Below are 71734 nucleotides of genomic sequence, written 5' to 3' on the forward strand. Positions count from 1 at the left end.
AGAGGGAAGTCAGCGATATTTATACTATGGGATTGATTACTTGATTATGGTCCACCTGTGTTGAATAGGCTAAGTATCTGACGCGCTCCTCCCGAATCTTATTAATAAAATTTCATTTCACTAGTTCATGCTTACATATAATTAGCTGAGGTATGGTATGCATATTTGGCATGCTGTCCGGGGAAGGGCTCCGAGCTCGGGAATGGCCCGAACCTAGAGTACCCCCCAAAAAAGCAAATGTACAAGAGGACAGCCGCCAGTTTAAAGAATGTCCCCCCCAAAAAGCATAGAGTACTGGCGGGGGCTGATTTGGTTTCCTGAGAAGTCGTCTCGTTGGCGGGCTGGAAGGGCCTACGTACTCCAGAGGGAGCGACCTGGGCATTGGGAGAGTAGGCCCTACCGGCTGCAGCTAGTGAACTACGTAGTTGTTGGCGCCCGGTCGGTAGGGCTCGAGCCGATGCTCAACTGGAGCTTGTGGCGTTGGAACGGTGAGCCCTACCGGCCGATGAGGAGGAGCCGACCGAGAGGGCCCATGAAGCCTCCGACAGGAGATTGAGACTCAGAATGACGGACGTCTGGGTCCTCTCGGTTTGGCAGATAAAAAGCTTTGGGCTGGCCGAAAAGGAGGACTCTGGCGACATCTGAAGGGAGATCCCGACTCACGGCATCGGATGGATGAGACTCACTTGTGGCCGGCAAGCATAGGCCCGTCCGGGAGAACTCTCGCCAGACGTCTGAAGGGAGCACACGCATCAGACGGGTAAGCCTCGCCGGACGGGGAGAGTGGAAAGGAAAACCCGACTGGGAGGACTCTCGCTGCATCCGATGGGGCATTAAACTCAGAACATCGAACGGGTAAGCCTCGCCAGGTGGGGTTAAAAAATGTGAGGGCAGCTGAGGGTAGCTGAGAGTTGTTGGGTTTTTTTTTTTTTTTGCAGGATTTGGCGAGAGGACGAGACTCGTAGCGCCGGACGGTTAAGCCTCGCCTATCGTCAAATGGAAAGGGAAGTTGCGTGGCCGAGAGACTGTTACCGACGTCCGAAGGGAGCACACTCATCAAACGGGTAAGCCTCGCTGAACATAGAAAAGGAAAAGGTAAGGTTGTCTAACCGGGAGACTCTCGCCGGCGTCCAAAGGGAGCACACGCATCGAACGGGTAAGCCTCTCCGGATGTGTGACAGAAAAGGTAACGATAGGTGGCCAGGAGGCTCTTGCCAGCATCCAACGGGGACTTCCTGTTCCCCAAAAACAACTGGGTGAGCCTCGCAGGCCGTAGGATGGAAAAGGTACGTTTGTGTGGTCGTTAGGCTGTCGTCGGCGTCTTATGAGAGTTTACTACTCATGGCAAGAGACGGGTAAGCCTTGACGACCGTAGGAAGGAGGGAGGGTTTATTTGTGTGTTTGGTGCCTGCGGCATCGAACGGCTTGCTTGTAGGTTTTGTAACCTAAACCACGTGGAATGGTCGTGGTTGGCTTGCCAGGAGGCTCTCGCCAGCGTCCGATGGGAGCACTCTCATCGAATGGGTGAGCCTCGCTGGCCAAGGATGGAAAGGTTGTCCAGCCGGGAGGCTCTTACCTTCGGCCGACAGGAGCTTAGCTCCCGGAATCGAATGGTTAAGCCTCGCTGGCCAAAGGACGGAAAAGGTTGTCCAGCCGGGAGGCTCTTACCTTCGGCCGACAGGAGCTTAGCTCCCGGAATCGAACGGTTAAGCCTCGCTGGCCAAAGGACGGAAAAGGTAAGGTTGTCTAGCCGGGAAGCTCTCACCTACGTCCAATGGGAGCCTTGACTCCATGCATTGGATGGGTAAACCTCTGCGTACGTAAGACAGAATGGCAAAAGGGTAGTCGGGGGCTTTCACCTACGTCCGATGGGAGTGTGAGCTCCTGGCAACGAACGGGTAAGCCTTGCTGGCCGCAGAATGGAAAAGGTGAGGTTGTCTGGCCGGGAGGCTTTCGTCGGCATCCGATGGGAGCTCGAGCTCCTGGCATCGAAGAGAGAAGCCTTGCCGGCCATAGGATAGAAAAAGGTAAGGTTATCTGGCCGGGAGGCTATGGCCGGCATCCCGTGTTAATCTGGCTTTTTAATCGGGTAAGCATCGCTGGTGGTTGGATGGAAAGTCCAAGATTGCTTAAGCGGGAAAGCATCTGACAGGAGTTTAATACTCACGGGCCTGGTTTCACAAATGGGGTTATGCTTAAGCCAGGACTAGGCCTTAGTTAAATTAAGATATTTAAGCAACTTTTACAAAAATGCCTTAGAGAAAAATTTTACAGGTGTGCATCTTGACACAGAACAATGACACTGACATATTTTAAGATGTGTCAGAGCAAGATATTTTCAGTTGAGACAGCTCAAACATGTATTTTAGTCTGGGACTAGCTTAAGCCTTGTCTGTGAAACCATGGGACGATGTCATACGAGTAAGCTTTGCTGATAGTTGAACGGAGAAGGCAAAGGTTGGCTCAACCGGGAGCACTCTTGCAGCGCCTGACAGGGAGTTCGATACTAAGGAGGATTTGGTTGTCTACGAGGGTAGACGCTGTGAGGCTTACTTGAATAATTGTTTAGCAAATCCAATAAGCTGCTTCCGATAATGAGCCCGAAAAATCTTGGTGCAGTCATTGTATTCGAAATTAAGCGTGCAAAAATAAATTGGATTTCCTGTGCCAGTGTACCCCAAATAGGTGCCATGTATCGGCGATATTAGTATTACGGTCCTTAAAGTCCCCGTGAAACGGAAGTTGCAAACAACTTTTCTCCAGTGTTGTGACGTATTTCCGAGAGAAACGGAATAATAAATGAGGAAAGTAGTGGGCGTGGCTTATTTTCCAACTAGCACCTGATTGGATCTAGGTAGGTGTTTAATTCAAAAAATGGAGGCAGATCTAAATGCAAGTTTACAATCGGTTGTTGAGGATTACTCGCCACCTGAATCACCGCAATTTAGTTTTCAGCTGGAAAAGGAGGAAGATGAGAACAGGAACACACGGAGGATCATTTACAAAAATGCACCTCCTTGCCATCTCTCCTTTCACGCGCTGTCAATGCTCGCCACACACAGGCAGCCTGTCTACTGTCAGTGTCAGTTTGATGGGCGTGGTTACGGATTAAGCAGACACCAAATTCCTCAAGCCTAGGTCATCGGTGAAGGTCCTCCAATGCAGAGGGGAGGGGCATTTTCAGATTTTGATTAAAGATTATGAAGGCATACTTTTTTTTTTTTTTTTTTTTTTTAGAGTGGATTGGATCGCATAGATGAATTGTTCAGCACAAAACGATCAATTTAGGCAAACAAAGTAAATATAGTCAATTTTGATTTCATGTGGACTTTAAAAGGCGACAGTTATTTTACTCACACTTGCTATCCTGCGTTGAAACACTATGGCGGATGCGTTTTAGATGAATTTTGAGTGATCACACCGGTGAATGGTGAAATAGGTCCCTAAATTATTTGGTCCTACCAGAAAACTTGCATAGAAATTAAAATTTAAAATTAAATTAAGCATTTAGCAGAGACTCTTTTATCCAGAGACTTACGAGCCTTTTTTTTTTCTTCTTCTTCCTTCATGGAACTTAAGTCTGTATCATTTCCGTGAGGTTTAAACGTGTGCGGATAAGGCGAATTTCGCCTAAAAAAAAAAAAAAATTGTATTGGTTAACCTCGCGCGGTCTGCGCCGCTAGAGGAAGCGGCCTCAAACTGCCACTCGGCCGGAACGCCGGGGTGAAAGGCTGAGGCGCGGTGAGAACTGGGGTTCGACCCGTGCTGGTTGGGTTCTTTCTGCTGCAATCCAGCGCTCGGGGAGGGCTCGGTCTCGGGCGGCACGATTGTTGTGTCGAGCAAGGCGAGCTCGGAGCTTGCACGGTCTATTGGCCACGACGTGTGGCTTGGCGAGGAGAGCAGCTGTCACGATGATGCTTAATGCTGCTCAACGGCCGTGTTTGGCTGGGTAGAAATGATCTCGGGTCCGGCAAAAGGAGCAGGTCTTATAAATCCCCTGTGTAGCTCTCTTCGTTGGTACGAAAATTGGGTCTGTGGTAAGGTGACAGACGAAGCGAACCAGCATGCTGATAAACCGTCAATGGATAGAGGGAAGTCAGCGATATTTATACTATGGGATTGATTACTTGATTATGGTCACCCTGTGTTGATTAGGCTAAGTATCTGACGCGCCCCTCCCGAATCTTATTAATAAAATTTCATTACATATTTTGGTCTAAATGCCCGATTATTGCACAATTCCTTTTTAACCATCCCATTTTATGTTTCCCTTTTGATTTGTTCAAACGCTCATACTCCAATGTGTGGTCGATTACATAAACTACAGGGGGCTTTCTTTTCTTGATGTCAGTTCTTATATCTATTTGTTGACATTCATCATGTCCATTTTCTGACATTATTTATGGTGCAGACTTCACATTCAAATAGATATTCATCCACCATTGCTTAAACATATATCAACCAATAACCTTGTCACTTTATTTATAATCTTTCTTAATTTTTATTTTATTATTATTATTATTATTTATTTATTATTTTTAATCACTTCCCCCCTCGGGCAATGGTCAAAACCATGCGCATTAGAGATAAGGATTGTAAGCGATGGTGACCTTCATATGAGCGCCAAAGCCAATTTGCATTTTATTTTATTTTTTTATGGTTCAAATGTTGTTCATTCATCAGTAGTCCTTATTAAAGGTGCTTTAATATTTTAATGACCCGTATGTTTCCTTAGTGCTCTAAGTGGAACTGTTTTGATTGAATAATTGTCATTCCAGTTTGCACTAAAACCTGTCATTCCCAAAAAAGTAATAATTTATCCCACTGTTTGTAGTTGGGGTGCTTTACTGATGTCCTCTAATTGACTGGGTGATATGTGTTATGTGGGTGAGTGTTTTGAAACCTTGTGGCATTCTCATGCAAGTGAGTTTTTTACCTTGGTAGGTGAATGTGAACAAAGGTCTGCTCTCCTCGGCTGAGGGAACGCTGAAAAAGCTGAGCAGAGATCAGTTACTGTATAATAATTAGCAGCTGAACATTGGTTAACAACGTATGCAGATTTGGAACTTCAGCAGGCCAATCCTCCACAACCTCATTCACTGCTCTCAAATCATGCCCCAAATGCCATTTTGATTTGTATGCTTTAGCTACTGGCAATATTGGGGTGTTACTACAGCTAGTAGTTTCAACAAGCACTCCTGCTTTCATTAATCCCTCAATTGTTTTTTTGATTCCCTCTTCTGCTTCTGATTTCGAAGGGTACTGCAACTTTCTGGGTATTTTAGCTTCTGGTTTAAGCACTATTCTAACTGGATTAGCTGATTTTACTAATCCCACATCTCTGTCATGCTGACACCATAATTCAGGTGGTACTTGTTTCTCCATTTCTTTCAACAATTCAGTTTGCTTTGATGTTTTTTAACCTTTGGCTCAACTTTTGTATTTATAACCATTCTGGTGACTCCCATCATTGGAGTAGCACACAAAATGTTGAGATATTTATCTGCTGATTGAAAAATTAGAGGATTTTCTGTGGTTATTGTTGAATCTTCCTCTGCCACATTCTCCTTGTTGTTGTTTTCTGTTCCAGCTTCTGTTGTTTCGCTGCTCTTACTTGAGATAGATGACTACTGATGCTGGTCCTTGTGGTACATTAGCTGTTCCAGCATGCAGTGCCTGTGCTGTTGCAGTCTGATTTGCTGGTGCAGGCACATTCATTGTTGCAGGTAGATTGACAGGCACTGAAGCATTGACAGGTGCCATCACTGCTGAGTGGTCTTTTACTTCTGCACTGCTTTGACCTTTTTCTTCTAGTTGAACAGCTCCTCTAGCTGCAGCTGAATCAGTTTTCTTTGCAGCTCTTTTTTCTTGGTTCTTCATCTTTAGCTCTAGTCTTCTGTGTTTTTTTTTCTACAGCATGAACCACATGGTCTCTGAACTCTTTATGTGACTTTGAGTTCAGACCTACCACATCCTCCAGCTTCACTTTCACTGCTGCATGCATGGCTTCAACAATAGCGGTCCTGAAGAGTGCTGTCAGTACATTTTCTTGCTCAGGATCTTTTTCCAGCTCTTCTTTCCAGCATCTTAGTTGTTTCTGTATGTAGGTGGTAGGATTCTCAGTCTCCCCCATTGGCTCCCCCTTCAGGAATCCTGGATCAGTTTGCATAGGGTATTCAACTCTAAGAGTCGTCCAGATGTCGCGTCGATGTTTGTCAAAAGAAACTCCATCTGCTTGAGGCGTTTCAACTGCTTGGAGGAGGCCAGACTGCTTGAGAATGTCATTCATCTTGGAGGCCCCCAAACACTTAACAAGCAGGGCTTTGATGTCACCCAGGGCCAGAAGCTTTCCAGTTGTTTCTTCTTCAAATGCTCTGATCCATTTTCCAGCTCCTTCATGAATGTCTGGAAGACGGGAAAGTGTACAGATCTTGACTTGCCCAGGGAATGTATTGGGCGTGACCTTGCCTGATGAGTATTGGGCACCCAAACTTTGGGGTTTCAGTCTTTCTTAATGTCCTTGTTGATCTGTGCTCCTCTTTTCCTCTTCGTCTGTATTCTTGAAACCAATCATCTGGATATTCTATGTCTTGCATGACCAGTGTCCCAGCTACTTGCTTGTACTTCTTCCGCTGGACATAATCCTGTTGCCATTGTGTATGGTTTCATTGGTTCATGTTTCTTTCAGGTGCATCTTCAAGCTCTTCTGCTTGATGGCTTCCCAATTCTTCATAAACTGAGGTTAGGTGTTGGGGAGATTCTCCATTTCTTTGAGCATCTCTGAAAGACATTGATATGTGTGTGGCTCACCTGTTTTCTCCTCCTCTCTGTAGTCCTTGGCCCCTCCTCTTTCAATCCTTAGCTCCACCTTGTGGGTTGTTCTCTTTCTCTCTTTTTGTTTTGCTTGAGACATTGGTGTTGATGTTCTCAGCCCCTCCTCTTTAAGCTTCAGCCCCTCTCTCATGGCTGTGTGTTTCTCTCTCTCTCTCCTGCTGTCTGCCATTCTCCTCAGCTCACTTCTGCTATTCTGCTCATTTATTTCAACATCTGCAGGTGCAATCTTGTACATATCCCTCAAATTCCATTTATCCCTTTAAATATATTTTCCCTGTACTACAGCCATTTGATTAACAGCTTGATCACAGGAAGGAGCATATGGAGGCGGCCTTTCTTCTTCAATTTCATTGTTTTTATTCTCTCTTTCTTGTCTCTCCAATTTTAATAATTTAATTCCATTTTCTTTGAACAGGGTCAATACCCCTGATTCATGTTCTCGTTTAAAAATTTGTCATTGATCTTGTAATTTTTTAACAAGACCTCCATTTCTTTACACATACCCACATCAAATGTTCCCCCTGCCGGCCATTTAGTAGCTATTTTCTTTGCTCTCTCTGCCAACTTTTTTGAGAGTTTCCCTATTGTTTCTTTACAGGCTGGATAGGAACCTGTATAGGTTCCATGAAACCAATAACTCTACTGGAGTTGACATCTCTGAAAGTCACAGTTATCAATTTGTTCAACACAATAAATTATTTTTATTTTTCCCTCAGTGACTTACCTCTCTAATCCCAGCACTTTAATAGCTAATCTTCACCAGGCTCATCAGACGAGGATCACTAAAAGTATCCGACCCCTGATTTCCACCTGGACTTTTGCTGGGCGGAGGACTTATCACCTTTTATAGAAGCAGATTAGATTGTCTCAAATATTTTGAAATAATCACAATGTTTTTTCTAGTTAACAGTTTGAAGGGTAAAACAAGATCTTTTGGTTCTTTCCATCGCAAATTGCTTTTTGTCCGAATTGTTTTCTCCCATGCTAAAACTCCACATTTTGCGACCTGTAGCTGTCATTCCTCCTGCCCAAATTGAGTAAGTGAAAGATGGGGTTAACTCTATGCAAAACCCTCCTATCTTGAATATTCAAATGGTCAGTTCATCTTTTGACAATATTTTAAGTTTAATGGTTCCATAAAAGTCAATTAGCAATCTTTTTTCTTGTATTGATAGAATTTGTCTAGCCCTTCATCCCCTTCTTCTCTTTTTCTTATTTACAACAACTTCACCCATTTTTCTCTTTTTTATTATTTAAATCGATTAAGCAATGATCTCAACATCTGCTCTTCTATTTCTTAATCCTGGATGATTTCTACCAACATTTCTACCGTCCATGTATAATAGTCTACATTCATCAACATATTCATTATCATCAGTCGTCTCAGTATTGTGGTGGTTATATGCAATGCCAGAGCACTCCCTGTCTCATTTACACTAACCCCTATATTATGCTTACGGAATAACACAGACCCAAGACCCACTTTACATGGTGAAAATATATATCCTTATTTTTATTTTTTATTATTATTACTATCCTGATATTTCACGAATTTCCTAATTACAAAATATCTTTTTAGAGATTATATTTTTTATTTAATAATAATGTTTCTGATGTCCGTTATGACATGACTACACTCATAATGTTTGGGGTCATATTGACCTCAGCAGCAGTATTACTGAGATCAAAGGATTTTCACATGTTTTAAATATGTTTGGTATCTAATGTGTAATTTCTTAAAGGCACAAAAAATTCCATACTGCACGTTTAATACTAAACTCTCTCCCTCACACTATCTCTCACACATGCAAACACACGTACACACTCTTTCATACACCCATAAACGCACACAAACATAACACTTTCTCTTTGTTCTCTGTCACACAAAGTAAGACCAACATACAGGTTCTCACTCTCACATGTGTGCACACATATATGCATCCAGGCACAGATACATGCTCTCTCTCTCACTCCATCACACCATACACTCACAGCTGCTCTGTTCTCCTCCTTCCTGCCCTTTTGCTATTACTCTTTGCTGACACTCACAGAGATACTTTCACTCACACAGAGGTTTCTCGCTTGGACACACACACAGTTGCTCCTTCACTCCCACTCATTGCTTCCACTCCCTCCGTCATGCACACACCAGCCTTGGTTTCTCTCTCTCTCTCTCTCTCTCTCTCTCTCTCTCTCACTCTAGGAATGAAAAACCAGTCACTTGTTACTTTCAATCAATAATTGTTTCACAATTTAGATCACAACGTCGGTAACTTGGATGACCTCCAAACACCCGACAAAGCCAGTTCTTTGAAATATTCTTTGTTCTTTCAACTCTTTATACACTCTTTACTTCCCAATCACCACCTAATTGCCTCCTCCTTTATTATTTTACAATTGTTCACACTAGTTTTTCATACTATTGCAAACATAAACAGCCACATACAACGTATAAAATCAGCACGTTTAGCTTCATGCAAAGCCCAGTATAGTTAATGTGGTTAGTATATCAGCCAAGCAATCAGCGCTTACAGTAATATATCCATCACGCTGCGCGCACACACAAATCTATCTCTCAACATTCTATGGACAGACAGAGACTAACAGTTTAACTCTTTCCAGTCTGCAGACACCCGCACAAGCAGCCCTTCCCTCGTGGGGACCCACCAGGGCCACGCCCCACCTACTACGGGCGGCTCCCTGGTTCCTAGGCGCCTCCACTTTTTTCTCTCTATCTACTTTTTGCAGAGACCCACCAGGGCCACGCCCCACCTACTACGGGCGGCTCCCTGGTTCCTAGGCGCCTCCACTTTTTTCTCTCTATCTACTTTTTGCAGAGACCCACCAGGGCCACGCCCCACCTACTACGGGCGGCTCCCTGGTTCCTAGGCGCCTCCACTTTTTTCTCTCTATCTACTTTTTGCAGAGACCCACCAGGGCCACGCCCCACCTACTACGGGCGGCTCCCTGGTTCCCTGGTAGGCGCCTCCACTTTTTTCTCTCTATCTACTGTTTGCAGAGACCCACCAGGGCCACGGCCCACCTACTACGGGCAGCTGCCTGGTTCCTAGGCGCCTCCACTTTTTTCTCTCTATCTACTTTTTGCAGAGACCCACCAGGGCCACGCCCCACCTTGTACGGGCGGTTCCTAGGCGCCTCCAGTTTTTTCTCTCTATCTACTTTTTGCAGAGACCCACCAGGGCCACGCCCAACCTACTATGGGCGGCTGCCTGGTTCCTAGGCGCCTCCACTTTTTTCTCTCTATCTACTTTTTGCCGAGACCCACCAGGGGACCCTTTTCATGACATCCAGTATTTGGGAATAACTCAGCATATTGATCAGTATATTGCTTTCTTTCATAGTTAAGCATAATATTGTAAGTAAGATAATACCATATTGAGTAAATAACATAGAATAACACATTTGTATTGAGTAATACCAAAGAATAACACAATAGTTACACTGCTACCAGCATTAAGTCTGAGTATGATTCACACTTTTAATTGTCAGGAAATTACTTGTCTTTATAACTTTTGGTTCAGTATACTTACCTGGTGATCACAAATAGGACTAAACCTATACCCTTTTTTTCATTTTAAGTTTTATAAACTTAATATAAAGTTTAAACTACCTTGGTAGCCATGGTTATACAAAAATGCACATGGAGTATGCAGTGGCGGCTCCAGACAATTTTGATTGGGGGGGCAATGGGGGGTCCTGGTCATTTTAAGGGGGGTCTCATGAAAACCAACAAAAAATACAGTGGGCACGGCTAATAACTGCATATTACTGCATCGAAAATACATTTTGGTCCAAAAATAGCAAAAACTATCACTTTATTCAGCATTGTCTTCTCTTCAGTGTCTGTTGTGTGAGATTTCAAAACACTGAAGTGTAGTGGTATCCGGTTCACGAACAAATCATTCGATGTAATCGGATCTTCTTGAACCAGTTCACCAAATCGAACTGAATCATTTGGAAAGGTTTGCGTCTCCAATAAGCATTAATCCACAAATGACTTAAGCTGTTAACTTTTTTTGGCTGACACTCCCTCTGAGCAGGGCCGTGCAGAGACCTTTGGAGGGGCAGGTGCTCAAAGTATAGAAGGGGCACATGGAAAAAGACTTTAAATGGCGCTGTTCAAAATATAAATAGAGCAATATATTGCGATGCATTCCTTGCTGATTCGTGTATCGATATGGATGGTTATTGTATTGATACAGCAGCAAATGCTTTGATGCAGTTTTGAAAAAGAAACAATAGAGAAGACAATTTTAAGTTTAAAATAATAATAGCTCTGGGATTAGAAACTGAAATGTCTTAAATTGTCCCAACCTGATGGCTTTTTCTTCTCTGTTCTACAGAATAATTAAGAACGACGGTTATAGTAAACTTTAGAAAACTTTAGAAAACACTTGTGCCTCTACATTTTCCTCTTTCTCACCAGTCTCTGTCTCCTGGCTTGCTGTTCCCTGCTCTCTTTCTGTCACTTGTGCCTCTACATGTCCCTCTTTTTCTTCCTCTATCTCCATCTCCTCATCTGATCTATTACTTTCCACTCTCTGTTCATCTAGGAACAAGGCTCAATTTACTATTTCAGCATTAATCTATAATTTTAATCATCACTACTACTCTTGCACCTAATCAATAAGTCCACCTTAAATATTGATACAAAACATAAAAAACTGATACACTGGAATATAATGATTAATATTATTATTACTGTTGTAGTTGTCTAAAATTGAACACCTTTGCGATGTAAACAAATGACAGGCTACTTTTGTTATTCATATCCTTCAGACTGCATTTTGATGTCAGGTATATTATGCATTTTTCATTGGCATTGATATTTTTACATTTATTTCCAGAGAGATATTATTGAGTTTACAGGCTAAAGTGGTCTTGCTGTTGTAAACACTGTTGCTCTTGTAGAAAAAAAAAAAATTGCGTCATATTTAAAGTATAATTATATTTTAATTCATTTCTGAATTGTTTTTATTTTTATAATGATAATTCAGAGAAAGAGAAAATCTGAATAAGCCTCACCAGTGTTGTGATAATTATTTTTAAGGCACTCAACGTATTAATAAATGTCGAAATAATTATTATTTATTATTGTTCTGCGTAGTTTGAAGAGAAACATTTTTTAATTTTATCCCGGATATATATTTTTTTTTAATCAGGAAAAGGATGGGGGTCAAATGGGGGGTCAAAGCGTATTTTGCAGGGTCTTGAGACCCCCCCCCCAAGACCCCCCTGGCGCCGCCGGTGGGAGTATGCCTTTTATGTCTTGTAATGTCTTCAGTGTGCAGTGTTTACTTGTTAAGTACTTGACTTGTATGGTTTACTCTGGTAATGGCATGTAAACAATTTTTGTAGCTTATTCAGAGCATTTCTCTCCAGCACATTCTCTCTAACTTCCTCTCTCTTCTTGCTCAATCTCTTTTCTAGATGGATGAGGCAATGGCTTCCATGCTTGCTGACTTTGTTGACTGCCCACCAGATGATGACGATCACGGTGCCTCACAATCCCAGTCCTAACATGACCAAACTTCTCTTTCACTCAGTTGTCACATTAAAGGAGTTTCCAATCGATAGTGAGATCTTGAAAGGTCCCTCATGGTCATATTTGACTGATACTGTTGTCTCAGACTCTGCAGTAGTAGCACTAGAACAGCTCCAGATTGGTTTCTTTGATGAAAGAATTTTAGGTTTTCAAGTTAAAAGAAACTTCAATACCGTTGATAATGTTATAGACTGCAAAAAGTTCATACATTGAGAAAAATAGAATTTTTGGTGGTCATGATTGATATTTTTCAGGCAGCTTAATACAAGTATGATGATACTGTAATCTCAAGTATTCAAAAGTGCTTTTATCAGTTGAACAATATGAGTAATGTGTTTTGTGGCCTCTTTTTTGTAACATCATTTGTACATGTAACATGTATTCTTGGCATTGTGTTTAAATAAAATCATGCAATAAAGTGGAGCTGTTATGACACTTTTTTTTCATTTATTCTGTAGAAATGTTTTAGGTGAAGTAGATTATAACCACAACTTGAATGAAATGAACATATTGTAATGGGGAAGTGATACTGAGTGTTCTCCAAGTACAGTGCTCCGTGTATATTAACAAGACACAAATATCAGAAGTCAGAGATCATCATGTGTTTAATGATTACGTGTTACCAAAGTGTTTCTCTGTACTATCTCTTAGGGAAAAATGCATTAGCTAAGCATATAAAGTTGATATACATCACTGTCTTTGATGCTTATTTTTTTTAGTCCATATATTTAACTTTGTGGCTTTTCTGTGAGCTAGTACTGTACTAACCACTTCCTTGAAGCGAATAGCAAAGAAAAAAATGAATAAACAAATGAGGAGGTTGAAATATCAGCCAATAGAGGACCATGACAAGAGGTGGGAGAGGAAATGAGGTATAAAGGTGGAGACCAGTAGAGACGGGACATTTGAAAGCAAATATCTGCCTGAGTCAGTCAGTGAAACTAGAGGGTCTGAACAGCCAGTTTCTGACGTGAAAGAAGGAAACTAGAGTCAAGTGAGAAAAGAGGTGATAGAAACTACAGCAGAGGAGCATAACAAAGTAGATTTTCACCGCCACACTTTTCAACAAGGGAGGTAACTTGTTGACTAACTATTCTTCAGATTCTTTTAATTTATTGTACTGGAACATATTTAAGTAATCAATGTGTTTCTAATGTTCTCTGTTGATGTAAGTTAAATCTATGTGTGTTTCCTCACTGTTAAAGACTCTATGAACCACTGTCATTTAGAATAACTAGTCTAGGTGTATTTTTAAGCTATTTTAAGTCCTTCAAGGCATCTTTCCTGATGGTCAAAATATGACACTTCTGTCTGTGTCTAAGCTTTTATGCTATGCATGTGTCTGTGCACTAAATATGCAAAACTGTTTCTGTGCCCCTGTTACAGAATGCAATGGCACATCAATGTTTTATTAACAGGCGTAATGGACAAATTGATTATAAATGAGCTTGCTCTTAAATATCTTTGTGAAACCAATCTGATATTGATCTAAAGTTTTTCTAGCTGGGTTGCTCATGCTTGATTGATTTGACAGCTTATCACACCCTTTATATACAGGAAATTATAAAGATCAAGAAAGCGCAAGAAAACAAGACTGCAACAACTAATTAAAATCTTTACAGCATATTAATGTATTGTTAACATTTAAAGCTGTATTGATTCACATTAGTTTATGTATTATAAACAAACATAAATTAACACTGAACAATAGAATATTTGAAATTAATATTAACGAAGATTAAATGATGTAAAAATTGTTATGTATTAAGTAAAACTAAAGCTTATTATAAAATGTTCCCTTCAACTTCTCTTTACTGCACCTTTATTTTCATAGTTTGAATTGTACTGTATTTGTATTGTTACAACAGGGGAAGCTCACTAGACCCAATTGCGTTTAAGTGTCTAGCTGCACTTGAATCTTTTAATACATCTGATAATGCATTGAGGGATTTCATTTTTTTTTCTCAAAGCCTTTTGTTGATTTATTTGTAGGTGTTCTTGTTTTCCACTTTCACTTCCACCATACATGACTCACTTTTGTAATCACCCAGTGCAGACACAAACTGATTGTATAATAATGTGAGGAAACAGACTTGCATCTGCTATAGCTCTCTGTTAGATATTTCATGTTACTGCAAAAAGATTGAAGCATCTGAGACTGCTCTGTGATGATGACTGCAACAGTGAAAATATAATAGTTTGATCAGCATTTGTATGTGTATGAGTGCAGATGGAGTACAAAGTGACATTGGCCACGGGGACCTCCAAATATTCGGGAACAAATAACTATATATACTTGACTCTGGTTGGAGAGAGAGGAGAGAGTGAGAGAACCGTGCTGGACAAGCGAGGGCTATTCTGCAGAGGAGCAGTGAGTAAATATGCTTGTGTGCTTATGAAAACTGTTCAATCTTTTAAATATAATATGTGGAATACTATCTCTTTTTCTGACCCTCCATATACAGCAATGCGATTACCACGTTCAAAGTCCAGAAAGGTAGTAAGGACATCCTAAAAATAGTCCATGTGACATCACTGGTTCAACCTTAATTTTATGAAGCTATGAGAATACTTTTTGTGTGCAAAGAAAACAAATATAAGAACTTTATTCAACAATTTCTTCTCTTCTGTGTCAGTCTTCAACACGCGTTCACTAAAGTAATATAATGCATGTGTTATGGTACTCGTGGTGGTTGTAGCTTCATAAGATGAAGGTTGAATCACTGACACATGGACTATTTGAACGATGTCCTTACTGCCTTTTTGGGCCATGAAAGTAGTAGTTGCATTGCTGTCTATTGAGGGTCAGAAAGCTCTCGGATTTCATCAAAAATATCTTATAATTCTATTCCAAAGATGAATGAAAGTCTTAGGGGTGGAACGACATGTGGATGAGTAATTAATTATCTAAATGTACAAAATGTGAAATGAGCATAATTAAATATACAATGCATGTTAATAATAAGGAATTAAAGCATCTCAAGTACCGAAATATATTCCCATGATTTTGTAGGTGGATGATTACACTGTTAAAAGTGCTGCTGATTTGGGTCCCCTGATACTGGTGCGCCTGGAGAAGCAGAAGTACTATGTGGAGGATAACTGGTTCTGCCGTTATGTAAAAGTCAGTATACCTGGAGAAAGATCCAGCTATAGTTTTCCCTGTTACCGTTGGCTAGTGGGAGATAAAGTGATAGTAGAGCTCAGAGAAGGCACAGGTCAGTTATATTGAACTGCACTTGCAGTAACAACTATGATTTAAGATCAAGATCAAATACAGCATTAATAAAAAAACACAACTCTGGTTCCTTTTTCTTTCATAGCCAAAAGGATCAGTGATGACACCTTGCCACTGGAGATATCTCACAGAACGACAGAGCTTCTTGAGAGGCAGAAAATATACAGGTCTTCACGGAGCTTGCATACACTGAACTTATCATAGCGTTATAAGGAATGTACTTCTCACAAATCCCCGTTGTGTCTCATCTATCAGATGGCTTGCATGGGCCCCTGGCATTCCAAAATGCATTGATGCCAAGTCAGAGGCTGATCTCCCCCAGGACTCTCGCTTTGACAATGAGAAGCGCAGTGACTTTGAGGGATCCCTCCAGTATGCGTGAGTAAAAATGCAGGAGAGCTTTTGCTGTGCATGTGTGACTTGACATTTTAAGGTGCATAAGCCTGTGTATTCCCCTATGTATCTATGTATAATTTAATTACTATTCCATTAATCTCACTAATTCACTTGTACATTGTATGCAACTCAGGCTTTTGGAGCTCTCTCTGAAAAAACTGTCAATCATGTTCGGAAAGTCTTGGAAAGACCTGGAGGACTTCAAAAATATCTTCTGGAGTATAAGAAGTCCCATAGCTGGTAACAATCACTTCATCTGTCCCTGTTATTTTCTTTCTTTCTTAGTTTAGTTACCAGAAAATATACATTTCATGTAATTACTTCATTTTCGGAAAGCTCTCTTCCCAGAAAATGCAATTCTGTAACATGTTCATTTAACTCTTTAGCTATGTGTAGGAGACCTATATGACAAATTAATGGCATTTCACAATGTCATGTCAAAATTCCACATTTATTTCCACTCTTGAATAACAGATGTTCACACTGCACTTAACCCTATATGATTCTTTAAAACTTTGGATAAAAGTCACTTACTGCCCTGAGTTAAGATACACTTCCAAAATGTTTAACTCTTAATTATGAAAGCTCGCAATGCAGTTGAAAAGTGGTTCTAAACAGTGTTGGTTTAGTTTACTTTGGAAATGTCATCGGTTACAGATTAGAAGTTACCCTATTAAAAATGTAATAAGTAGTGTGACTATTTCAGTTACTTTAAGTATGTTTTCAACTGATCATTTTGACACATTTAAAGCAAGCAGGATTAACCTTACAGTAGTAGGCCTATTCAACACTGATTACTGTCAGACTTCTCAAAATCCTTCTACACTTGAATTAAGATTTAATATATATAAAACAATTATTTTAAAGCACAGCCACCACAAAATCTGACTTTAGCACAACTTTTTACTTTGAGATTGTTCTGAGGTTAAATACAGATTAGAAAAATCTGAAGATATAGTTTAATAGTTAATAGTTACACAAACCCAAATATAGGAAATATAAGAGATATCAAATAAGCATGTGCCCTGTTCTGTCCTAAAGTGTGTATAAATATTCAGATGTAACCCCCTTTGTAATCTTTAACATTTTCATAAATAACTGTAATTAAACTAAACACTTTTTCTCAGTAACTATAACGGATAACAGTTACATTTATTTTGTAATTCAATTACATACACTGTTAAAAAAAAAACTGTCAAATTTACGGTAAAATACCGGCAGCTGTGGTTGCCAGGAATATACAGTAAAAAAAAAGTGGAATCTGTAAAAGACAATACGGTATACTGGTTTTGTAACCCTAAATTTTACAGTAGACAACGTATTTTTTTACCAAAATCATGGTAGAAAAAAACAAATATATTTGTCAATTATACAGTAATTTTATGTACAAAATGCAACTTTCCATAGCTTTTTACGGATATTTGCTGTTAAAAAAAGTTATAATATATACACTGTAAAAAAAAATGTTGCATCAACTTAAAAAAATAAGGCAACTTAGTGACATTCAGCCAAGTATGGAGACTTATACTGAGAATTAATGCTCTACATTTAACCCATTGTGCACACACACACCCAGAGCAGTGTTCAGCATTTACGCTGCAGCACCCAGGGAGCAGTTGGTGGTTCAGTGTCTTGCTCAAGGGCACCTCAGTTGTGTTATTGCCGACCCAAGTTTTGAACTCACAACCCTAGGGTTAGGAGTCAAACTCTCTAACCACTAGGCCACAACTTTATATTATTCGAGTCGTCTAAATAAATAAAAGACCATAACACAGGTCAAATAACTATTTTTATTATTGAAAGTTTGTGTCCAAAGCACAAGGACATACCAAGTCTTGTATATTAATTTCTTTACTCAATGCATTTTACACTGAACTCAACACATGGTACATAATGCATGTTAAATAATTCCAGTGTTAATTATACCTTCATACGTTAGCAGTCTTGTGGCATGAAGTCACATGTATTTAACATTTTTGTTTGTTTTTAAAGGAACTATTACATGAAAATTACTATATTGCGTATTTTAACATCAACCTAATCCACTGGGCAAAGTACATCCAGTGGACGTCTTTTTATGTCTTTGCAGACGTTGAAAAGATGTCCACTGAGGAGACAGAATGTTTTTATGACGTCTTTTTTTAAAATGTTTTTTATGTCTTCTGTACGTCCGATATAGACGTTCACAGATCCTCCTTACAAGGTTTTGTGACTTTATTTCTGTCAGAAATCTAGAGAAGCTCTTATTGAGAATTAACAGAGGTATAAATGTTGATACTTGATTCACTTGAAGTCACCATTGTGGTGGAAAGTGTTTGGTTTAGTTGCGATCTTGGTCCAGTCACTTCTTGTGTTAGTTTCTCTTGCTGCTGTAACAGTGTATTTTAAAATGCTGTTTTTGTGGCAAAGAAAGACAAAATTTAAATGAGCTCAGGTGTTATCAGCTCTTTGTTGATGATGAGAAAGTCATCACATAATACATTTTTTGTTTGATATTTTTAACAGTCACAAGGAGCAAAATACTTATCTTGAAGATGGTCAAAATGAATGCGTTTGAAATAATTTGAGTAAAAGTTTCATGTACTCACACACACAGACTTCTAGATTTGACATATGCATCACAACAACGGTGACAAACAAAAGAGCTCCATAGCACAAACTCATCCTTATTTTCCAGCCTTTTTTGTTCTGATTGTCACCATTGATGTGATGCATATCCAAAATCTTGATGTCTGTTTGTGACGACATGATCGATTTTCTAAAAATAATTTTTTCAGCAAGGTTTCGATCCATAAAAACAAACCCACAGTAGCAACAATACAATAACATCTTATTTTACTATAATTTGTCACCATTACAAGCAAGATGTGTAGTGTACGCTTGATCTCAACTCTCTCTCTGCCACAATAAGAGTGTTTTATAACACACAGTTACAGCAGCAAGAGACAAGCTAACACCAACAAAGAGCTGATAACACCTGAACTCTCTTAAATTTTGTCTTTCTTTGCTACGAAAACAGCGTTTTAAAATACACTGTTACAGCAGCAAAAGACAAGTTAACACAAGAAGTAACTGGACCAAGATCCCAACTAAACCAAACACTTTCCACCACAATGGTGACTTCAAGTGAATCAAGTATCAACATTTAAACCTCTGTTAGTTCTCAATAAGAGCTTCTCTAGATGTCAGACAGAAATAAAGTCACAAAACCTTGTAAGGAGGATCTGTGAACGTCTATATCGGACGTACGCAAGACATAAAAAACATTTAAAAAAAAGACGTCATAAAAACATTCTGTCTCCTCAGTGGACATCTTTTCAACGTCTGCAAAGACATAAAAAGACGTCCACTGGATGTACTTTGCCCAGTGGATTAGGTTGATGTTAAAATACGCAATATAGTAATTTTCATGTAATAGTTCCTTTAAAAACAAACAAAAATGTTAAATACATGTGACTTCATGCCACAAGACTGCTAACGTATGAAGGTATAATTAACACTGGAATTATTTAACATGCATTATGTACCATGTGTTGAGTTCAGTGTAAAATGCATTGAGTAAAGAAGTTAATATACAAGACTTGGTATGTCCTTGTGCTTTGGACACAAACTTTCAATAATAAAAATAGTTATTTGACACGTGTTATGGTCTTTTATTTATTTAAACGACTTGAATAATGTAAAGTTGTGGCCTAGTGGTTAGAGAGTTTGACTCCTAACCCTAGGGTTGTGAGTTTGAAACTCGGGTCGGCAATAACACAACTGAGGTGCCCTTGAGCAAGCCACTGCTCCCTGGGTGCTGCAGCGCAAATGATGGTGTGTGTGTGCACGATGGGTGAAATGTAGAGCATCAATTCTGAGTGTCTCCATACTTGGCTGAATGTCATGTCACTTTTTTTCACTTTAAAATTGTGTATGCTTATAGATAATAGGCCTTGTGTTCAGTAAACAAAATATATTTTGTTCTGATATTTTTAAGGTTAACATGACTATTTATGTTGTGACAACTTATTATTATTATTATTTTAAGTTGGGTGGACTTTAGTCCCGTTTGTTAAGTTTACTCAAAAAAGCGATTCCGATAAATTGCCTTATTTTTTTAAGTTGATGCAACTTTTTTTTTTTTACAGTGATATATTATTATATTATAACTTTTTTTTACTGCAAATATCTGTAAAAAGCTATGGAAAGTTGCATTTTTTACATAAAAATATAATATATTTGTTTTTTTCTACCATGATTTTGGTAAAAAAATACGTAGTCTACTGTAAAATTTAGGGTTACAAAACCAGTATACCGTATTGTCTTTTACAGATTCCACTTTTTTTTCACGGTATATTCCAGCTGCCGGTATTTTACCGTAAATTTGACAGTTTTTTTTTAACAGTGAACTTTTAATCTGTATATCAGTTCCTGAATTTTAAAATAAAAAATACTATCAATTTTATTGTCTTTTACTGCTGATATTTGCTTTTTTAAAATGGTATTTACTGGTTGTATTATTACGGTGGACCCTATTTTTTAACATCTTGCTTCTGTAAATATGGATGTTTTTGTTTGCTTAAAAATCTACAGATTTATACTGTGAATTCCAATGTGCACAACCCCAAAAGATGTAGTTTTACTCAAATAATACCGTAAAATCTAAGGTTTTCAGACATTTTCAACATTACAATATTTAATTGTAAAATGTATGCATATTTATTTGTTTTCACAGAAAATATTTATAATTTCAACATTTTATTACAGTAAAAAACAAAGTTTTATCCAGTCTCACAATTAACGGTTATTCAATCTATATAATAAAGTAAAAGGAAGTTTTTGGTTTTACGCTCCATTACCGTTGGAATTTGACGGTGTTTTGCTGTATATTTTACTGACTTTTTTTACAGTGTAGCTCCGTTACATGTATCTAGTTACTCCCCAACACTGATGCTAAAGGTATCAAATGTGAAGCAATTAGGTTCAAGCATATTCATATTCAAATCGGTTTAACAACAGATATAAATTAAATAGTTTTTTTTATATATATATTCATTTATTACACGCGTTATTTGGAGTAAAGAAAATACAGTTATTCGTTACTTATTGAACAATACATTCCAACATATTTAAAAGTATCATAGTGGACATTTCCACAGACAGAAGAGCAGTTATCAAAAGAGGAAGCGATGGTGTGTTAGTCGTGAGCTATTTTTTGATCAATTCTTTTTACTTCATAAATATGCAAATCAGAACGTTATCCAGCATTTGCACAAGCAGTGCGTAGCACACGGCACGCACAGCACCTAAAAATATAGTGTTGAAACCTGTTGCAGCTCTTTATCGATTGATTTTGTTTATTGGTTGGTTTTAAACGTACAGTATGGGATTTTTGGCCACCAGGGGTCACTCAATCAAAATAATAACAAAAGACGTACTTTGATGACGTCGGGAAAGAGCGTGGGCTCATGGGAGTTGTTGTCATTGTCCCGAACCCATAATACAGAGTAAGCGAGCGAACCAGCAATACTGTCGCTCCCCACAATCCTCACTCATTCTAACTTAGTATTTTGACAATCACGTCTTTTCGAACGGAGAGATATATGAATTATCAGACCCCTATCAAATCAATATTCCATCTAGCTAGTAGTAATATATGTTAAAAAAAAACACGGTTGCCTTTCGTTAATAATTATAATTACGTTTATACTATGATACAGAACAAGATAGTGAACTGCATTTGAAGCTACGTTATCCAGCTAGATATAGAACACATGTAGATTTACATTATACTCTTCATGAGAGCTAGTCCGTCTGCGTTTTACACAAGAAATCATCGTTTCACAAAATATACGGATAGATATAGTTAGCTGAATGGATGCATACCTTTTTTTTAGAATGCAAGCGCGTTCGGCATCTCTCTGTAGTCTCAGCTTGTCACGCAGCTCTCTCCATCTTGGAAATGCAACTCCAATATTAACCCGTGTCTTGTTTCTTCTCTTGTCCCAAAACCTTCTAGGGTCATTTATTTCACCCGTACGTTTGCGCTTGACAGAACGTGCAGGCAAAGCATAATCATGATCCATAACTAAGTTATTGATTGAGGTATAAATACTAATATAAACAATATAATACAATAGTCTCGATCAAGGCTAGCTACTACTTTTTCTTCTTCGTATCTTCTTTGCTTCTGTGCACCTTTGTATTTGGCGGTTCCGCAGGAAGTTAGATAAACTAGAGGGGTCAAAGGTTATATGACGCCATAGACGGGCGACAAAACGGAAATAAAGAAACGTCCCGTGTCTTCTAATTAAACTATAATTTTCTCCGGATTTGAAAGTTTGTGGAAACTGTCGGGATAATGTAAATACATAACTAAAAAAAATATATAACATAGATATAGTAATTTCTGCTATTTTTAAAGCAGAAAAATTACATATTGTGCCTTTAAAATGATCATTACTGAATGAACCAACACGTTATAATATTTCAAATAAGGCATGCATTGCCTATATAATAGACCCCTTTTGTAACTGTGACGAGGCAAAATCTTTCAGAAAAGTCACATACAGAAAGATACCAATGTCATTAAATGAATAACAAGAATTGGTGATCAATATTCTGTTCAGAATACACCATGGATCACTGGAAAGAAGACAGTTTTTTTGGTTACCAGTTCCTCAACGGCTCAAACCCAAGAATGATTTCTAGGTGCAAGGAGCTGCCCTCAAACTTCCCTGTCACGGGAGACATGGTGCAGTCTTCTCTTATACCTACAACCACTTTGAAGGAAGAACTCAAGGTGAGATTTAAGTGTTTTATTTTCTTAAATACATTGGATTATTGGAACAGTGGATCTGATCATGCTTTTTTGTCTTTTCTACTTAAGAAAGGAAATATATTTCTGGTTGATCAAGCAATAATGGATGGGATTCCTGCCAATGTAATCGGAGGCAAGGCACAGCACATAGCTGCCCCGCTTTGCTTACTGTATGAACATCCTGAGAAGGGTCTCATTCCCATCGCCATACAGGTAAAACCTGCTGACTCACATATACCTGGAAACATAACAATCTAAGATGAATCTATAGTAGCTCTTCCAAATCTTCCTGCCGCCTCCATGAGCCAGAAATATATTTATGTTTTTACCAAAAAGAAGATTTTCTTTTTTATAGAAATGCATTTGATTTAAAGACAAAAAGCATCAAAACGTGCAGATTATTATAATATTAATGTAATAATCATAGTAACATTACAGGAACCCATCAAGAAATGAACTGTCAAACACTGATGTACAAACTCAGAAATGTCTTATTGTTCTTCTCCCTTCCTTTCAGCTCGAACAGAAACCTGATAAGGACACACCCATATTTCTACCTAGCGATCCACCTCTGCTCTGGTTATTAGCAAAGATGTGGGTTCGTCACTCTGAGTTCCAGATCTTTCAGTTGTTATCACATCTATTACGCACACACTTGGTGGTAGAAGTGTTCTGTGTCGCCACACTCCGACAGCTGCCTGCTGTTCACCCCATATATAAGGTGAGAGGAAGTGTACAGGAAGTGCTTTTTAGGAAAGATACATTTGCATGTTTCAAAGCATGTTAAGAGTTAGATAATCACAGATACATCTAAATCTAGTCATTCATTAAATTATCCAGCTATATTGTATGTTAAGGCTCTTCTTCAATTTTTCTTTCTCATTGAAGCTCTTAACTCCACACCTGAGGTATACACTTGAGATTAACTGTCGTGGCAGAACACAGCTGATCTCCTCGGAGGGCATCTTCAAAAGGGTGAGCATCTGTACACACTGTAGTTTATGAAAGAATATGAACCATTCAGAGCAAACCTGCGAACACTAGACACTTTTTTGTTTTTTCATTTTGGACATTTTGCACTAGATTTTTTGTGGACTGGGTTCTTATCACCCCTTGAAGCTAGCCAACCACTGACAACATAACTGTAGTGTATTTTTAATTCACTCAGTTGGTCATAAATGTGAAAAATTGTGTTTTTCAGGTGGCATCAACAGGTGGAGATGGACTCTTGATTCTGACACAGAGGGGGTATAAAGTGTTAACCTATCGCTCCCTCCAGCCCAAATTTGACTTCATGGACAGAGGAGTTACTAAAATAAAAGACTATTTCTACAGGGACCATTCTATGATGCTGTGGGATGTCATTCAAAAGTAAATATAATAGGCATAATTCTTTCAGACATTTGAATGTGAATGAAGCAGTATATATAATTATAAACCTCTTTTACTATCAGACCTCAGACCTATTTACTTTAACACATGCTCTTAGTTTTGTTTCAGGAATAGTTTCCCTCTACTACAAGAGTGATCGTGAAGTTGAACAGGATTCAGAAATTCAGGCGTGGATTAATGACGTGGCTGTGGAGGGCTTTGTGGATCTGCCACATTTTGGTAAGATATGAATACATGACTGCATCACTGAACTCACAAATGTCCTGTAGTGGATGAAGAATGAAGAATCCTGTGCAATGTGTTTATTTAGGCTTGACAATACACTGCAGTTCGGAAGTTTCTGCATTCATTTGGGAGGGTGCATTAAATTGAACAAAATGTTATAGATTATTTCTGTTTCAAAAAAATGCTTTCCGGCTATCCATGTGTTGTGATTGGCCGAAAACCTCAAGCATGTTACGGAAATGTTACGCCCCTCACCGTACTGTGATGCCATCTCCCGGCATGACCAGACAAAACCATTAAAACCCATTACAAACGAGGAATTGGTTGCATCCAGTGGTGACATAATTACTCATTATATTGATTTATATTGTGTTTTTACGTGTTGTGTTGCGCCTTGTTAACATAAAACCATGTTAGCATTTGAGATCAAACGACAAATAAACGCTACTCTACACTGCTCAATGCTCACGTTTGAATCCATCAGTGGCAAATTATTTAAATATGAAAACATACTTACAGGTTGTGAGTCAGAACATTGTAGGTTCACGAAACAGTCCTCCGTTAAATGCGTTGCTTTAGGTTTAAATGAGGTGTTTTAGGAAAGCGTGGACAAATCTTGGATTTGACACTTTATTCTTTGCAACTTTAGAGATCTTCTCTATTTACAAACAACTTGCAAAACTCCAAAGAGAAAAAAGAAAAACTTGAAATCGCATCATATGACCCTTTTAGTCAAAGAATCAGATTTTTTTTTTCTTGGTTTCCACAAAAACATTGAGCAGCCAGCACAGCTGTTTTCAAAATGTATAATAGTTAAGTGTATTATGTGACACTGAAGATTAATGTTCACTGAAAATTCAACTTTGCCATCACAGGAAAGATTGTTTTTGAAAAATGAAATTGCAATAATATTTCACAGTATTACTGTATTTTTTATCAATTAAGTGCAGCATAAGAAACTAATTTGGTGAGAACAGGAGACTCCTTTTTAATAAATCTTGCCAACCCCAAACTTTTGGACGGTAATATAAATCATCCAGTACAATCATACCCAGTACAGGTCACCAATATTGCATTATAAAAATGTCAAAAAAACATCAGGGGGATAAATGCACATTCTATGCGCCAGATACACCATCGAGGCTGCATCTAAAAAATGCTGCCTTCGAAGGGCGCATTCCAAGGTAGGAAGGCATCAAGGCACGCCCGAAATCAATGTCAGCTTCATTTCCTGTCTCCTGAGATGCCTTCATCTGGCCGGTTTTTGAAGGCAGCATAGATGTATCCTTCGCTGCCTTTGATATCCCACAATCCTGTGCGTTCCATTCTGTGACAGTTAAGCCAAAAAATAAAGATGGTGTCTGAAAGTTGCGGTCGGTGGTCAGTTTGTGTGTAAAACACAAACTGCCTCAGAAGCATGTCCGAAATCCGTTTCATGAGGTGCCTTCTGTCAAAAACGCTGCCTGCAAAGTCATTTCCTGATTAGACAACAAGGCAGCAAGTCACCTGCCTAAGTTTTCGAATGCAGCCTGTCAGGAAAAGGAAGTAATAAAGAATATGAAGGATACAGTGCCCCATCTGGTCACTAGGGGAATAAGCTTGCCCTCAGTATGTGTCTCAACACCACAAAGAAATAACATGAGCTAAATAAATATCACTTAAAATTAGGAGTAAGCTGGGAGTAACTATTGATGTTTCTTGCATGTCAGGCCTAGCTAGTGAGCTGAAGACAAAAGAAGAACTCATCACATTGTTAAGCATGGTGATCTTTACCAGCACATCACAACATGCTGCCACCAATAATGGACAGGTAACCATCTACCGAACACAGGGGTGTCAAACTAAATTCCTTTAGGGCTGGAGCCCTGTAGAGTTTTGTTCCAACCCTACTCAAACACACATAGAGAATTAGCATGTAGTTTTCAAATGAGCTTGAAGGGCTTGATTAGTTGAATCAGGTGTGTTTAATTAGGGTTGAATTTAAACTCTGCAGGGCTCCGACCCTCCAGGAACTGAGTATGACACCCATTTACACATCTTATCAAATATAAAAACCCACTTTAAAAACATACTTTTTATATACTATTCTACTGCATGGAATGCAGGTTACCAGAAATACATTTCCATTAATTTTCAAGGCCTGTAAATCAAACGTTTATAATTCCAAACGTATTATATTGAATGCAGGTAACCAGAAATACAATCATTTACATGAAGTGTGTTACCTAATGGTTAGAAATCAGTTTACAAGTCATTACATAGCTTTATTGTGTTCACCGTTGATCTTGGTCTCTGTACTGTAGTTTGATTGGTGTGCATGGGTACCCAATACACCCTGCACCATGCGGAACCCTCCACCAACAGATAAGGAGGCTGTCACCATGGACATGATTATGGACACACTCCCTGATATCAGCCAGTCCTGTATGCAAATGGCCATCACGTGGCATTTGGGCAGAGCACAGCCGGATGCGGTGAGTCAATAGCACATCCTGTCACAACTTCTACATTATTTATGATCATATGAAGTACATTGCATATGATGTACATCCTTATTTCTAACATCAGACTACATCCATCCAAAATGTGTTTATTTCCATTAAGCATTCAAATGAATTCACCTTTATTAAAGTATCACACTGATGACTTCAACACGTTTCCTCTCTCTTCTTCAGATTCCATTGGGCCAGTATGTGGAACAGTACTTTACCGAGCCTGCTGCTTTGAAAGTGATTGATCAGTTCAGAAAGGAGCTGAAAGAACTGGAGGAGCATATAATAGCTCAGAATGAGGGACAAGAACTGCAGTACCTTTATCTGACTCCAAGCCGCATAGAAAACAGCATCACCATTTAGAGAAAACTCTCATTCTATTTTTTAAATATATATTTTTTAATGTTTATTTCATAAGGCACTGTTTGGATGTTGCTGAACTGGTTTCTGTGGATTTTTACTAACCACTGTATTCTTTAATAAGTGTGGTAAGCTTCGTTAAATGCACTTCATATATACTACATGTAAAGTCTGTTCCATTTTTTCATTTAGTTTTTTAAATACCATTTAAAAGCTTCAGTAGTTAAAGTTTTGAAAGTCTCCAATTGTACATCTAAAAGATGGTCTCTAATTTTAGAACCATGTTAGCTGAGAGACAAGGTCTACACTGATCAATTCCCATGTTGACAAATTGCACAGGCAGTTTTATTTTCAGTCATTTATTGTGAAAACAGAACCAATGTGACCATGTGAAATTCCATGTACTTAATGAGTCTGTATATTCTATAGATGTGTTAAGTATAAATAAAATCACAATTTAAACATTTTTCAACAGTGCTTGGTAGGACCACAGATCAAAATAGCACTATGGAAGGTAAAGTAATCAAGTACCACATAATAATAATAATAATAATAATAATATGGACATCTTATATTTTATGATAGGCTTCAAGATAGAAAGGCAATAAAGAAAATCCCAGTTTAATACATTCTTAATTATCTACATTCATTCAAGCATTATTACAAACACAACCAGGTAATTTAGAGGTAGAGTTATTCTGCAATCACTAGGTGGTACTAATGCACCAGATATTCCTTACGCTTGTTCAGGCGAACCTGACAAAATGACAAGAATCCTATGCCAACATAGAGTACTGCTGCAATGAAGCAATTGTATCCAACTTTGTTGTACAATGTATAGATGTTTTGCAGTGCTTCCCCCCTGAAGTCAGAGCTTCTATCATGAAGTCTTGTGAATACACGTAACATTTACTATGCTAGACAAACATATTTTCCAGTTTAACTACATGAGTAAATGGCAAAAGGAACTGACTTGAAGTCTTTCTCTGTGAAAGGTACATCCTCTATGAGCGCGGCTGAATGTGTGGTGAAAAAAATCTCCAGCATTGCCTAAGAGAAATAAGACAGAAGAGGTTGATTACGGTGTAGGGCTGTATTTCTGCTAGTTTTCCTATTCAGTGTCCCCACACCTTTATGATTTTTTTTCCACCCATGACTTTTTAAGTGGTTTGAGGTGACTGGATAAGGATTTTCAATATCAATATTTTTTATAATGATAGGCCTCACAAAGAGCAATTTCTAGCTACCCAAGTAAATAATTTAGCTTTAATTATATTGACTATACATTTCCATTACTTTTCCAGGCCTGTAAATCTATTTATTTGTATTTTTTTTCATCATTGCCTGATATTTCTAAGTTTTCCAGGACAATGGGAACCGTGCATTATTGTTGAGATTATGTGTGAAGGCAATTTATTTATTATTACAGCTCCCAAAAAAAGTAAGATATGCTTAGTGCATTTTAATGACATTTCAGCATGTATAAACCATGCATAGAAAACACAAGAATAGTCACACAATAGAGAATATTTCATTTAGCAGCATAATGACACCCCAAATGCTCAGGACCAGTCCACATGCTGCCAGTTTAAGACCGCAGAAAAGCAAAGAAGCCATTTCTATAATAGAAGCTTTTCAATTTTCAGCTACCTGGAGATGCCAGAGGACCGTTATCTGAACTTTTAGAAGTTACTTTTAAGTTATTTTGACTTCGGTAAGATCGATGTCAACAGTCAGTCACCGATTAAATCAGCTGACTTTAGAGGAAGCGGAAGTACAGTGACTGCCGATCAGGCGGGAAGGAAGTCGACCGGAAGTTGAAGTCGGCCGCGTGCCGCCATCTTGTAGCAGAACTTCACTTGCGTTAGCATCCCAGTGACTCCCATTCATTTTGGCGCCACTTTGACAGCGAATAACTTTACATCTGAGGCGTTTAAAGACTCCATTTGTCCATTATTTATTTCTAAAGATACACGACAATGTATAAAGGGCTCCATTACCTTCTATGGTAACACTTTAGAATACTGTTTTTTACTTACTGCATAACTAATAAGGAATTATTGAAGAACTAACAGGTGATTATTCATTAACACTTAAATCACTACTGTTAACTATAGGAAGATGTGTTAATTAATCAGTATGTAATATAACTTTATGATTGTGTTAAGTAACAGTTAGCTAATCAATAACTAATGCATTCTGTGATATCTCCTGAAGAACTACTATTAATTATCTACTACAGTGGTTTTCAACCTGTGGTCCACGGTCCAAACGTGCGAAAATAATTAATATCTAACACTTGAGCATAGAGAGTTGTGAGTGCACAGGATGCAATTTAAGTGAGAGGAGACACGTTTTAAGTGCGCACACTCTCTCCGCGCAGAGCAGCGTGTTTCTGGGCAAGTACGTCTGGTTTTGTGACAGAGCAAAGGAAATCTGCGTGCAAACAGAGAGATTCGCACTCGTGCATTATTTTAATGTGCTTTTGCGTTATATTTATGCGCTCTCGCTGCTGACCGCATACACATACTGCAAACACCTGAGGCACCGCTACAATATAATGAGCTCTATGAACAATGCATGGCAAAAAAGAAAAAAAAAGTCGCTGTGCACGGGATTTTTTTTTTTTTTGTCATAAGTCTATACATTTCGTTACATCTTTACTAAAGTGATAGTTTTGACTTATGTCTGTTCTACTGTAATTTAAATGTTGTATTCGAAAGGGGGGGCTAAGATAATACACTCAGCTGAAAATTGAATTTTTAAGTTCACTTATCTGCTCTAAAAAAGCGTTCAAAAATGTGATGAAGTCACATATTTTCACACTGCCAGAGGGTCTACTTTACGGCAATTTCTGACTTCCGCTTCATGGCTTACTCGTGGCATCGACGATAACACCAGCTGCTACTTGAGGTAAGGCTCTCTCGGTTAATACACGAGTAGGGCTGCAACTAACGATTATTTTGATAATCGATTAATCTGTCGATTATTTTTACGATTAATCGATTAATCGGTTTATGTACTTATATTTTAGTTTTTTCCATTTTTTCCCCAAGTAAATTATTAATAAATGGTCTTTATCATTCAGCATAGATTTAAGAGATTTTAACCATTTTGCACTGTCATATCCTCATCAAAAATATACCTGGAGTTGTTTTATTATGTTAGTAATCCTTTGTCGAACTCTTCTGCAATCAGAACACTGACCCATACTCTAGCAAATTTCACAAGGAGATTTCAAATAATGTTTTCACCATGGCAGTCCTTAGAGCTCCTAAAGTAGTTTAACATCCTGAACAAAGCTTATTAAGGAATCTTTCAGAACATATTTTCACGAAGAATAAGGATAAAACAGAATAAAATTGCAGTGCATTGTATTTTATTATTTACTGGGAAACAGCTTTATAGCTTTTGCTGTGAAATTGTAAACAATCCTTCAAAAAAAGTGCCAATGGCATGAAACCTGAATGGAACTCACAATTTAAAGTAAAATCCATCAGAAGGTTGTCCAGAAAAAAAAATAGGACACACACAAAAAACCTGCTGTGTGAAAAAGAGCAGTGAATACTTAGAAAAAAAAAGTGCATTTCAAATATCTTTAAACATTTACCTCTCTCATTCAGTCATAATTAGGCTGCACGACTGAATTTTGAACTGGTAAACGACAAACTGATCACAGAACATGTTTGTAAAGCTTTAAATGTTAACTGTTAAAAAGCAATGTTATCAGCTTTTACGACTAAACATTTGCAAACAATATTGTACTGGAGAATCTGCACAAATGAAAGTCTTAGGGGCCGTTCACAAATCGCGCCTAAAAACGCGTGGAAAACGCTAGGCGCACCGCTTTCTCCTTTCCAAAGCGCTCGCACAGAAGCGCCCATGAGGCATCTGCCTTTGCTAAGCAACCATGACGTGCTCTCTCCTTGAAGACGCGGAAATTTCAGCAAAGGATAAATGGATTTGCAGCTCAAATAAATCGCTTGCAGTAGCTCTGCTACTAAGTTTATTTCAAAATGGAAATCCATATACAACTATGATCAGCTGTTCCTTTCATCTTGACTGAGCTTTTAACGTTGTTACGGGAAAGGATGAAGCTGATTGGTTAGTTCTTGTCACATGACCCGCGGTGCGGTTGCGGCATTCTGAAAAGTTTAAATGTTTTTAACTCGATGCGGTGCGGTGTTGGAAATAACGAACTTGAGCGCGCAAAAGACGCGATATGTGAACGTCCCCTTGAACAGTGCAGTAGAGCAGAGTTTACAGGTTACTCTTCTTTTTTAAAGGCTCAATGTAAAGTACTCCCACATCACGCTGAATGCTGCAGACATATAGACATATGATGTCTGCACTCGCTCGCGATCACCCCCAGTGGAATTCTAATGGAACTGCAACCAAAATCAATACAATGGGGCTGAATAGGGAGTGCCAAGGCTCTCCGTAGACGGCCTCTGCTAAAACTGCAATTCATCGACTGGCCGCTTGAGGCTGGCTGCAGAAGAGAGTCAGTCCCTTAGACTCCCCATGTTAAAATGCCAAACTTTACAGCAGAAAAAAAACATGTTTACAGCCTGGTTCAAAAAATTATTTTGGTCTATATTGCTAATTTTGCCCTTCATGACAACTGTGAGGGGGGTGAATTTTTTTATAACTCATCCGTTTAAATTATATTAAGCCTTAAAGTTCTACATAATTAAGGGCGTGACCACTTGAGTGACAGGTGGATTGCCGCTGCTGACAATGCCGTCGCGCTAGGTGGGCGTGGCTTCAGTAATCAGCTCCCGCCCTTTTGCCCATTTTCGATTATCCGGGAGAGTCGCGCGGTGACGCGCTGCCAAGATGGCGATGGCCCGCTCTGCACACTTTAGAGGCTTCAAAACCGCTATTGAGGAGTCTATGGGTGACGTCATGGACACTACGTCCATATTTTTTTACAGTCTATGGTTTGAATCTGCGAGTCAGAAACGGAAGTGCTAAAAAGGAGAAGGGTCTGTCTGCAGACTGCAAGACGGGGGCGTAACTTGAAGTGGGCATAACTTGAAGTAGGAGGCGTAACTTGAAGTTGTTCAAATCACACAGAACCACGCGAGATGTCAAAACGAGACTTTGTCGGGATGCGTTCGAAACCCCATACCCTTTAATTAGGCACTTAATTTCAATAAGAACTAATTTAACGAGCGCTAAAAGAGTACATACTCTACAGCCTAAATGCGTGTGTATGAAGTATGAATGCAAATTGTATATCATCATCCGCTATGTTGATCATGTGACCTACAAAGTTAAAACAAGCACAAAAACGTAAAAGATATAAGTGACAGGTTTAATTAATGTATTTGAAATTATCTCAGAAACGGCTGCCTTTTTATTTTGTGATTGTAGTATAGCCAATACTGTTGATTTTTTTTTATATATTTTTAACTCCACTAATGTGATCAAGTGTTATCCTTAAAGCATTTTTTTATCATTTGAAAACCCAAAATCATTATCTCTTGAATATTTTTTTCAATTATTTAACGTGAAAAAATGTTTTTCTTGTATAGTATCTCATACTATGATGAAAACATGTTTTATTTTATTTACTGTTTTATGGCATTATGATTGTTTATTGTTAGATACAACCGTCTTACCATGATCTTTTATGTAATAATTTGGCAATAATAATAAAAAAGAGGGTCAGGTGCACTAACACCTCACAGTGACTCTGCAATATCTGCACAAAGGGTACTTCGTTCAGCTGCTCGAAGATCTCACCTTTGGAGAAGACTTGATTTGACACTAAAAATTTAAGTATTACTACTCGAAAATAAACATTACCCCATAATGAATTGCATCTTTTGCCCACCCCAACACTTACCATGCAATAATAACGATAAATGCCAACCAATAATTATATAATTTTTTTCTTAAAATGACATTTTAGTAAAAGAAGCCAAATTTATTTTCTTTTGTGACACAACTATACATTAATATATACTAGTTAAACAAATGCAGTCGATGTGAATACATCCATTTTCAGTCAAGCAATTAATACATGGATAAAATATTTATATGTTAATTACTGACAACAAAAAACTAAATGATTAAAATAATGTATAAAAGTTAGCATCACAATAAATGCATACATGTAAAAGTCAACAACACATGATACAAAGCTTCACTCAAACTTATTGTTCTAACAATCACGTGTTTACAGATGGTGAACCCCACACCCTCCTGCCATCTGAACACAGCTCATACAGTTCTGCTGCTGTGCTTCACAGTCTCACTCTTCTCGACGGGAATGTCGTTGAGCAACAGGATGAGGAAGACCTTGATGACAGCTCTCTGAACCACACAACCTTGAAGCTAGAGCAGAAGAACACATGCAGGACAATCTGACTGCTGTGTCTGCTCCAAACAATCGTGTGCCTGCACCCCATGAGCACGACTACCTGAAAAACATTTACACAGGATTTACAAGTACATGCATTGATTTATTACTTTTGTAGTGGGCTAAACCACTGAAGTGGTTCAAATTTATAAATAAATTATACATTTATCCTAAGTGACTTACAGTGCATTCAGACTAACAGTTTTACCTAACATGTGTTCCCTGGTATTCGAACCCACAACCTTGCACTGCTAACGCAATGCTCTACCACTTGAGCCACAGGAACACCAGTGTGTCCTTGAGCAAGGCTCTCTTCTCCAGGTTGATCAGGGGATTGTAAGCCCCAGTAATAAGAGCACTGTCAATCACTTCAGATAAAAGCTCCATAAAATTTTTTGATGATGCTTTTGAAGCTTCTGAAAGTCAGCCTTCATTGTTTAAACAGTAACCAGCTGAACAAACTTTACCAAAATCACATCCTCGGTGTCTTGTGGTCTTTCTCTAGATGGTCTCACTGGCTCTGGGGTCACTGAGGATGAAGACACCACAGCAGCATCTGGTCCTGATGATACTGTAAAGGGCAGGTGGAGTGAGGGAGCATCTCATCTGTGACTCTCGATCATTTCCAGGATGATGTTGTGGTCTTCTCCATCCTCAGTGCACACACCAGTCTACAGACATTGTCATGCCCTACAAAAATACACATACACAATACAAAAAGTCATTACATTATTCTTTTGTTTCAGGTTTTCCCTTTTTTCACCTTTCCTTGCCGGTCCTGCTCCACCACAAAAGATCTGCAGCAAATGCACAGAAATCAAGAAAAGAAAAGAGGTGTAATAGTTGTTTAAAATTACATTAATTAAAATAAAATACAACTTAAGATATAAATGTTTCATTTATTTTTGTAGTGTACTTACACAAATCCTTTGATGTTAGCATTCCTTCATCAGTGTCTTTGCAGCAGATAAACACACGTGTGTCTCCTGTAACATCCAGACAAGAGTCAGTCTCCTCTGTCATATATCTGTGATATACTGCATTTACATGTTGAGTTAATAACTGATGTAACTCACTTTTTATCAAACACAAATGTCCCTTAAATTATCAATATTGCAAATGGACAAATAAAATAGATAACTTGTGTTTAGTTACTTTATGTAGATTTGTTTGTTTACATGACTCACACTCATCTATAGCAGTGTTGACAAAAGTGAATTCTACACAATATCACACACACACATCACTCAGACACCTGTTTCATGCCTGTTAGATGTGCTCATCTCAATACTTATCAAACATTATCCAGTCAGATGATAAATAGACATTTTAGTAATAGTCTTCAAGAAGTATATATGGTTTATGTAAATCCACTATTGAGTCGTGTACTTAATGGAGCTCCCCTGTTAGTTATGCATTATAAAACATGTTTACAGTAAAATCACAAATATGCTATATTATGTAGGTCACAGACAGATTGAGCCTGTGATACCTGGGGATAGCGTCTTTAGAGCTTTTGCTTATATGTTTCTTACTTTACGCCTTCGTTTTAATAAATTATTAACTCCAAAAACAATACCACTGTATAAAAATGACTTATACACTTCAATTTAAATAATTATTTCGGAAAAAAAAAAGATTCTCACCGTTGTCTCTCACAGCAAGCTGTCATATTCGTCTTCTTAGATTTTATATTTACATGATTCCAATAAAAATTCTGTTGATGGTATTCTTGTAAAGCGTCATGTAAAATATCTAGGGGTTGATATCTGCAAATCTGATGCAGACCGTCTCCATCACAATTTTCAGCCAAGGTTAGATAACATTAAAAAGATTTTATGTTGCTGGCTGCAGAGAGACTTGACAATTTATGGGAGAGTCCTTCTGACTAAGGCTGAGGGCATTTTACGCCTAGTTTATCCTGCTTTTTCCCTTTATGTTGATCAAAAAATGATTAAAATGATTAACTTGCTGCTATTCCGCTTTATTTGGAAAAATAAGGCCGAATATGTTCAAAGGAAATCTATAATAAGAAACTATAAGGAGGGTGGTCTTAATGCTTTAGATTTTAATATAATTAACCAGACTTTCAAAATTAATTGGATCAAGAATTGTTTATCTAATAACGAGTTACCCTGGTTTTGGATCCCTAATCTAGTCTTCAAACGTTGTGGTGGCCTTAAATTTTTATTGACCTGTAACTTTAAGTGTAGTAAATTACCTATTAAACTGTCAAATTTTCATAAACAAGCCCTAGAATCCTGGAAGATTGCTTTTAAGCATAATTTTTCTCCACACACGTGTATTCTTTGGAACAATGAAAATATTTTGTCCGGTAACAAATCACTTTTTTTCATTGAATGGGTAAATCAAAATATTTTTTTTGTTTCTGATTTGTTTAATGCTGATGGGGACTTTCTTTCCTTTCCTGACTTTGTGTCTTTGAAAGGTGCAACAATTTCACTAAGATATTTTAATAAGGTGACTAAAAGTATTCCTGTCAGTTTAAAAACTTTGTTTAAAGCGCATTTACTTTATGGCTATGTAAACAACTATTTTCCTACACTTGCGGTTAATGGTGTTTATTTATTAGATAAAAAATGCAATAACTTTTTTATTAGAAATGCTCTTTCTTCAACTCCAGAATGCCCAGCTAAAGCACAATCTAAATGGAGGATCTGTTATCCGAACTCACAAATTATTTATCCCCAGTAAAATTAAAGAACTCCATTTCAAAATTGTTCATAGATACTACCCTTGTAATTTATTTTTGAGCAGATTTTCTGAGAATATATCCTCAATGTGTTCATTTTGTAATTCTGATGAAGAATCTATTTTACATCTGTTTTATCATTGCCCATTCTCCAAATCCTTTTGGTCTGAAGTTACCATGTTAATTTTTTCTTGCTGTAACAAAATGATAGAATTAACAGAATCTATTATTTTTGTGTCAGATTTTCATTCCAAAGACATTACTATGGAGCATATTGTTTTATTGCTTTGTCTTCTGGGTAAATTTCACCTACATAAAGCCAGAGCCATCCATTGCAAACCTAACTTTAGAATGTTTTCAGCTGATATAAAGTCCCTTTTTAATTCCTTTAAGAATTTGTCTCAGAACTCAAAGGCTTTAAAAACTTGTAACATTATAGAGTCTATTGTAAGCTACCTTTAAATTATCCTTTCTTTCCTTTACATTTTTTTTTGTATGTTTTTTTATCTTTAATATGTCTTGTAAATTTATGTCTCTAACATAACCTCTTGTGATGGTGTCCGTTTGCCCCCTGTTGCTTCAAATATGTTGTTGTTCTTTCAACTGCAATAAAAAAAAAAAAAAAAAATCGTCTTCTTTCCAGTTTAACGGCGGTTGGCATCCAGCTTATTGGTGCAATACCGCCCTCTTCTGTTCCGGAGTGTGGGTCAGACAGGCTAATACGTTTTCCTACTAAAACGTACACTCTCACATTGTCCCCTAACATTAATATCTACACACACATCATGCATCAAATCCTGCCTAAAACCCCTGCCTCCCTTAAAACATAATCAATATTCTACACTGTGCAGCCATATTGCCATCAACTTATCGTTTTGAGGTCTCGCGTGGTTCTGTGTGATTTGGACAACTTCAAGTTACGCCTCCTACTTCAAGTTACGCCCACTTCAAGTTACGCCCCCGTCTTGCAGTCTGCAGACTTACACGCTTGGCTAAAAATCGCTAAAAATGGGCTTCACTTGTCTCGGTGGTGCACAAGATGGCGCCGGTGAGCTTCAGCGACGCGAGTGTGTGCATACTAATTTCCGGTCTTGTGACGCTCGCATTGACTGTAAGGGAAACTTACATACGAAACTTGGCTAGATGTATATAATTAATGATTTTCAAATTTAACAGCCGATAGTGGTATATCAAAAACATGGGGAAACATCCTCCCTACATTTTTGCGTACCTCTGTGTGGAAATTCATCAAGATACAACGCGGAGATTGCTTTATTCTTCTGTTGATTATGCGGATCAGCGTCAGGTCAGGTCCACAGGGATTTCTTCTTTCAAACACAAACCACTCAACTATGCAATACTTTTCATTTTCGAAGAGCTGGTTTTGTTGTGACTGTTATGTAAGATCAATGTTTCTGACTGTCAAACAAGACGCAGAGAGATTTCTGATAAAGCATGTTTTATTAACTTTATTTGATAGCATAATTTATAACTAACTGTACAATTAAACGTAATATAATTATGGTAGGTTTGCCTTAAATAAAAGATCGCTGTTTGCATTCATGTGTGTTTTTATCTATGTTTATTTGTTTATTTGCAGCATAAATCATTATCTGTCTATGAGCAGCTATGTATATTGTTATTCTTCTGCATTAATTATCAGATTAAACCGATATTAAAATTAGTCACGTATTTTTTACTGTGTAAAATAATAAAATATGTTGTGAAAATAACGATGAAACAGACTGATGTATGTGTACAATTGAGAAATGGATATTTCTGAAGATACATTGCAGCCCACGTCTCACGAGGTAAATATTTAATATAAAAAAAAAATAATAATAATGCAAACATTTTCGAGAAATAAGTAATTTGTACATTCACATATTTGGCAAGATAAAATACATTATGTAGCAGTGTATACACACCATGAGTTCAACTTTCATCTCGTGAACAGTAGGGAACGTATTTAATTCATTCACCAGACCCAAACATACACTAGTTTCAAATCCACTGGCTCAGTTAACATTTATAGTATAGTAATAATAGCAGTGTATATCTTATTTGCATTTGAAGTGATATTATAAATCCTGTAAACATATAGAAGGTAATATTTCGACTTCTCCAGTTCTCTGCACTGACGTTTAGCACAACCGGAAATATCTACGCACACACTACGAAAACAAGTTGTAAAGTCCAATAAAACTGGAAATGTATGATTTTTGACAGCAGGGCATAATTTGCAAAACACATTCCACCAAAAGAAGTAAGTAGCTATAGCCTACCTCTAAAAACTAAGCAATACAGCAGTTTTTAAGATACATTATGTCCAAACGTGCTAGCACACGGCTACATCTACATACTTTTAAATAAGTGGAATGTAGCCTATACATTACGTACAATACGGAAATAGTTCATGTTTATGATTTCTAATTTCCAAACCAGTCAGTATTTGTTAAGAGTTAATGTTTCGGGATGTTGATTTTTCTGAGGTAATACAGTAGATTGCTCCTCATGTTCTGAATGTTGTAACGTTTCTAGGAAAAAAAAGTTTCGTCCATATTCCGTGAAAGGTAAACAAATCCCAGACGTTGCATGACGAGCAGTTTTACTAAGCAAAATTTTACTAGTTTCAATACATAGTGTCTATAATTTAAGTGACAAGTGTTTTTTTATTAAAACTAAGAAAACTGTAGACAGTATTATGAATTATTAAAAGTTACAAACCTACTGGTACTTCATAAATATATAGCTACTAAAAACAGAATAGGTATCAGAATTAATTGAATACATGGTCTGGAGTGAAATATGAACCACGGAACTCCATAGAATTGAATCACGATTAGTACTAGTAGAAAATAAAAGATAGTATGTACTAGGCCAGTGGTTTTCAACCTGTGGTCCGCGGCCCCCTAGTGGGTCGTGGTGGTATTGCAGGTGGGCCGCCAATCATTTTCTCTTCATTTCCAGTCCATTCTAGGGCTCTGCGATTAAAAGAAATCGTCATAAAATCACGATTTGAGCGTGCGCGATTTCTCTGTCTGTGATGCGTCTTTTTTCCGAGCCCATGTTAACGGATCAGAGCATTCACACTGGCACGCGGTAAAAGGCTAGAAATAAAAACGTGCGAAAATAATTAATATCTAACACTTGAGCATAGAGAGTTGTGAGTGCACAGGATGCAGTTTAAGTGAGAGGAGACACGTTTTAAGTGCGCACACTCTCTCCGCGCAGAACAGCGTGTATCTGGGCAAGTACGTCTGGTTTTGTGACAGAGCAAAGGAAATCTGCGTGCAAACAGAGAGATTCGCACTCGTGCATTATTTTAATGTGCTTTTGCGTTATATTTATGCGCTCTCGCTGCTGACCGCATACACATACTGCAAACACCTGAGGCACCACTACAATATAATGAGCTCTATGAACAATGCATGGCAAAAAATAAAAAAAAGTCCCTGTGCACGGGATTTTTTTTTTGTCATAAGTCTATACATTTCGTTTCATCTTTACTAAAGTGATAGTTTTGACTTATGTCTGTTCTACTGTTCTAGAGACATTACAACTTTTTGATAAAGCTCTAATTGGTTTTCTTTCAAATTAATCCTGAATGCATTTATGACTGTAAAAGCATATCGGTGTGTGTCACAATCGAAAAATTAATCAAAGAAATCGCGAAAGGTTTTTTTTTTTGTCCATATCGCACAGCCCTAGTTCATTCAATAAATACAGTTAACAATCTAGCTTCTGAGTACTAAGTGATTAACCCAACAATAGCGGGGTCAGTTAATTTTTTTGCAGTGGGCCGCACAAACATATGTGTGTGGTTGTGTGGGCCGCGAGTTGAAAAAGGTTGGGAACCACTGTACTAGGGTCTTATTGAATAAAATTAGTGAAACTGAAAAAGGTACTAGACAATATTGGATTATTTTCTAGTAATTAAAAAATATTGTAGAGTAAAACTATATACTACAATTAAAAAGTATGTTATAGTACTGAGTACTATAAACAAACATAGATACTAGTTCATTTTAAAGAATAAATGTTAAAACAGTTTGCCATATGTGAGACGGTTCTGATCTGATGATGCCAGTTTTTATTATTATTATTATTATTTTATTAAGTATATTGTCATCTTGATCCTCATTCTTATTCTGTCAGGGACATTGAGAATGGATGGAGTAAAAGAAAAAGAGCAGGAGAGAGGAGATGAAAAAGAGAGTGATGAGACAGAGGAGGATGCAGAGGGGGCAGCCTTATTATGGCACGAGGGATACCTTGATGATGAACTGGGCTTACCCATCATGCACTGGAAGGATCTGAGTCTTCATTTTGCTGAACTTGAGAAGCAACAAGAAGAGCGAAGACAGAGGGAAAAGGTCTGAATGAAAGTAAAGATAGTAATGTGCTTTAAATGGTAAAAAAAAAAAGCAGATGACACTTTGTTTTGGATTGGCAAGAGCTACAGTTATTTTGCTAGTACTCCTTGACTAGTTATCTACAATAACAGCTGCCATGGATTTATACAAAAAAGCTTTTCTTTTTTTTCTACAGGACTTGGACAGGCTGACAGTAGACTGGCCAGAAATCAGAGGGCTGAGCAGGCACAGAGAAACCTGTGAGGACACGGAGGACGAATGCAACAGTCGTCTGATCGCCCTGACATCAAGGTCACACAGATTTAATAAATCTCAATTACATTTCTTTCCACTTCTTCAGATTTTGAATAAAATAGCAATTGTGCTTCATTATTCTAGGCTTCAGAGCCAGATGAATCTACAGCTCTGCTTCATCAACAACAGTAAAAGTGAAGAAGAAGAGGAAATGGAGTCAAAGAAAGAGGTAAAACAAATCACAGTATTGCCATTTTCACTGCTTTTGGAAGTGGGTGGCAACATACTGTAATGTGAATAATGTGAACAACTTCAGGTGTAGTGCTCAGATGGATCGAGATAAAGACATACATTTTTTTCATGTCTGTTATTATATATATATATATATTTTCATGTCTATATATATATATATATATATATATATATATATATATATACAGTACAGACCAAAAGTTTGGACACACCTTCTCATTCAAAGAGTTTTCTTTATTTTCATGACTATGAAGATTGTAGATTCACACTGAAGGCATCAAAACTATGAATTAACACATGTGGAATTATATACATAACAAAAAAGTGTGAAACAACTGAAAATATGTCATATTCTAGGTTCTTCAAAGTAGCCACCTTTTGCTTTGATTACTGCTTTGCACACTCTTGGCATTCTCTTGATGAGCTTCAAGAGGTAGTCATCTGAAATGGTCTTCTTGAAGGAGTTCCCCGAGAGATGCTTAGCACTTGTTGGCCCTTCTGTCTGCGGTCCAGCTCACCCCAAACCATCTCGATTGGGTTCAGATCCGGTGACTGTGGAGGCCAGGTCATCTGGCGCAGCACCCCATCACTCTCCTTCTTGGTCAAATAGCCCTTGATGCCTTCAGTGTGACTCTACAATTTTCATAGTCATGAAAATAAAGAAAACTCTTTGAATGAGAAGGTGTGTCCAAACTTTTGGTCTGTACTATATATATATATATATATATATATATATATATATATATATATTATATATATATATATATATATATAATATATATATATATATATATATATTATATATATATATATATATATATATATATATATATATATATATATATATATATATGTTGGAAATAAATGATGAATGTTATATTCATCATAGTCACACAAACATATTAAGCAGCACAAGTGTTTTCAGCAATTACAATAATAAGAAATATTTTCTGAGCACCTAATCAGCATATTAGAATGATTTCTGAAGGATCATGTGACACTGAAGACTGGAGTAATGGATGCTGAAATATGAGGTTTGCCATCACAGGAATAAATGACAGTACATTTAATACTAAAAACAAATAGGAAAAGTTAACATTATTATTTGTCATTTTAATTATATTTCAGAATATTACTGTTTTACTGCATGTTTGATCAAATAAATGCAGCCTTTGTGAGCATAACAGATTTGACATTTTACCGACTCTAAGCTTTTGAGTAGTTATGTGTATATAATATATATACACATAACTACTCAAATATATATATATATATATATATTTTAAGGCACCGATGAGGATTTAAAACTGTAGTTTACAATCCGTTCCAAGATCAAACTGATAAAGCACCAAAGTGAGAAAAGGCAACATACAAAGCAACAAAAAAAGTTTTTGCTTAATATTACTCTAATTTGTTTAGTGAAAAACAAAAGCCAATTATGCCAAGCCTCACATGTTAAGACATGGCTCATTAAATGCTATAAAAAGTTGCGTGGGTACATACATTTCCAAGCAACTCTTAACTGGATTGTTTGTGTCACTGTTTTTGAAATGCTTAAATATTATTTTGTGGAATAAAAGGGAACTCAATAAGATTGTATATGTGTACTGTTTTCTTATTGCTCATCTGTTGTGTGTATTTGGCCTAGCCAGAATTTGTGTTCTCAAAAGGCCAGCTCAGCACTAATAGAGGAAAGAAGAAAGAGGGAGGGACAGATCATGGAGCGAGGGATGACCAAGGAGGGTTGGATTGAGAGAATGGTCAAAATAGTTCGACACTGATGTGAAAGGGAAAGATTCAGGGCTGCATATAAATCTTCATTGATTTGCTTTTCTTCTTGATAGTCAAATTAGCTGTAACTGTTTTTGTTTTATTTATACTGAGACTCTTAATTTTTCTAAAGACAACTTTATTGCTCTACTAAACAGGTAAGTGAAAGAGTTTTAACAGCTCATGACCAGATGAAATAGTAGTTTTTCACTGTCCTTGCATTTGTCAATGGTGTTTTACAGTTTACACATATTTTGCTTACCCAGAAAAATATTAATATGCATCTTGCCTATAAATATTCTTGTGTTTTAGTCTCACTATTAGATAAGTTTACAGCTATGCATGGCAGTAAACTCTTGCAATATGTAGGAAATGTGAAGGGTTGTTTGCACTGTTTTTGATGTCTGATTCCCCAAGTAAGAACCTTGTTATTTATTTAGCCAAAGCAGACTACCTTAATGTCATTTAGTGACCTTCAGATACTGACTGGTTTATTTACATAGTGTCTTTTATGTCTGAAAAGTGGTAGGCAATAAGCAATTCACCACAAGCTCAGTCAGCTGTGTGCTAACTTTACCGGGAGGTTGGGATAGTCATGACATCCATAGAATCCCAAAGGATGTTTAATGTGCAAATGGATCCAGAGGGAGTCTAGGCGTAGTTTGACAAAGGTTGACCGTTTCTAAAGCCGGTAATTACATATCGTTTATATTTGTTTCGGGGAAGAGAGATGGGGTAGAGAGTTCTGAGGTGAGGGATAGGGATAGGGTGAAGACTGGGTAAGATAGAATAGAACATAGAGGGGAAGTGTGGTTACTGTTTGATGGGTTAATGAAGTGAAAAGGTCTGAGTCAGCAGCATATATACCTATGTGCAAACAATACTGGGGCTTGTGAAAGAGAAAGGGGGATGCGGGGAGGGCTTGCTCTTATAGTTTGTGACAACCTGGTACATTTTGTGAATCCTAACAGAAAATTTATCTCTCATAGATGTTAATCTAGACCACACAGAGGGGATCCCTGGAAATTCAAACAATTTTGTTTGTTGGAGAAGACGTGGTTTCAGATGCAAAGAATGGGAGGATGAAACAAGGACGCCCCCTAAGAATCCGATTAGGAGCTAGTCAACAATGACAAGTGTGCCTACTGTTTGGTTTGAAACAGACAAGGGTCTTTCCTCCTCACATAATTCTTCATTTACTGGCTCCTGCAATATTGACGAGTCCTACAAGTACATATTCCTTCCTATTTGCTACTCCTTTACCTTTGTCTTCAGCATAATCCTTAACTTTGTAGTTCTCTACCGTTCATTTCGACGCACCAGGCGCTGGAATGCTTCCCTGATTTACATGGTGAACCTGGCCACGACGGACTTCATGTATGGTTTGTCCCTGCCCTTTTTGGTTGCCAGTTATGTCATGCGGGACGACTGGGTGTTTGGAGACTTCATGTGCCGTCTAGTGCGTTTCCTCTTCTACTTCAACCTCTACTGCAGCATCTTCTTCCTCACTTGTATCTCAGTGCACCGCTACCTTGGCATCTGCCACCCCATGAAGACCATCACCTTGGAGACCAAACGAGCAGTAAAGGGGACTTGTGTTTTGGTGTGGATTGCTGTTTTTGCACTAACATGCCCAATTTTTCGTTTTGCACAGACACAGTATCTTCCACGGGAAGGTAAGGGCTCAAGGGAGGAGGTGTTCAATAATTGCTGGGACGACGCAATTGATAGAGAGTTCCATGATTACATTCCTTACGGGGTCACACTTCATTTCCTAGGGTTTTTTGTGCCTTTTACCATCATTGCCTGGTGCTACTCGCGAGTGGTGTTAACAATATTTCAGACACTGCACTCTCAACCTCCTCAGAGAATCAGAAATGGGACAGGGTGTGAAAGTGTCGAAGTGATCAGTGGAGAGGGCATGTCAATCATCTTGGGGGCTCATTCTCCCTACATCAACAGGCGGCGCAAGTCCATCAAGACCATCATTACTATCACTCTCCTCTTTGTCCTTTGCTTCTTCCCCTTCCATGTCACTCGCACCATTTTCCTACTGCTGAAAGTGACGAGTAGGGTGCAGTGCCACACCATGCGCATGGTTTCCATGTGTTATAAAATCACCAGACCGCTGGCCTCGTTCAATGCGTGGCTGAATGCACTGCTTTATTTTCTTACTAAAGAGAAAAATGCGCCCTGCTGTCAAAAACCTGAACATGCCCAGCATGGCCTGCTATGGCCACTTAGGATGCTGGGAAAAGGAGAGGAAGAGGAGAATGAAGTTGAGGAGACAAGGAACCACAAGGACAATGGGTCAACAGTTGAAAACAATATACAGAGGTCTACCTTAAGGAATGAGCATGTAAACAAGTGAAACTGGTGGACCTGGCTTTATATGGGATTCATTTGAAACAAATGGATGTTTTTGTTATAATATCTGTATATTGTTTTTGTAACTCTGTGTATTCACATTAAACATGGAGGATCTTGTTGTTGTGTCTTTTCAAGACCCCTTACAGATTGTTTTACTTTTTGATTGATTGGATGGTTAATTAGTTCTTGTAAAAAATATATTAAGTTTAATATTGATTTAGTGTATAATAATTGCAAAAACACATAGAATAATAATCTAATTCATAGGGTGTCTCAAGTTTGCAGTTTTTGGCATACCTCAGGGTGGACACATTATGTGCAGGAACTATGTTTAGTGCTGTCATGGATTAATATGTCATGTTGTGAATAATTAAACTGTTTTAATAAACATGTTCTGTACCTGTTTAATTGAAAATCAAATTATGACTGTGATCTTTTAAAATCGCTATACATTATTAAGCACTATTTCAGATTTTCATGTCTTTGTGTGAGTAGAGTATATAAATGTGTTGTAGAATAAACTTCTTACGGGTTGAGGTGTTGGTTTAGGCATCTTGTTCACATTGAAAGAACATTACACATTTGATAAAAGGCTGATCATTTCTACATACACGTCTATATCGCTCATCCATTTAACTAGAAACCTCACTTTGTGTACTTTCTGTGTACACTGGACATGAGTACATCAGTATACAGCACAAGCAGCCTATACCCTTTGTCCTTCTGTCTTTCTAAAATAAGTTAAAACCAGATGATCCCAAAAGATCTTGGCTACATAGACTGTTATTACTACTTGCTATTACATTAATGATCAGCTGTCCTGTTGCAAGATTTCCCAAACCAAAGGAGCCTCTCTAAATGTAGACATTTATATATGGCAGTAGAAATAGAATGCATGTTATGGATGAAATACCTTGTCAGCACAACTATAGAACAATTTTTGTTTATAATACAGATACAGTCATGATAGTATATGATGCACAGATCATGTATATTGAGTAGATTTTTTGCCTAGATGTGGTCATAATTCAAAATTATGATATTTATTATTGCAATAACTGCAAACACCCTGGAGCAGTGACACAAATTATGATGATGATTATTATAAGTGGCAAAGTTTATTTTCTAGATTTTATCAAATAAAACAAACAGAATGTTTGTATACACACACACACACACACACACACACACACACACACATATATATATATATATATCATAGGTTATATTTATTTATTTTTTGGACCTTGGTAAAGATCTGGCGTATTTTTGTGTCATTGTTGCCACAAGTTTCTGACCCTGTCCTGGACATTATATATCTGCTCGGTGTACTCTCCTCGTAATAATATGTTGCTAGATTTATAAACTGTAATAAAGTAAAGCAGTGTGTTCGATTCGTCAGGCAAAAAAAAAAAAAAAAAAAAAGCTCTTGACGTCGACTGTACTCTATCAGCTCAGAAAACACACAGATAATAGACCTACAACAGGGGGCGACATTGTGGCCATTCAAGATTTTAGTTTGGAAATTTAAAAGAAAACGTTCCCGACCTGCACCGCGGCTAAGGCAGGACCTGACGGTTATTAAAAATGATAAAATAAATAATTATAAATTATTGAAACAAATATTTCAACAATGGATAACTAGAATAGCTTATGTTAACCAGTGTGCAATAAATCCGTTTGTGAAAAAAAATATTTTTCACTGAGAAAAATTTATATTTATTTTTTTCTCTGCCTCGTGTCATCACAGTGGTAGAGCTGCTGCAGTGGAGCATTGGCGCCATTTTCAAACTTCAGAGCCTCAGTGACTGGAACTCTAGTAACAGCTAACTACATTATTATTATTATTATTTTTTTTTTCAAATTCTTTCCTCAGGACCCTTCATTACTTAAGTATTATTTTATAAACATTGGGATCTGAAAGAGTTTTATTTATGAAAGGTAAGTCATTATTTCTCCTTTATTTATATAATTATAATAAGGTTTTTGTAATCGACATGTTTTTTTACAATCTCCGTCAAAATGCGTCTCCTTTATGATTTATTATTTACTGACTGCGATTTATATTTTTTATATAAGTAACACAAACATGTAGCTGTGGATACAAAGTAATGGTACGTTCACAAAACATGTAAGTTAACGTAACTTATGTTTTATAGAATTACAAGGCGTTGGTAACTTTAGATTTTTTGTTTAGGGTACTTTTCGTTCGTGTTTTTAATAAAAACAAATAAAACAAACATTACTTCCTTACTATAGTTAAGCAGACTACCTCCAAAATGCGTTGGAACCCGCGGGAAAAAACGTTCAAATAACTTATTTCAACTAAAGCGACAGCATAAAGCAAACCGAATAAAGTGGTCTTGTAGCCTTTGTCATATGTTCGCTTTTAAAGACACGATTTCTCGGTGCCTATAATGTTCTGAACCACTCCCCTCTGTTTCTGTCCCCTCACCCACAAGCAGGCTTTAAGCTCTACTTTCTCCTCTATTAATTCGCTAACCATAATAATGGATTCGGACGTTAGATATGTTCACAGCGATTTCTTCAATTGAAAGGGCGTCGACAGGAATGAAAATGTATAGTCTAACATCGAAATGACAGTTAAAGTTGTTAATTCTGTTATTCGAAAATTAAAACGTTGGTTCGACAAATGACAAGTTGACCGTGTGACGAAACTCTGCAGAAAAATAAACGACTTTTTTTTAATGTAACGTTAAGTTAGTTGAAAACGCGCTTTGAGGGGACATTCAAAACCACGAGAGATTTGTTTGACGACGAATCAAGTTTCCAAGTATGCGATTTTCATCGTTATTTATTACCTGCCCCAAAATATAAATAAAAAATAATTCTCGATACCCGACTAACGTTAATTGTCTGTTTTTAAACGTAACGTTACTTCCATCTTACGTCGATTCAGATGACTATTGAATGCCTCTGATTTTAGCCCGTTTGTTTTAGTTATGCACGACAATAGTTATTATGCTAGCCAATTAATATTCCAGTTTATAATACCATAATCTGTTGTCGTGGTTTACTGTTTATATGAATCTAGTTTTTGTCTAATTCAGTTACAATTACTGTCAGACAAATTAATCTGCAAATAAACAGACATTCGAGTGATGTTCTAGAATGAAGCTTGACTTTGCTGCTGTTTTAAAAGTTGGCCTAAAGTGTTATAGTTATTATTAAAATTAATGTAATGGCCTTTACATTGACCCCATAACCTCGTGATAAAAGTACACGTTGCTTTGCTTAGTTTTGGCATGGATTTTGCTTTATAGTTAATGTATTAATTCCAGTAGTTTCCTTGTTGTCTTTTCTTTTTCTTTTCTTGGGATTTCCATGAACAGTTTTAACATTTGAATTGCAGGAAAAGGTTTAGCAAGTGATTCTTGTCATATGGACTATTTCTAGAATATCTAAAGATATGTAGTGTGCAAGTACTGCATTGGCTGAGCTTTTTTGAACAAATGAATAAATGGCATGAGGATGATGCCATGAAAGCTCTGCACCTGTTCCTAGATGTCATATTTAACAATATTCCTTGATTTTGATACACATGCTGAAAGTAATATAAGGGAGAGGCTGGGCTTGGTGTGGGATGGACCATTTGGAACGAAAAAAAGAAAAATTCAAGTAGTTAGTTGTTGTTGTTTTTTTTTTTTTGGAGGACCCCCCCCCAATTAACTGCACATACGGCCTACATAATTTTATATGATTAGGTTATAAAGTCTATTGTAGTTTTTTTGTTGTTGTAATATTGTGAATTGTCAGTTTTTTCCTCATTGTTTCATGAAATACTCTATTCACAAAAAAAAAAAAATCTTTTACTAATGGGCTTTTACGTTTTTTTAGTTGGGGTATTTTTAGCCTTCCTGTTTTGTGTGTGGTTCCTGAAGCTTTGTGCTTTTGTTTTTGTTTGTACGAGATGCTACTGGTAGGATTGAAAGGTAAAAGACAAGGGACTGTATACTTTTGGTATAATATAAAGAGTACAATGTAAGTTTGCTCTTTTAGTTTAATCTTTAAGAATTTTATAATGACAGTGAATTAACAAAAAATTTTTTGTATTAGCTGTGTATTTTTAGTTAATTATTTCAAAGCTGATCTGTTTTTTAACCTGGTTGGTTGTATAAGCCTGTAAAATACATTTTGTCCAATGTAAGGTTGAATTTTAGTTTAACTTTCCATGACAATATATTCATCCGAAAATGTATTGATTGCTGGACATTAATTTCTCTTTTAATTCTGCCTTTTTTGACTTCTTATCACACAGGTCTTTGTCTTCTCTGGCTCTGTGTGTGTGTGTGTGTGTGTGTGTGTGTGTGTGTGTGTGTGTGTGGTTTGTGTGTACTGTTGGACCATGTTTGTGCTACTCAGTAAAACTATCTGTAGAACCAGATCAACATATTCTCCACTCTTTTGTAGCCAGTCTTGTACTACACAGAAAACCCATAGAGACCCTGCATAAAATCCGGCCACATTTAGAGCATAAAGTGTAAATTCTAAAAACTTTGATTTGTTTGAGCACTCCACACTCTTGACATCTGTTTTTGCTGTCCGTGCTTTTTTTTTTTTTTTTTTAATGGATATTGAACAAATGGCGAGAATATAAAGTCTTGTTTTTTCTTTCTTTTTGGACAATGCGTTTGGACTCAAAACACCCCCTGTGCGGTCGCTTGAGTTTGGAGTTTGTGGTGAATGCTTGCCCGCATTTTAATGCACAAATACACCACGAACACATAACACTTTTCCTAGTTTCATATCCCCCTTTCTGTGCGTCTTTGCACTAGAGCCTTCTCTCCCTTTTGTTCCCCCCTCCCTCCCTTTCTCTCCGTTGGCTGTGTGAATGCTTTGGCAAAGCTACAAGAAATCAAGCAAGCGAGAGCTGCTAGCACTGACGCGCCCCAGACACTAAGCCCTAGAAATTAATTTTTTCCTCCGAAATGGTAGTCCTGACAGTCTTCAAACTTCACACTCTTCTAAGGGGACCCCAGGGCAATACCCTGATTTTTTGGGGGATTTTTCCTGTCCCCCGAAAATGTTCATTTTAATTGTAGAAACTGATGCCCCGGGAAAAAGGCTACAACCCCTGCTTTTTATGCCTACCAAGTTCCTCAGGCAGCCTCACTAGCTACAGCTAAGCAGAGGCTGCACACTGCACTGGACTACTGGTCTGAAGGTGAATAGGGAGAGAAAGGGGTTTAAGGGCTGAAAATAGGTGCTGGTGGACAAAAGGTTTAGGCACTTATTTGATTCTTGGAACCCCACCCCCCAATCTGGAATGGGAGCCCCAAGCTCAGACGAATGGGTGTATTTTTGACCTGAAATTAAGACTTGGGATTCCCATTGATAAGTGCATGTGTGGGTTTGTTTTCCTTTTTAGTTATGTTTCTACAATTTTTTGAAAGCAGCCAAACTGTTTTAAGTGTAGATTTAGCTGTAGATTTGTGAAGAATTCAAATATTTGAGGTGGGAGAACTACTTTGTTACTTTAATCAAGTTTTCTGAAAGAGTGAAAAAGTCTTTTTCAAGTACTTTGCTTGGCTTTTTTTTTGAATACAAAAACAACTTCATTGAATTAAGTTGAGGAATTACTTTTTTTTTTCTGCCCAGGTGCAGGAGACAGACTACACTGGAAGAGGGGAGTCCGGCGGGTTACTTTGGGAATTCCAGGCACCTTTTCCTCTCCCCTGTTACCTAACATGCTGGAGAACAGGGATCAAGGGTAAGTGAAATCTTTCCTGTGTCCGTTTTAAAGCTTAACCAAAACGGCCCCTGGTTTGACTGGGTGAGCAAAGTTAGGCCAGGGTGTGTAGTGTCTATGTAAGTATGTGAGCTTCTCGTTTAGGTCTCCCTCTCCCACCCATATGCTGTCTATCCTTTTCTCATTTTCTCTCTCTCCTTCTCTTTTGCTAACACCCCCCACCCCGCGTTCTCTCCCTCTCTCAATGAACTACGGGCAGAAGTAGACAGAAGCAAATGCCTTCTGCGACTCTGCTGACGTGATCATTTGACTCGGACCTTAAATAGGCTGCCCTTTATAAGATGGAATTGTGTTTGTCAGGGTTGATTTGAGCTAAAAGTGTTACATATAAAATACCGGTAATAGATATCATACGAGATCATAATGTTTGGCTTTTGTGTAGCACAATTTTATTCACACCTTAGCCTGCATTTTGCTGCTAATAAACTTCCTCTTTTTTTTACTGTGAACTTCAGCTTCATAATGAAAGCTCAAGTATCTTTAAGCAAAAATTTAAGATTATGTTTTGGTGTGTTACAACAGTCAGAATGAATTATTTTGCAATTAAACCTTGGTTTTCTGCTGACATTAGAACTTCAACACACTACATAGGGTGTGGTGTACTTAAGAAAAAATTGAAGTCCTTCAAAAAATACTTGGTATTTCTTTTTCTGTACCATAACAGTTGATATTATAAATACCAAATACTTTTATAGTCCTTTCAACTTTTGTCAGTTTTAGTTTTTTTTTTTTTTAGCAAATTAAAAATAAAATGAGTTTTTCAGTAAAACAAACATTATTGTGGTCTTCCTACTTAATTGATTCCATATTTATGTTGGTCTGGTGTTGTTGGTGTAAGCTTCCTTTTTCTGAAAGAAAGAAAAAGTGTATAAAAAACAGATTTTTTTAAATAAGCAAAATATATATATATAAAAGGATAAACAATGAAATGTAGTGATGGGCCACAATCTTTCTGCCATTTACCCTTTGCACACTACAACAAATGATCTGTCATATGCCCTCATCGGTTTAAACACCACTGACTTCTCACAGATTAATAATATAATAATTCATCACAAAACTCATATTGCTCCATAATTAGGCTACATCCTTGTTCTTCAATATACTGCAGACCTTAAAGTTATTTTAATATCTTATTAATTTCTTATTTTTTTGTTAATGTACACTTGCCCCTTTTGCTGAAAATTTGTCTTTTATATAGTTTATGGAAATTATTCCTTATGAATTGTACAAGCATTCTGTTCTTTCTGTCCTCTTATTTTTACATTTGGATAAATTGTCCTCCTAATACCTGTAATCCTTTAATTGAATGTAATATTTTTCTTGGCAACATTTACTTAATTGGATGATTAAAATATGCAATGTTATTGTACTGTATGTGTAATACTTTATAGATACTTTAACTTTTATTAAAGTGATAATTATGTTAAAAATATTAAGCCTGAGAAGTTAGAAAATTAGAGATGCAGTTTTTTTGGGGGAGAGTAAAAAACAAACAAGAACTATATATATATATATATATATATATATATAAAATGTACTTGCAGTAAATAATTTTCAAGGTAATAAAACCATTTTGACAGACACTAGTTTTTTTCTCCTCATCTCCCCCTTTTGTTATATCCTCCATTTTGTCTTCATCCTCAACATCCATTTTAGGACAGTGTGTGCACAATAACTCACTTATTAAGTCTCATAGGGCATTATCAGAATGGCATGGAAAGATGTGGATGACCACGAGCTTCCTCATAATTGTCACTCTCTGTCACTCTTTGCTGTCAAACAACTTTTATTTCATTTTTCAGAAAGAAGAGAAGCGATCTGCTCACATTTAATTTCATTTCTCATCCATTTTCGTTCTGTCTGGTCTTTATTTTTTTTTTGATAACTTGGCACTAACTATCCACAAGACATTTCTATATTACAAATGATCCAACAATAAAATTTGCCCCTCCTTAATCTTATGCTAGTGAGGACCAGTGGAGTCTGTGGTCATCTTTTTCTTTAGCCCAGAGTGCCCTGCAGCAGCACATCATGGTTTGTATGTTCTAAGGGCAATTTCCAAATCATGGTGCGCTGTCACTGGGAGCCTGGGAGTTTCTTCATTAACACGACAGCATTAAACACCTAGTGTTCTGCTTACATCATAAATCACAGTGTAATAAATGCATCAGAGGAAAGGTTTTTTTATTTTTATTATTTTTATTCTAATGAGATGATAATGAAAATGCTAAAATGATCGTGAATAAAAAGTAGAGGTTTTTTTTTTTACAACTCAAATGATATTTTTTACAAATGACCAGACACACAATAAATGATTCATGACTGAATCACCATGTGTGGCTTAGGTGTCCTCTTCAGCGAGTTATTCCCAGACAGCTGAGAATTCAGATCCTGTATTTGTTAGTCTATAAGCATTGCTTTTAACTGTGATAGTGTAACCATTCAAGCTGTTGAATTAATCAGCATATATTTTGCATGTTCGTTTCGTCCTCTTTCCTCCCTTGGACCACTTGATGTGTCAGTGTGCCTGACAGCAGCAGCACATCAATATTGGCAGCTGCCCTCTCTCTGGGTTGCCAGTATGGCTTGTGCTGCTCCCGTCAGACAGACACACTCAGCGACTCTCCAGGAGCAGTATGGAAACCACCTGTCCAGAAATTAAATGTTGTATGTATTTTACCTTGAAAATGGCAAAATTAAAATGAAAGCCCTTCTTGTTCAGTCTTGCCTGAAAATGTCTAAGAGAAAAGCTTAACAATAAAAATAACAAACAAGACCTTATTTCAGTGAAAGTATTTTAATTACATTACACAAAATGCCAGTTAGTTGTGGTTTCAGTCGGTCACTGATAGACTGGTGAAGCCCAAGTGTGCCATCTTCACCTTTCTGCTTTTAGGAATGCCATTCAGATACAGATCAGATTTTACACCATGGCTGGTTGATTTCATTAGATCATAAGTCACACACTAAATGAGGTTATTATAACCAATGAGGAAGAACAGAGACATAGGCAGAAAGTGTCATTGTGCTGTGAGATTGTTTGTGAGGAGATGGACTGCATTTTACACCAATACACTCTTTTCTAAATATTGTTTTTATTAGTTTTTTAAAAACACCAACTCTTTTTAAATGCACAGTTTGGGATTTATTGCTGATTTAGCTGTTTTTAATTGTCAAAACACTGGTAGGGCTAAGACTATATGTATATCAATATGTTAACAGCCCAATTATGCTAAAGTTATTGGACTATGCCCACAGTCCATTTCAGATCAGTTCGATAAGCCTACTAGGCTAGAATTTTATATAAACTCGTTATTGATAAAAACACCTTAAGTAAAAGTAAAACAACTTGCTTAAGCTGCATTTGTATAATGGAAGATGCAACTGCCACACTGCTCTAAAAGGTTTCCAGAAAAACCTGACTGAAGATCATCTTGAGTTAAACCCTAATCTAAGTGTTTTTTTTTTGTGTGGAAGAAAAAGAAAGAATATTATTTGGTAAATAGACAAAGATTTTACAAAATGTCTAAGAAAAAAAAACTACCTCCCCCGCCTTTAAAAAAAAAAAGTGTACCAAGCAAAGCTTTGATACTCAATGCATTTCAAGGTTTTTGTCCAACCCCCCCCCCCCCCCAAAAAAAACACAGTAATGGTCATAATTCTTTATTGATAATGATTGGGAATTTTTTTTTCACAATGTCTTTACAGTAACTTATTTAAAATTATGCATTTTGGACCCAGAACAAAAATATGTATTTAGCAATATTTTCAAGCATCTTTCAAAACGGTGTCCTACATTGATAAAATCTGCCTAGCTTCACTATTAACCACGAAATTAGTCTTTTCCTGGAAAAAAGACAGCGCTTTCTCCAGATTAAAAAAACGAAGTTTCCTGAACCCGCACTGAAGTGACACATTTAGCTCCTTTTCCTGATTGATTGTTGCAGAAGATTTCAACGGGATAACAATGGCAAGTCACTGGAATTCATGATGAGACTGGAGTCGAGATTTAGACTATCTGCTGAGAAAAGATAAATACAGATATTATTTTCCCCTGTAAGAACTGGGAACAAGGGTAAAAACAAAACAGAAATAGCAGACAATGAAAACCTTGAATAAAAGACACAATTTAAGTCATTTAAATACATACCTGAGTAGAAGTAATTTGTTCAAAATTAAGAGAAAAGTAACACATTATTGAGAAGCTTTTTCTTACCTTGATCAAAATTTAGCTTTTTAGATGTTGAACTATCACTCAACCCCTCGATATCTACAAGATCGCTGTTGGCATCAGAGTCATTCAGTGCACTGAGAGTGACATCTGAGGAAAAATTATATAAATGCAGTAGATATATTTTACCATTTAAAATGTTTAAATCAGTTAAGGTTTAATAAGGTAATGTTTTTTTTTTTTTTTTTTTGCAAGGATAAAATAAATGCAACACAAATTAATGCATTGAGAAATGCTTACCTGCCGTCTTTGATGACTTAATGCTAGATGGACCTGTGGTTGGCCGCTGTAAACCCGCAGTAACCACAACCTGAGAGGTTGGCACAGAGATGACTTTAGGTGGGGCCGGGGGAGCCATAGAAACCGGAACCTTTTTGGTACTCTTCTTTGGTGAGTCCATGGATAAAGGAGCTCCACTATCTTCATAAATCTTCCTCTTGACTGTTGTTTTCATTTGTGCCCTAATGTTTAAGATATGTCTAATTAGATGCTGACAAGCAACATAATGAATAATTACTTTTAATGGCTTACAAACATTCACATAAAAAAATACATAAATATATCAACAATATTTAACTAAAATACGTCAGGCTTTTCTGGAATTTACATAAACAATGGCGATCAACAAACCTGCATTCCTTTCCAGATTTAAAGTATTATAACTGCATTAAAAAGCATTAAAGTTAAAATTTCACCTACACTTGAGGAAGACATCATTATTGAAATTTACAGACTCTTAACACAGTAAAATTCAAAGGATTAAGTGAGACAGATGTCCTTATGCCTACTGAACAAGAGGGAACCCAGTGTGCCTGTAGCTTTCTCTATTTCAGTTTTATCACGTGATAGAAAGTCTAAGGCCATCTCAAGCCGAAGGGCAAACTCATCTAATCTGTGCCCTATTATGCATCAAACTAAAACTGATGTAAAGACACAAAGCATAGCCATCAAGTTAGCATCTTTAAACATTCGCTCACTAAAAAATAAATCATTTCTAATCAATGACTTTATAACCACAAAAAAATCTGGATTTTATGTTTCTAAACGAAACATGGCTTGAAGACAGCTGCAATGCAACAGTCCTTAATGAAGCAGCCCCTCCTAACTTCACTTACATGAGTGTCTGCAGGACTGTTAGGAGAGGTGGGGGTGTAGCTGCTCTATTTAAAGATGTCTATCAATGCAAGCAAGTGTCATTTGGTCAGTACTTGTCTTTTGAATATCTAGGGATTGTGCTGAAAGGTGCACCACGCATTCTGTTCACTGATCACTTCTGTATTTTCTTTGATATTTTGATGTCTGCTACAACTGAATCTAGATCGGTCTCTGTCAGAGGGAGATGCATTAACGACAACACAAGTGTACTATTTATGGAGGCTATATCTTTAACACCAAGCATTTCTGCAGACTCTGTTGATATTCTCCTTGATTCCTTCAACTCAAAAGTTAAGAATGTTATTGATGATATTGCTCCAATAATAGTCAGTAAGAAAACAAACAGACAGAAATCAGTTTGGAGAAGATCAACAGCAGTTCAGACTTTGAAAAGACAATGCAGAAAAGCAGAGCGGATGTGGCGGAAGACAAAACTTGAAATTCACTATAGCATCTATAAAGACAGCCTTCATGCTTTTAAGGTGAAACTAGCCACAGCTAGACAGAATTTCTTCTCAAACCTAATAAACAGTAACTTAAATAACACTCGTACTCTTTTTGCCACTGTTGAGAGACTGACAACCACCCTCCCAAGTCAGATTCCCAGTGAAATGCTCTCAGACAGCAAATGCAATGAGTTTGCATCATTCTTTTCTGAGAAGATCATCAATATCAGGAAGGCGATTAGCACATCCTCAAGTAATGCAGAGGTTAGGCCACAATATCAAAAAGATACTATGTCTATTTTTGAAGCAATTGATAGCAAAATTCTGGAAGACATAGTGCAGCACCTAAAATCGTCAACGTGCTATCTTGACACACTTCTCACATCTTTTTTAAAAAGTGTGCTTAACTGCTTAGAAGCAGATCTTTTAGAAGTGGTGAAAGCCTCACTTCTTTCTGGGACATTTCCAAACTTCTTAAAAACTGCAGTTGTTAAGCCCCTCCTGAAAAAGAGCAATCTTGATAACACCATTTTGAGCAATTTTAGACCAATATCTAGTCTTCCTTTTATAGGCAAAATTATAGAAAAGGTCGTTTTTAATCAGCTGAACAAATACTTAAACTCAAATGGATACCTGGACAATTTTCAATCTGGTTTTTGACCTCATCACAGCACAGAGACAGCACTCATTAAGATAATAAATGATATTTGGTTAAATTGTGACTCTGGCAAAATATCGCTGTTGGTATTGCTAGATCTCAGTGCTGCGTTTGACACTGTCGATCATAACATACTACTAGAGAGACTGGAACACTGGGTCGGGCTTTCTGGGATGGTACTCAAATGGTTCAGGTCATACTTAGAAGGGAGAGGCTATTATGTGAGTATAGGAGAGCATAAGTCTAAGTGGACGTCCATGACATGCGGAGTCTCACAAGGGTCAATTCTTGCACCGCTCTTGTTTAGCCTGTATATGCTCCCACTAAGTCAAATAATGAGAAAGAACCAAATTGCCTATCACAGCTATGCTGATGATACCCAGATTTACCTAGCCTTATCTCCAAATGACTACAGCCCAATTGACTCCCTCTGCCAATGCATTGATGAAATTAATAGTTGGATGTGCTAGAACTTTCTTGCATTTGGAAACAAAGATGAAGTTTTCAAGGTGAATGCATTCCTTGACTCTAGGGGTCAAACAACTAAAAATCAAGTCAGGAATCTTGGTGTGATTCTGGAAACAGACCTTAGTTTCAGTAGTCATGTCAAAGTAGTTACTAAATCAGCATACTATCATTTAAAAAAACATTGCAAGAATTAGATGTTTTGTTTCCAGCCAAGACTTGGAGAAACTTGTTCATGCCTTCATCACCAGCAGGGTGGACTATTGTAATGGGCTCCTCACCGGCCTTCCCAAAAAGACCATTAGACAGCTGCAGCTCATCCAGAACGCTGCTGCCAGGATTCTGACTAGAACCAGAAAATCTGAGCATATCACACCAGTCCTCAGGTCCTTACACTGGCTTCCAGTTACATTTAGGATTGATTTTAAAGTACTTTTACTCGTATATAAGTCACTAAATGACCTAGGACCGAAATATATTTCAGATATGCTCACTGAATATAAGCCTAACAGACCACTCACATCATTAGGATCGAGTCAGTTAGAAATACCAAAGGTTCACACAAAACAAGGGGAGTCCTCCTTTAGTTACTATGCTACCCGCAGTTGGAATCAGCTTCCAGAAGAGATCAGATGTGCTTAAACACTAGTCACATTTAAATCTAGACTTAAAACTCATCTGTTTAGCTGTGCATTTATTGAATGAGCACTGTGCAATGTTCGAACTGACTGCACTATATTTTCACAGTTTTTTTATTTTATGTAAAATCATTTTCTTACTCTTTTAAATTCATTTGAAATAAAGTTTTTAATAATTTTAAAAGTTTTTAAATTCCTTGTTTTATTCTTATTATTTTTCTTGTTTATTATTTTACTTTCTTTTATGTAAAGCACTTTGAATAACCATTGTGTACGAAATGTGCTATATAAATAAACTTGCCTTGCCTATATTGAGTTTTTTTTTTTTGTAGTGATAAACTTAATGTGTTCAAGTGATCTCAAGCCCTATGTATATCCACCTAGCAATGGAAGTTACAAGGCCCATAATGTTACTGAAAACAATACTTTATCTTGCCCATGACATCCTGAAGTAATTGCAAGTACAAATGAGATACTGTTAACGAGTTTACATGAAAATGTCTCAATAATTTGCTAATTTACTGTTAACACATTGAATTTAATTATCATATTATAGGCCAAAGCAGACAAGGAGCTGGTAACATTTGGGGGTTTATTTAGAAAATTTTTGAAAATGGCAAAAAGAAAAAAAGTTATGTAAATAATTTGCACGTAACCATAATGCATTACCAAGAGCGGGGCTGGACAAGATGTATACCAGTGTGTGTTTGTAATATACACACTTTAGACTTGTAAGAAAATGTAATTATATCATACCAAAAGCCCGATGCAATGTGTATTTTATAAAACACATGAGAGTAAACGGACAGTGGCTCACCCTGCTGGATTAATATCTGCCACTGGATGCAGCTGCATGGTTAGCTCTCCCAATTTGGTGAAAGCAGCTCCAGCTGCAGAAAAGATCTCACCGACCTACATGCGTAAAAGAAGAAATAAATACTGAAGAAAAGAGCGTATCAGAAAACTTGTATGTTTTGAAACTGGTAATAGGTTGATAGTTAGCATGCTAGCCAATAGCTTTATTACCAAAATAAGAAACACATGTCCAGTACGAAGACAATTAGCATGGATGTATACCATCAAGGTAAACATTTAATCTTGCTTTAGAGACCATCTTTATCAACACCTTTACCTTGGTAGAGGCTGAAGTCATTGTTTTGATGTAGCGTTACTACTGAAAAACAAGGACTGCGCTTTAGAAATGTCAGGAGTCGGCTAGCTGACCTGTGTACCGATGAACGACTTAAAACTACCACGATGCAAATTCTTCAACTATTTACATTATGAAATAATAATAAAAGCATTCTTAACTAAACGGATAGCATAAGTGCGCCATAAAGATGACACCGTGATTCAATGCTGCTTATTGGTCTAAATTACAGCCGTCGGTCGTTATTGGTCAACACCAAAGAAGTATTCAGTACATTCAAAGCTGCGTTGAAATTGCGCAATTCGTTCGCCGTTTCACTTCATATGCGTTGATCAGTTGGAATTCTCATTATTGATCCATCTACACATACATCTGACCTTTTTGTCAACATCATTTAGACCTAGTTTGAAAATTGACGCTTTTTTAAAATAAAATATAACTTAAAATTACTGCTTATATTATTATTTTGTATGACGTTTAAATATATATATATATATATATATATATATATATATATATATATATATATATATATATAATTTTTTTTTTTTTTTTTTTATTGTTAAACTGTTAAAGATGAAACGACAAAATATAATGAAAGGAATTGACGGCTTATATTGTACAATGTGTAATCTGTATATTGGCGTGTACTGCCCTCTGGTGCACAAAACCGTCAACTAGAATTCATGTTCTAATCTCTGCTCTATATGTAATGATTCATTATAGATCCGTGGATCAGATGTATTTTTAATGAGAAAGAACCACACAATCAATCAGTTTTCCCTTAATTAAGTCAATAACTGTTTATTTAGGGTTGCGTCGGAAAGCTTCTGATATGGTGCCCAGAAAGAGCAGATAAGACAAATAACACCATGTGGAGGATTTGCAGGATGCTGTCACTATACATGTTTGGCACTAATTTGACACAGCTGGCAATATCTGGAACAAAGTAATAATAATAAGAATAATAATCAAATGAACAAGAACAGTGATTGCTATTATTAGTGTTATATGTATTATGTCAAAGTGCAACAAATGCAGAACTTAATAAGCTTGTTTAGTCATATGCAGTGTTCTACATATATTTGGCGTAGAATAATATGAATTTACAATAGTCTATTAAAATCTATTTATAGATAACATTTTTATCTTTCTGATGAATATATATATATATATATATATATATATATATATATATATATATATATATATATATATATATATATATATATATATATATATATATATGAGTCAGTGATATTACATGATCATCAATGCATTCAAAGAAATATCCCATTTTAAGTGTATTTTGTTATTGCTAACACCAATAGCTATATCTGGGCTATTATAATGTTTTTTTATAGCCATAAATATGTAATATTTTTAACAGACGTCAGCACTAATATTGTCAGAGAGGATAACAGTCAATTTTTAAAGCACATAATACAGAGGAAGAGGTGTCTATGTCATGCACAATGGGATTTCATGGAGTGGAAGGAAAAGAAGCTGACATTCAGGCCCATAAACAAACATGCATAATCATACTGTATGCAGCTGTATTTAGAGTTTTTGGGGCCCTAAGCAAGTGTTCCGGGGGAGTGGGTACCCCTTGGTAGAAATTTTTCCGTCATTTGTGTGGTGCCTAAACACTACTGCTAGTGTAACACTTGTCTAGCTAGTACAATATATTATTTCCACTTAAATGACATTGTTTAAACCCAATTTATATTATTCCAGTTATATTCAGAGGTTAAATGCTTAGTGCCAACTAATCGTTTTGTGTGCTGGAGGACCTGCTGTCTTAACAGCACTAAGATCCTTCCCACAGTGTTAACAAAATGCTAGATGAATGGTTCTAGACAAGTACAATAGATTTAGTAAAACAGGCTGACAGGAAGTTAGGCATAGACTAGCATGTTAATAATAAACATGAATATGCACATTGGGAGAATGTAAATGAGAGAATGATTAAAAATGATATATTCACACAGTACAATACAAAATAATGTTTGATCCAGATTCACAGGCAAAATGCAAATATATTTATGCAATTCCACACTCTTAATAAATCCACAAAAATAAAATATTTGCTCTTTTTTTTTCAAGCTAACTAAAAACACTCCACATAAGTTATTTTGATACGTGATGCAATCATGCAAATAATTTACTTATATTATAATATAATATAACTTATAATATTACAATACATATATAACATGATAGGAGTGGCTTTATAACCCTGTATTCTTGTTTGTCCTCAAAGGTTTCCTTTGCCTGTGTTTTCTTTCATCCTCCTCCCACTGCATCAAAAGGATGAAGGTAGGGCTGGAGTTAAGATGGCTGACAAAGCGGGCTGTCATGTCAAATGAGCACTAAGTAAATTACTCTCCCTCCATTATCGTAATGAGAAGCCTTTCCCATCGAGAGAGGGAGACAGCAAAGGGGGACAAATGATATTGACCCTTTGGCACACAGACAACATTAGTGTTATGAAGCTCTCTTCCTCTAAGTCAAAACACTCAAATATACAATGCCCTTATGAAATTTGAACTAAGAAGAGGTGAATTCACTAGCAGTATTCCACACATAAACACGTATATCGACCTTTGTAGTTTGTATATGGTGAACACAGACTTTCTCTCTCTCATACATACACATAAGAAGAGTCATGCTGTGGGCATTAGAATGCATGCAATGTAAGTAGCAATCAAAATTTTAAATAGGATTTAAATATTAGTACATTAACACACACAGACTTGCCCACACAGAAACAATTCAGTACAAGTAGAAAACATACATGAAATTAAATGGCTCCTGATTCTTGCATTAAGTATTAGTATATTGAGTTGGACCACAGTCAGAAAGCATAGACAGCAGACAAGTTCACATGTTAAATGGGATAAACTAACACATGAAATACTGACTAGATTTGTTAGGTACAGCGTCGAGATAAATGTACTGTGAAGCAGCCTTTATAAATTTAAGCCTATAAGGGAACAAGATAAAAAAACTAAAAAATAATGATTATAACAAAAAAGTGAGATCCTGAGGACCAGTGTAAATGAGGGTTTCTAGGTTCCAGTGGAACAGACATGCACGTTCACTATTTAGAGGTAATATAACTATAACATTTTTTCCCCCCGATACATACATTTGATGACCGTAGCACTTTATAATCTCTAATAGCAGCCTGAATTCACCTATGCTCCTTATATATTGGAAGATACCACTTGTATATTGTCACATAATATCCTACACAGGGAGGAAAAAAAGTGCAACGTTCACAAATTAATTCTCATTCCTACTCTGAGATGGCTATCAGCGAAAAAGCTTTGGCAACCTTTGCCCTTCTGAAAAGAGACTATTAAGGGTTATGGTCATCAGTTTATGTCAGATTTATCTAGAGGTCTGTGCAGCGCTCCTGCTTGCTGTAATGGTCGAACTGGCTCTTCCAGTGCATCATGTAAGAGCTCCAGCGATGGAATTCCACTTTCCACTGTCGCTCAACATCATCAATGTTGTCTAGGCAAGAAATATGAAAATAAATAAGAGAAAGACAACAACATGAAGTTTGAGAGAAAGGCAAGAGAAAAAAAGTTGAAGGGGAAGGACGATTTTAAGAAAGGCAGAAAATAAGAACATTTCTATACAAAGAGCTGTAAAAATTAAGTAATCTATTAAAACTACTCAGCAGTACTACATCACTATAACATTCCCACCCATTTAACAAAGCAACTGCCAACAGCCCCCAGAGAAGAAGTTATTTTGTAATCTACGATTTGAAGTCATTATAGGCACGCCTGTACAACTCTCCCAGGCTCCACCTAAAATACCAAGTTTTTAATTGCTTCATATTCTGGTTAACTTCCATTGTAATAGTTGGCAAAGAACATTTGTTTAGATTTGGAGCACAAATTATACATTTGCACAGACAAGGCATTTCCTTGAGAAACAACAAATGGTTTATATTATGGCTATTGCTGTATATTCTTTGAACCTGTTTTGCCCACAGAAGGAAATTAAAAACCAAACTGTAACAACAACAACAATAATATCATTTAGAATAATAATAATACAAAATATAATCCTAAAAACAATAAATCTACACATTCTCACTTTTAATTTCTGAAAAGCATAATTTACTACTTTTTTAGTTATTTCAGTTATTTCAAAGAAAGAAATGAGGTAGAGGAATATTGAGCAGATAAACAGAACCCAAGACATTTATCTTTTGTAAAATGATTTAATCTTACTTCTGTTGTGTAGACTCCCTCTCCTAAACATCCTTAAATTCCACTGACCCATACACAAAACAATTTCTCCCCTTCAGACTAAATTCTAAAAAAATTCCGTACTTCCTCTATGTCCATGTTCATAAATATAAATAAATCTATTTGCATGATTGTGGAATTTACTGGTTGGGTTCATTACCTGTGATGTTAAGCAGACGAGGCAGGAAGCGGTTCCACAGAGCACAAACCTGTGTTCTTAGACCCTTGTGCACCTTCAGTTGCTCTGTATTCAAGCCCACAAACTTTTGGTCAGTAGCAGTATACTGAGGCCACCGTTTCCGACTGTCCATGTTGCCATCAGTGTTAATGTTGGGATTACTTCATGCAGACATAAAAAAAGAAGACATGGAGTTAGTTACCTTCCAGGCAAAACTATATCATTCCATAACTAATTTTCTCATTTGCTATTTCCCTTACCCGGTGCGGGCAAAATTAGCCCAGTATCTCATAATTCGTCGACTGAGTTTCTCTTCTTCTGCTGTGTAATTGAGTCGTTTTTCTAATGGCAGGCCAAACACAAACTCAATCTCATAACCATGGATTACCCCCATCCACTCAGGCCAGGCCAAGTTCGAGGCTCGATGGTCAAACAGGTAAAGGTACACAGCACCTAAGGACAAAAAGAACTGAATTGAATTGAAAAAGGGGCAGTGCAGTTTGAGAAAACTGGCCTTGAACTATTTTGCATTTAAAGATACGCACTTCATCCTAGTGGTCTTTGATTTCATGCTGATATCTGTCAGCAAGTTTATTAACTGTTGTTTAACTGTTGACCATTATAATGGCCTTACCATGTGCATTGTCATCATTGTAACTTGTTGGTCCTGAGTTTCCCAAGCCTAGTGTCCCTGGAGCTGCATTATGGGGGCTAGAGTGCTGAGCATATGATTTTGCAAAGTGCTGTAGAGGACAGATTACATTTTGATCTCCTACAATATCGTCCATTGCATCTCGATTCTTTTGGGGGTTGTTCTCATCCATCCAGTCAGTGTACTGAAGTATAACTGCCTCCAAGCCAATCTCATTAGCATGAGGAACACCCATCTTCACACCTTCAAGAAAGTCTTCTCGAGATATCAAACTCTCATTGTCTTTACTGAATCCTGGTGCACCATACAGAACGAAATAAGATCCCTCATCCTGATTTACACCCAACAAGATCTGAGTGTATTTGAAGTTACCAGAGTTAATCATGGCTTCTGGGGTGTCAGGAAGGAAAACACCATCTATGACAGGCACAAAGGAAAAGCGGAACAGGCTGCTATAGGGGAGCACTTGCCACTCCTGATCAATTAGTTCCTGTGGATGTTTGTTCCTCAGGCAGTCAACCAACTCCGTATCGTTACCTTCGCTGCAGCCAACAAGTTTGCTCAACAAGGTGGCCCTCCGACGGGCCTCATTAAAGCTAACAGTCGCCCAGGGGGTATTAGGAACACCGCTCTGCATTATGGCACGAGTGAAAAATGGGCGGCTGTCTGGTGACAGAACATGCATGCCAACTGATGCTCCCCCAGCACTTTCTCCAAAAATGGTGACCTGTTTTGGGTTCCCGCCGAAGAAGTGGATGTTTTCTTGGACCCACTGGAGGGCCAACCTCTGGTCAAGGAGACCCACATTTCCTGGTGCTTCTGATGAGCCATTGAGGGCAAGGAATCCAAAAGCTCCAACACGATAGTTCATAGACACAACCACTACCTTTTCGGAGTAAGCCAAGTACCGTCCGTCATAGACATCTAGAGAGGAGGAGCCACTATAGAAGCCGCCACCATATATCCAGACCATTACTGCAAGGTTCTGCGGCCTAGGGGTAGGAGGTACCCACACATTAAGGTAAAGACAGTCCTCGCTCATCATTCGGTTGGGGTTCCACATCTCGCTACCTGGAAAGCCTGGGTAAGAGGTGTCTATAAACTGATAGCAGGCATTTGGGTAGTCTCTAGCCTCGAAGATTCCATTCCAGGGTTTTTTGGGCTCTGCTTTCTTGAAACGTCTCTTCCCAATAGGAGGTTCAGCGTATGGGATCCCCAAGAAAGCGATCACATGACTCCGGTCTGGAACAGGCAAGCGTACACCTTGCACACGGCCCAGCCGTGTTCCTACTATGAGGTCGGATTCACTCTGTGCATGACAGCAGTGGAAGAGTAACATGAGGAGCACAGCATGCATAAGGAAAAAGTCTGAGGTCTTCATGGTGTCTTTTATTTTGTTGGTTGGGAAACTACGGTGATCTCACTGTTCTGAGCCAAGTTCAGTATGACCTGTAAATGAAAGGCACAAGATGAAAAACTGAGGCAACAAAAAAAGATTTGTGATCCATTAAATTTGATTCCTAAGCATGTATAATTAAAAAGTTGTTTTGCATGCTCGGAGCCTAGTGTGACTGAAAGAATACTGACACGGATTTCCAGGCCAAACAGGATATAACGGTGTGACCAACCAAAAAGGGACTGATGCATAGAGAAACTCCGCTGTAGCTAGGATAATGCTCACTTTCTAAAACTCACAAACACACCTGTGAGATGGATGTTTGTGTTTTACATGTTGCATGGTTGCTATGCTGACTGGATTAGTTCTTGGGGCACAGTTAGGGATAGGAGCACATGAATTTGACTGCAGCTGTGTGAGTGTCTGTTCAAACGAGGCTATTTCTGTTCCCCCTGGCTCCTTTGACTGTGTGGGGTTTTATTTTTGTGGGTGTCACTTCTCTCTATCAGTCCATCTGCCACTCTGTCCATCCAACCCTTTATCTGCTATGTATATGCTACACAAAGCATCACTTAAGTGATCTCGGCAATCCAGCCATTACACAATCAAAGAGACAGTTGAAAAGCTTGCATGACATTATTTCTTCTGTGTATAGCAAAATATATTTTCATAAGTTGTCTTTTTGTCCATTCAATAACATTGTCCTTCATTTTATTAAAAAACAGTTCACAAATATTGTAATATTTGCTCTGGAGAATGTAATACAGGCTCTCAAAGGCACCATCCATTAATATCTTAAAGGGGTCATATGATGCTGCTAAAAAGAACATTACTTTCTGTATTTGGTGTAATGAAATGTGTTTATGGGGTTTAAGGTAAAAAAAAACACACATTATTTTCCACACACTGTACATTATTGTTTCTCCTCTATGCCCTGCCTTCTGAAATCACTTTGAAAAGCAAGGTGTGCATAAAACCCATTATAAACGTGATATAAACATAATTTCTAGTCGTGTTTTCTTTTGGAAGGCAAAAAAAGTATTTTCGCTTTCTCAATGAAACAGCCGCACACACCATGGTCTTGAGTGAGCAGAGGATGGAGGCCTAGTGAGCCGTGGCCGGCTTGAATGAGCAGAGGCAACAACAATACTACAATGAGAATAAAAGGAATGCCTTTTTTCTTTACGTGAACATCTGTGTGCGTTATGCAAATCTTCCCACATACTGACGTAGATATGTTAGGGGCATGTTAGAACGAGCCGTTTCAGGGGGGCGTAGATGAGTGTTAACTTTTCATAAAGAATATCTCTTTGGATTTGAGACTTTAGTCTTTGCAACTTCACAGATCTTCTTTATTCACCAAGAGCTAGTAACACTCCGAAGAGAAAGAAAATTTTGAAATCGCATCATTTGACCCCTTTAATAAGAAATTGGTGCCAAATGCTTCAACAAGATCGCTTATTACATAATGTGTTGGCAGTTTCAGAGAAACCGATCTTAATATAACAAGCAAGATAATTGGACTCAATAGTAAAAAGAGGCTTGGGGGACTGCAATGAAATTCATCAGTCACATCGTCTCAATGGATTTATTAATATCTTAAAAGACAGCTGCATGTTGGAAATGGGAGGGCAAGGGTAGCTATAAGCGAAGAATTGGGGATAGGCAGAGGGGGAGAGGCAGGCTGGACTCAAATTAGATTCTAGAATCCATGTATGAAGTTCACTGGTTGGTTGGTGGGGGGGGGGGGTGTGTTTTCAGTTTGGGATTACACATTGTTGTGCACACCATCATGTCAATAAACACACAGCTTTCTCTCTCTAACTTTCCACAATGCTTTCCTCCTGTAATGGTAGGATGATAGTCAGTCCTTTTCAATTTAACGGGAAACATTAATGCTAAACCATAAAACATTTGTCACAATCATTGCAAGCAAACCTTAATCTATCTTAGGTTTGAACTCTATTGCCATGAAAATTAAGAGCCTGCATTACCCATTGCATCCGAAATCTTACGTGTACAGTCGGTCTGTACTTGGTTTCACAATTGTTTTCATCTCTGAGACTAGTTTTGTGTTAGTGAAGGGGTGGATTAACCCTTTAAATCCTCAATCTCTATTTGGAAAGCAATAAACTATTAAATTTGTAATTACCACAAGTAGGTCCAAAAATCTCAGAAAGCATAGAATAGAGTAAACGTGACTTCTTGAAAGGCTTAGATCAGTCAGAATTTCTACGTCACAATGGAAGCAAAGATTTGAACCGAATTAATACTACCAGCAAACCTAAATGATGTTCTATCCATGTTGTCATTTCTTGGACCCACAGCGTGACATGACCATCAGGCCAAAACATATCAAAACTGACAGTTTGATGAGCGCCACTGAGATTGATGGAATTTTCCATTTCGTGGTCTGTCCGTCTAATATTTCATGAGAGAGTGCTCAGCAGCGAACACGTGCCAACACATCCACACTTGTGCTCATGCTGTCCAACTGTAGTGATGCAATTATAACAATTACAATATTTTAAGGTTTCAAACAATCCCCCAGTTGATGAGGTATTTTGCATGCTACAATAGAATGTTAATGTTAATCACGCTTCTCTGTGGCAGTTGTACAACTATAATTAACTTTTCCCAGTGGAGCACATCTTCTGAAGTCAAAATGCTTATAACTGCATCAACATCTGAGTCAGAAGTCTCTGTTATTGTGAGACTGAGTTGGTCATTCTTATGCGGTATATTTTGAACTCTCAAACTTAAATCAACATGCCTGTGTTGTAATGTAAATATATCAAACAGACTTTCAGAAATAGGATCTGGTCAAGTTTAAGAAAGCCCTCAGTAAGCGCAGACACTTACATTTTTATTAAATTATAGGCCTATCTTAATTATTTACACAATGGCAAGAAAATTAACAGGAGGATGGACATAAAAAAGGTACAGTTAAATAATTTCTCAATGAGGGACTTAAGTTTCACACTGTGCCTGGAGGATGATGTCATCTCATGCTTTTGATAGTTAAAGGGAAACAGCAAAAGACTAAAAAGATGTAAAGTGATAACAAGGACACCTACTGAAAAAAATAAATAAATAAATAAGAATATTCCCAAGAAAACAATGTTTTATTTGAAACGTTTTAAGTAGAAAAAGGGAACACCTGGAGTGTTTCTAAATAATTTCTAGTATATAAAATGAAAAACAAAAGGTAAAACCAACTCAAGAAGAGATTAAATTATTTAAAATCCCACCCTATATTTACATAATTTTTATACTGGAAAACTAATGTCTTACATCTTTACAAATCCGCAGTATAATATTTAGTTAAAAATATTAAGACACTATATATGCAATATACAGCATATATAGCATTATCTCTACTACAGCTATAACGGGAACGACCCAAGGCATTACGATAAAAAAACAAAATAAAAATAAAGTTACCCGTAATATAAAAACACAAAGAACCCATTAATCTGGTTAAATATGACATAAAGGCTATGGGAGGGAAATCTGACAACATTTTAGGCTATACTTCAACATGCTTTGCAATGAACTTCAATAAATATATCTCAGACACGCACGCAGTTTGAGCGTTACGTACCAGAAAATCAAAGGAGACGGGTTACAAGTATACAGCTGCTGAACGTAAACAAGACTTAATTTCAAGGAATAGGGCCTCCGATTGCGCGCGCGCCTGTGTATTTCTCCAGCACGTCTTATTACATCCATTCTTTTGCTCATCAAATATGACCATTAAAGGCACGATCATCGAACACTCTCAATGTTATTCGTTTTTGCACACTTGTTTATACACATTTGTTCACAATGCGCATATTTTAAACCGTTGTCATGTTTCTAGCATTACAGATATTTAGCGAACTATAATTAACAGAAAATGAAAGCAGTGATTAATATTACAATAATAGTTTTGGCCTTCAAAATGACTGCAATCATCAAATCCATTGTTTATTATACTCCTAGTTTAAAACGCTACAAACACTTAAGAATTCACGACTGTATGACAACAACATACTATAAATTTGCAACATGAAACGAGATGTAAATATGCCCCAAGTAGATGCGCTCTAACACTGACGCCAAATTCACGCATTCTGATCTCATCTTCTTTATATATATTTTTTTTTATTCACAGTGTTGCCTGAGTTACCAGTCAGCTGAAGAACATATGAAATGCCAGAGTAAACCTCACAGAATCCGCAAAGATGCCTAAATTATACCTGGCGATTCCAGTTCACAAGCCGGCTTTGCTTCAGCACCTCTCGCCCGGACTCTTCCACTCCTCTGCCTGTCCTTGAATGAAGAAAGCCAGAACGGTTACCGTGTCGTAGGGCTATAAGCAAAACCAGGACAGCTGGGCTGGGGGTAGCGTGAAGGGAGTGAATTATAATCTCGCCAGTCTGATTTTAACGCTGGATCAAGCCTCTGACGGAACTAAGAGAAGAGTCGTACTGCACTGCTGTGTCGGTAGGGGGAGACTCCTTATTACAAGCGTAATCGACAAAAAACAAACAAACAAGCTGTAGAGTTCTCGCGAGACAATGAACCACTGATTTTGGTTCTCAACCACCCGGTTCTACAGTGTAGTATATATAGGGTGCGTCGTTTGTACAGTCGTCAGCATTAAGTGCACTCGTCAGGAAAGGTCCACTGTATTTTTTGTTTTGTTCCGCCGTTTAAATGTATCCACAGTATGCAATGCATGGCACGTGGCTGAGGCTATTTGTGGGATTTAACATACGATTTTTCTTTCTCTAAAATACAGTAAAAAAAGACCCATCACAACCTTAAAAAATATTTTAAATTCTCATCATGCACTGAAGTTTATGGTTTCTGTTTCAATAGGGCTGAAATCTCTCCCCCAACCGCATCTATTATCATCTACCTAGCCTTTCAGATGTAAAGATGGAAATGGCTGAGATTACACTCTACACAATCGTGACTTTACACAATCATCCACATTCCTTTATTCCTCCTCACTTCCATTGCTAATGACCACTGACCAGGCTCAAACTGAATCTGCTCACATGAAGCTCAGCAGAAAGCACTACAAATATCCACAGAATTGAAGCACTTATTTTTGTACACCATTCCCATTGCTTGTATGTTTATTGAACATGTTGATGAATTGGATTAATGATTTAACCACACATAAGGTGTTTTGGTTTATTTTTAATATTATAGATTTAGCGCAAAAATCATCACTGAAAATGTCAGCAGATTTCTTTTGGGTCTACTGCTGAGCTAGGAGAGCAGAACACTTACAGAATGCAGATCATAAATTATCTTAGATTTTTTTTCTGCTTGTTG

The 71734-nt window shown here is 37.4% G+C and overlaps 5 protein-coding genes and 1 long non-coding RNA gene across 9 annotated transcripts; 2 read left to right on the forward strand and 4 right to left on the reverse strand.

Annotated features, from left to right (window-relative positions):
* The first annotated feature begins 13271 nt into the window (after positions 1–13271).
* Positions 13272–27771, forward strand: LOC132104121 (polyunsaturated fatty acid 5-lipoxygenase-like). Its single transcript, XM_059509356.1, has 15 exons — positions 13272–13474; positions 14631–14771; positions 15414–15618; positions 15724–15805; positions 15894–16016; positions 16168–16274; positions 22646–22818; positions 22906–23049; positions 23354–23557; positions 23725–23811; positions 24038–24207; positions 24326–24447; positions 26163–26263; positions 26757–26927; positions 27129–27771. The coding sequence occupies exons 2-15, from the start codon at positions 14631–14633 to the stop codon at positions 27306–27308; spliced, it is 2010 nt and encodes a 669-aa protein (XP_059365339.1). The 5' UTR covers positions 13272–13474; the 3' UTR covers positions 27309–27771.
* A 106-nt stretch (positions 27772–27877) lies between these two features.
* Positions 27878–28922, reverse strand: LOC132097113 (ribonuclease kappa-A-like). Its single transcript, XM_059502740.1, has 3 exons — positions 28824–28922; positions 28279–28355; positions 27878–28182 (listed from the first exon to the last, which is right to left on the reverse strand). The coding sequence occupies exons 1-3, from the start codon at positions 28920–28922 to the stop codon at positions 28023–28025; spliced, it is 336 nt and encodes a 111-aa protein (XP_059358723.1). The 3' UTR covers positions 27878–28022.
* A 3956-nt stretch (positions 28923–32878) lies between these two features.
* LOC132097122 (uncharacterized) lies at positions 32879–35355 on the reverse strand. Its single transcript, XR_009422670.1, has 4 exons — positions 35322–35355; positions 34404–34472; positions 33415–33736; positions 32879–33068 (listed from the first exon to the last, which is right to left on the reverse strand). It is a non-coding gene; the product is annotated as an uncharacterized LOC132097122 (long non-coding RNA).
* A 5276-nt stretch (positions 35356–40631) lies between these two features.
* LOC132097127 (P2Y purinoceptor 3-like) lies at positions 40632–45915 on the forward strand. 3 transcript variants are annotated; one of them, XM_059502756.1, is made up of 4 exons: positions 40632–40764; positions 40940–41055; positions 41143–41227; positions 44010–45915. In XM_059502756.1, the coding sequence occupies exon 4, from the start codon at positions 44150–44152 to the stop codon at positions 45389–45391; it is 1242 nt and encodes a 413-aa protein (XP_059358739.1). In that variant the 5' UTR covers positions 40632–40764; positions 40940–41055; positions 41143–41227; positions 44010–44149; the 3' UTR covers positions 45392–45915. The 3 variants fall into 3 exon arrangements, with proteins under 3 accessions (XP_059358739.1, XP_059358752.1, XP_059358745.1); XM_059502769.1 differs by having other exon boundaries at positions 44010–44151; XM_059502762.1 differs by lacking the exons at positions 40632–40764; positions 40940–41055; positions 41143–41227 and adding an exon at positions 42568–43178.
* Positions 45916–54813: 8898 nt separating this feature from the next.
* On the reverse strand, positions 54814–60131 carry LOC132104136 (chromatin complexes subunit BAP18-like). 2 transcript variants are annotated; one of them, XM_059509389.1, is made up of 5 exons: positions 59889–60131; positions 59574–59668; positions 55635–55855; positions 55380–55484; positions 54814–55181 (listed from the first exon to the last, which is right to left on the reverse strand). In XM_059509389.1, exons 1-5 carry the CDS (start codon positions 59907–59909, stop codon positions 55117–55119), a joined length of 507 nt encoding a protein of 168 aa, XP_059365372.1. In that variant the 5' UTR covers positions 59910–60131; the 3' UTR covers positions 54814–55116. The 2 variants fall into 2 exon arrangements, with proteins under 2 accessions (XP_059365372.1, XP_059365364.1); XM_059509381.1 differs by having other exon boundaries at positions 54814–55184; positions 59889–60130.
* Positions 60132–61804: 1673 nt separating this feature from the next.
* On the reverse strand, positions 61805–70895 carry LOC132104127 (acetylcholinesterase-like). Its single transcript, XM_059509369.1, has 5 exons — positions 70645–70895; positions 64990–66456; positions 64616–64808; positions 64338–64516; positions 61805–63428 (listed from the first exon to the last, which is right to left on the reverse strand). The coding sequence occupies exons 2-5, from the start codon at positions 66386–66388 to the stop codon at positions 63307–63309; spliced, it is 1893 nt and encodes a 630-aa protein (XP_059365352.1). The 5' UTR covers positions 66389–66456; positions 70645–70895; the 3' UTR covers positions 61805–63306.
* Positions 70896–71734: the final 839 nt, after the last annotated feature.

The sequence above is a fragment of the Carassius carassius genome, chromosome 2 (genome assembly GCF_963082965.1).
Source record: "Carassius carassius chromosome 2, fCarCar2.1, whole genome shotgun sequence".
NCBI lineage: Eukaryota > Metazoa > Chordata > Actinopteri > Cypriniformes > Cyprinidae > Carassius > Carassius carassius.

Coding starts and splice junctions, on each gene's coding strand:
- LOC132104121 (XM_059509356.1), top strand. CDS start 14,631: ATGGAGTACAAAGTGACATTGGCCACGGGGACCTCCAAATATTCGGGA. Junction 14,772..15,413: donor GGCTATTCTGCAGAGGAGCA/GTGAGTAAATAT, acceptor ATGATTTTGTAG/GTGGATGATTACACTGTTAA. Junction 16,017..16,167: donor GAGGGATCCCTCCAGTATGC/GTGAGTAAAAAT, acceptor TATGCAACTCAG/GCTTTTGGAGCTCTCTCTGA.
- LOC132097113 (XM_059502740.1), bottom strand. CDS start 28,922: ATGGCTTCTTTGCTTTTCTGCGGTCTTAAACTGGCAGCATGTGGACTG. Junction 28,356..28,823: donor TAAATGAAATATTCTCTATT/GTGTGACTATTC, acceptor TATTTCTCTTAG/GCAATGCTGGAGATTTTTTT. Junction 28,183..28,278: donor TTCACAGAGAAAGACTTCAA/GTCAGTTCCTTT, acceptor ACTTCATGATAG/AAGCTCTGACTTCAGGGGGG.
- LOC132097127 (XM_059502756.1), top strand. CDS start 44,150: ATGACAAGTGTGCCTACTGTTTGGTTTGAAACAGACAAGGGTCTTTCC.
- LOC132104136 (XM_059509381.1), bottom strand. CDS start 59,909: ATGACTTCAGCCTCTACCAAG. Junction 59,669..59,888: donor TGACTTCAGCCTCTACCAAG/GTAAAGGTGTTG, acceptor TTACGCATGTAG/GTCGGTGAGATCTTTTCTGC. Junction 55,185..55,379: donor AAAGCTAAATTTTGATCAAG/GTAAGAAAAAGC, acceptor ATCTTTTCTCAG/CAGATAGTCTAAATCTCGAC.
- LOC132104127 (XM_059509369.1), bottom strand. CDS start 66,388: ATGAAGACCTCAGACTTTTTCCTTATGCATGCTGTGCTCCTCATGTTA. Junction 64,517..64,615: donor GCTAATTTTGCCCGCACCGG/GTAAGGGAAATA, acceptor GTCTGCATGAAG/TAATCCCAACATTAACACTG. Junction 63,429..64,337: donor TCGTCTGCTTAACATCACAG/GTAATGAACCCA, acceptor TTTCTTGCCTAG/ACAACATTGATGATGTTGAG.